Source organism: Trachinotus anak, unplaced genomic scaffold (assembly GCF_046630095.1).
Source record: "Trachinotus anak isolate AG129_WGS33_773 ecotype Australia unplaced genomic scaffold, CSIRO_AGI_Tana_v1 ptg000004l, whole genome shotgun sequence".
NCBI classification, from domain to species: domain Eukaryota; kingdom Metazoa; phylum Chordata; class Actinopteri; order Carangiformes; family Carangidae; genus Trachinotus; species Trachinotus anak.
The window spans coordinates 14,756,479-14,827,788 of NW_027273855.1; the positions used below are offsets into that span (position 1 = coordinate 14,756,479).

Consider the following 71,310-nt stretch of genomic DNA (forward strand, 5'->3'; position numbering starts at 1 on the left):
ACTCCAATATGTAATGCTTTTACTATAAGGTTTGTTTAGAAAAAAAAATCACAGAACATCAATTATGTCTTTACCTTTACTATGCCCTTAGCAGTAAATGAAAAAACATATTTTCTGGCCTCTACCTTGAAGGATTCCTCTACTCCATAATAAACAACTGAATAAGTTGTTACTGCAGTCACGTTTTACACCGATAACTAGCTGTGCTCCCTCTTATTTGACTTTTTTTTTTTTTTTTTCGTGTGAACTGATCAAAACGCATATACTTGTCAGTCACCACTTTATGTGTTCACCTCTCTGCGCAGACAGACAGATCACCTTCTCCTTTGCTCTCCTCTCCTCTCCTCTCTAACCTTCACGTAGTAGGACTGCAGGACTGTTGTATTAGACTGCATTACTTTTAGCTAAGTGTATCGAAGTGCCAAGTGAGTGTGCATCAATTTATTATTAGCATAAATGAAATCTATTTTCTCCTCACTCCTGGCTCCTCTCCCTGCAGAGAACTGCCCTTTGCCCCCTACGCAAAACGCAACGTAATGCGTCAGCCAATGGGAAAGAGCCTCATTTACTGTACGTGTTACGTAGGCTACAGTTAGCCTGCTAGCTGCTCTGCTAAAAAGAAACAAGATGGATTCTCCCATACTGGTAATGTTAACTCTTGTACCAATTGTACATAGTGCTCAAATCTTCACTCAGACTTTTACCTATAAATGTTTCACGCAGCTCTTGTGTTCAGAATTGTTTCTCGAAACATGGCGAAATGTGGTAATTTAACCATCGAGTTAACTAGTGTTGGCTGTGTTGGCTAACCGGCTAGCCTCGGTGAAGTTAGCTTGTGTATATGCGTTTATCGGTGATGTGGAAGTGTCATGTCTTCCTTTTGACCTGGCGGATAATCGTTGCAAATACTGTTTATACGACCGGATTGTGTTTGTTTCATTTATCCCATGCTAGCGCCGGTCGTAGTTTGTTTTTGCCCAGTTAATTTTCCCCTTATGACAACATATGTTTGATGACTGCAGTTACTGATCAGTGAGTTAACTTGACATTACAGTCATGCGAGTCTGGTGTAAACTAAAGTCAGTGCCTTTGTCTGCAACTTTCACAGGAACCATCCTTATACACCGTCAAAGCAGTTCTTATTCTCGACAACGATGGAGACAGGCTTTATGCCAAGGTATGATTAAGACAGTTGTGCAATAAAATTACCCACAGTGGTTACATTTTTCTTGAGCATCTGATCGCTGATCCTCTCTTTTAGGTTTGTTTTTCTGCATTTATATCGAGGGGCCAAAGTTTACAACTGAGTAATAACTCCGTTTTCATGCTTGAATCTGATAGCAGATATAGTTTTTCTGATTAGTAAGGCGCTTAAATTAATATTTATTTGTCATAAAAAAGATTCGTAAGCATATTGTACACTCTGTGTTGCAAAACAAGACATAATATGTAATGTAGGAGCCACATTTAAGAAGTTTTACCATTACATGTAATTACTAGTTTTTTTTTCTTTACACAGCATGTATCAAGGTCCTGTTTATTGGAGTTTACATGAGCCCTACATTTACATTGACTGCACATTAATGAAACATTATGTAAACGAAGGCAAATATCTGTGTTGAAGGGCCAGATCTGGCCCAGGGGCTATATTTTTTTGTCAACAAATCCCACAATAAAATCCAAATCAACAATGAAATGATCCTACCTAGTATTACCTGTGCAGTCAAAGTCTGATATATTTTATTCCCCTGTGGTAATAGACCTTATTGTTATCCAAAATAAATGACAAATGCACCTAAAAGCCACACCATTGCTCTGGGTCCTTCATTACTATGAATATGGGTTCTACTCATTAGAGCACCAAATCTACGGCTGAAAATAGTCATCAACAAATACACAACTTGCTCCTTACTGAGTATTGTTTACAAAAGCAGGGCCCAGTTGGATTAGGACATTATTAACCCTTTAGTTAATAAAATAAATAAATGAAACTATATTTTATTATATGTTACATATTTCCAGTATATTTATGTCCTCAGTAGGAATGGACTTGGGGCTGAGTACGAAGGACCGTCTGGGGAAGTTGAAAATACTGAGAGACAGAGTAACACGCTGTTGGTTTTGATCTTTTTGACGAAGAGAAAACTATAGAATATCACCAGCCTCGTCCTTTTTAATGGAAATTCTAACTAGTTAAAGTGTTATGTGGGTTTTGATTTACACGTCAAAATATCACAACATCTTTACTTCAAATGTGTCTCTGCAGTATTATGATGACACGTACCCGACAGTGAAGGAGCAGAAGGCGTTTGAGAAGAACATATTCAACAAAACACACAGAACAGACAGTAAGATATGTTCATCATATTAAAGACTGTCACTGTTCTTCCCTCAGTACATATCTAACATAGCATGGTTGTTTTTTTTTTGTGTACCCATAGGTGAGATAGCATTACTCGAGGGCCTCACTGTTGTCTACAAGAGCAACATAGACCTCTTCTTTTATGTCATTGGAAGTTCCCATGAAAATGAGGTAAGTTTTTTTAGGGTTTTCATCAGTCATAGAAGATCAAGCAGCAACTTTTGAGCATTAATATCTACCCAAGTGTAATATGATATTTCAAAGTAGTAAAACACTTACAGGCTTCTGTCTCTTACGATAAGTCTTAATTTTACACTTCTCATTCTGTAGTTGATGTTTTGTAGTAATTTGTGGCTTTTTTAACTTTTCACCAACTGAAACTTGGTTTGAAAATTAATTGTGTAGCCTGCTGTATATTTTAATTTTAATTTAATAATTTTTAAGACATTTGTACTTCCACGTGTCACAATTTTTTTTCTCTCAGTTACTGCATGCAATTACGTAGCCAACAAATATAAGAGATGTATATTCAGTTTGAACAAATTTTGTACTTGTTTGACTGAATGCCAAAAATTCAGACTGCAGAATGCACCAGTTAAACTGAACGTTGTGGCTATGATTTATCTAGCAAATTGATTGTCTTTTGAGTCATGCAGCAGTTTTGCCTCTCAATTCAGATTAATAAGGTGTAGTGTCCTCAGTATTATGACATATAGTATATGTGGCTCTAGAAGTTGCATCAAAATTATTATCAATTTTAATTACACTGTCTATATTTAAGTATTACAAATTAAAATTTGTTTGTTGTTGCTTTACACGTGTTAAATAGCAATTTTAAGTAATTTTATCCTTTAGAAAATGGGGTTTTATTTTTATACTTTATATTAAGTTTAGAACCTCTACCAGCAAATACAGAGTTTGTCATAGCTTGAAATTGAAAGAAATTGTGTGCCTTCCTAGAGAAGGAACCATAAAAAGTGATACACACGTTACCTCTTGGGTAATTTTTTCCCAGATGGTACTGTTGACCCATTAGACAGAAACAGCTTCTGATATATTGTTTTATTCTCAACAGCTTATGCTTATGGCTGTTCTAAACTGCCTTTTTGATTCGCTCAGTCAGATGTTGAGGTAAGTTTTGGCAGCTATTTTTTATTCCCAAAAACTTTTTCTAATGTCTAGAAAGTTAAGATTGATATGTATATTTTTGTCTTATTTTGTAGAAAAAATGTTGAGAGGAGGGCTTTGTTGGAGAATATGGAGGGGCTCTTCTTGGCTGTGGATGAGATTGTGGATGGAGGGTAAGAATTTAGCAGCTTGAAACTTTTAATGCAAAGTAATCTCTTGTTAAAACAACTACAGTATTAGTGGAGCCTTTTTTTCTCTGGGATTACTGACTGTTGGTCTGCCTCTTTGCTGCCTCCCTCAGGGTGATACTAGAAAGTGACCCACAACAGGTTGTGCACCGCGTGGCTCTCAGAGTAAGCTCCTCTCCTCTCCTCTCCTCTCAAAAATATTTAGCAAAGTTTGATGTTGCTTGTCTCAGCTGTAAACATAACATAATTGTTCTTGCAGGGGGATGATGTGCCTTTGACAGAGCAGACAGTCACCCAGGTGAGAAAAACATCCCCATCTCGATCTTCTATCTGCTATAAAGTTTAAAAGCTCCATTAGTTTATTGACATTACTTCAGAAGCTGTGAATACAAGGACGTTGTGACAGCATCATTCTCCTCTACCCATACTTTGTCACTCGCCTCTGGGTTGTCATATATTGCATTCCCTTATATACATGACAGTGTACATGATAACTAATTATTTTGTGGTAAGGGTGTAGATAGCCAACGGTGGTTCCTGTGCTTAACTTCTTACATGAGTCTGTGTGTGAGTGAGCTCCTCTTGATTAATGTTGTCATTTAAGAGGCCTGAGACTGGCTACCACCATCCCTCCTCTGGCCATGATTAATGGCTGTCCCCAATCCCCATGCTTTATGGTTATGATTCAGCTTTCATTCAATGAATTAAGATGATTAATTAGGTCTTGCATATTTTTCCTCATTTCCATCACTAGTTCATCCTTCTTTGTTAATTTTTTTTATGGGTACATGTAACTTTTTTTCTGTTCTTTCCTTTTACCTCCCCAACACATGCCACTTGTTTTTCATTTTATTGTATAGATACTTTTTCTACTAAAGGTTTGTCTCATTTTACAGTTAAAGGTTTGTCATTGGGGTGATCTGCTTGGTTTAATTGAGTTTTCCTCCACAGGTTCTTCAGTCTGCCAAAGAACAGATCAAGTGGTCGCTTCTACGATAGAGTCACTCCTATCTACCAGAGTCACCAGTCTACCAGTGAGCCGCTGTTCAGCCCAGTCTTCATGGCACTGATCCACAGATTCCTTTTCCTCTGATTTCAACTTCTTCAATCAAAGCTGTGAGGAGTAACACTGGCAGATCCAGTCACACTCCCAGGAGTACTGCTAGATAAAGTTTCACTTTCCAGTTTTTTTCTTTGTTTCTTTTTGTCCAGGCCTGCATTGTATGACATAATCCTAAGGATATGATATGGTGTACATTCCAGTATCGGGGTTAGCCTGTTTTGTAATGTATGTTTGTTTTTTTAATTACATGATCTGGGTGTTTATTAACCGAGTACATTGCTCTAGAAAACATTGATAAACCTCATCATAGTCTGTGACGACATTCCATTGTCTCCAACAACAAGATTTCTGTTCCATTTGACATCACCTCCTTCACATGACTGTACTAAGTATTTAGGCACTATCTCTATCACTTCATGTACATGAATATTCTGATTAAAAAGTGTACAACTAGCACTGCAGTCATACCACTGATCACAGAGGTATGTTTTGCTTTCTTTTTTCCTTTGTTCCTGGGGATTTTCTGTCATCAGATGAAATTAATGTTTGTTGACATGGGTATGTGAACAGCTGTGATATTTAAAAAATTACCTGCTGTGTGTTGAACATTGGATTCTTCATCATTGTATTATGAACGTCACACAGCGTATGCTGTGCTTTTTTATATCTGCAAATTTAGCAGGTTTTTAAGAGCTTGTGTTTCCTTATGCCAGAGCTGCTATGCTCTTTGTTCCTCAAGACTTCAGCAGGAGCCAGGGACACTAGAGCAAGGGCTCCATCTCCTGGTGTCTGCAGCAAAGTGCAGAGGTCATAGATATACATACTGAAGACAATAAGGTGGAGAGGGGAGGAGACCTATTCATGCAGCTACGATCAGGAGCTTACATTGTACTGTGTACTGTCACATGCAGATGCGTTTTATGGAGTCTTACTTGATTGATTTCTTCTCTGTAGAGAGGCATTGTGCATCATGAATTGTCTTCTTCCATGTATGGACCCCCACTTTCACACATTAACGGCATACACTCATTTTAATGCAAATGAAGGATACACTCCTGAGAGAAATGGATGTGAGAAAAGGCTCTACATCAAGTTGATATCTGATGCATATTACAGGAGAAGAATTATAGATCTGCTTTCTTCCAGCAAGGTATCCCCATATGTTCTCATGCTGATCACTTGAAGGTATTTTTTTGCCAGCAGGGGTTTGTGTTGGTTGCACAACAGACAGATCCAACCATGCCTAATGTGAACCACATTAGGTCTTGGGTCTCATTACAGTTCTTTTTTCTCCCCCTCCTTGTCCTTACAGTCAAGGCTGACATCTCATCTACTGTAGTTGCCGTGCTGTGACATGTCTGTTGGCCAGAGTTAAAAGCCATTTAGCGACAAATTGACATTTTTCAAAAGTTTGCCAGTTTGTTCACTTTCTTTCTCTTATCTACATCTATATATGTCGGTTGGCTTCAAAGTGTGAAACAGACTAAATGAGTGATGTAGAGATATCTATGGCCTGGAGATGTTTGTGGAAAGGATCACACACGTTAGCAGTAATGTCAGAATGCATACCATTTATTTGCCCTGTGGGAAATTGCATGCCTCTTCCACTGGCAACAAATAACAAAAATAAGATAAAAAAATATTGGTTCAGACCATAAAGTATAAACGCCTAAAACAATTTTGAAAATATTCTCTGCATGTTATGTATCAACCACAGTTGACTGGTGGGAAAGAGCACATGATGACAAAACAAGGGAACAGTGTGTGTGTGTCTCAGCACCTGGATGCATGTGTGCGATTTGAGAGAGAGCAGTGTAGTCAATGAAACTGTGACTGGCTCTGACCTGTGCACCGATTGTCCTGGCTTTGCTCCAGTTTGATTCGGCCTGTGAGTCTGCAGCTCTTTACGGCTGCAGATACAGCATGAATGGAGGCCGTGTTGATGCTACTTTCTAAGTGTTTTACTGGAGAAAGAGCAGTGAGAAAGGGAAAGGTAATCATTACAAATGGACTTCATTATCGCACCAGATTGCTGGTATAAGGAGGACAGCGTCTGTCTCAGCGTGTGGTTTCAGTGAGAGGGGGAAACACGAAGGTTAAAGAGGACAAGGTTAGCAGAAGTAGACTGCAGCAAATGTGATTGGATGAGACTCCAGCGAGGCCACGTTGGGGAAGAGTAAGGGTTAAAACAGATTCCACCCAAGGTGCCTGTCCAGACCCTCACTCCTCATCTGGATAGCCTGCAGCACCATCGGTAGCTCAGTGACTTGCTTTCATCCACTAATTACAGTTGCACCATCATAAAAAACCAGTGAGGTAATTTATATTAATTATACAGGAATGAGTATAACAGTTTGAAACGCCATGGCTTGACATGCTGTACATAACATGCAGTAAAATTGTCAGAGATGTGTGGGCTAGAGCTTTGTAATTGATCGATGCATACAATGAAAGAGTCGCTCTCTTTCTCTTGTGTGCGTGTGTGTGTGTGTTTGTGTGTGTGTGTGTTAGTGGACTATGTGAATTAGAGTCAATAAATTATCATCATCTGTAATCTTACAGAGTCTTTATGTCATAGTCAATGGGCCTGAGCACCCATCCAATGTCTTGCCCCGCTAAAGAGAAACAACGCTGGGGAAAACAATGACAGTATGTTGGATGCAATACAGTAAACATATTAAAGGAAGTGCCATTATATTGTCTGAGCAGGACAAAGGGCAAGACCCACATGATGTTTAATGACCCAGTGTATTAAAATGAACAGGGCTATTTTACCTCCACTGCTCCCCATTTCCACCCAGTAAATGATACCAAGATTTAACATGATGATGTCAACATTGGGAAAGTAGTCGGATTTGCTAGGAAATCATCCCTTGTCTGTTCTTAAACTGCATTAATTCAGTCAAAACAAACTAAACCACCATATCCACAGAATCGCTGTAAACATAGCCTTTTAAAATAGGTCATTAAAGGCTGCTCAGAGTGCTTGTGATGTGTGTGCGCATGCATGCAGAGAGAAGATGGTATGAGCCCAGACCTGCTTCCTTTGCCTGACCAGCATCTCAGCAGCCTGATGTGGTTTATGGCCCCAGTTGCTCTCTCTGGGTCTGTTTATGGATTCCCATAGAATAGAGAATCATGGCCACTCCAGGAAAAGCCTGCCAAAAACAACACCTCCACCGCTGCACTCCTGCCTGCCTTTGCCATAACTCAGCACACTGTTTATGTTACTGAAGAGAAAAAAACAGTATTCATAGTAATGACATAAGATGACTGTAAATTCTGATGCTAATGTTTAATTTTTTTTGTTGATGTAAGATAAAAATGTCACCACAAATGTGGCTGGTTTATTGGACGTCGTTACAGGTTGGTGAAAAAATTGTGGGCTTTGTTAAGAGAAAGCTTTTTTCTTGGGGTTGGAATAGCATTGCCTTTGCAGGACCAGTTATTTTATGATACCTGTAAGATTTATTACATGAAAATGTTCAACTTTGATAGGATAATGAAAGTGCACCACCAAGGGCATTGTTAATCGAGGAAATATTCTACCTGATGTGTTTTCCCTCTGCTGTTTTCCCCACAGTTCTCCTGTGCCAGCGCAGTGCATTACTCTTCACAGAAAGCATACTTTAGAAGAGTGATAGTGCAGGCACTCTGGATGTGAAAATACTCTCTGGTCAAAACTGGTACTGGTTAGATGCAGTAGGGCCATGTTGTGTTTCTTTGTGCTTAGATGGCAAAACAAAATCCTCCATTGTAGTTGCTCAGGTTTGCTGTGCCACGGGGGAAACTCCCATCATCCTCTGAAGCTGCACAACTGGGGCACATCTGGTTAGTGGATGGGCTCAACTGGACCCTGGCCGACCCCTCCTCCGGACCCTCGCAGGCTGGCTGTAATCCTGAGGGCAGTGTGTAGCTGGTTGCCTGTCGCTGCTACTGATGGTGCTATGTCATGACAGTCAGAGGTTACTGGGTTACTGCTGTTATCAAACAGTCAACACAAGTTTTGGTCTAGCAATGATGCAAAAGAGCACTAAAGGAAGGCCATAAGTCATTTTCACTGTAGACAGTGAACAGCAGACACAGCCCTGCTGGCCGTAAAGCTTTATGAGCTTTGCTGTTGGTGTTATTCAACTCCCACTGCATCCATCAGTATGCTTCTTCTTTTCTTTTTTTTTTTTTCCGGCCATGTTTAGTCTTGTTTTGCTCGAAAGAATTCCTCGGCATGCCCTCCACTGTTTTACTGCAGCATGTGTGTGTGTATTTTTTGTAGCAGGGGCTAAAGAATGTAAAGAAAAGCATTTTCTGTGGCATACCCCTGAACCCTCAGTTTGTTCCCTCCTCCCTCTGTCATCCACTCTTTCTCACTTTCTCCCCTCCCTCCCCATGGATTCCCCAACCACACCACAACACCGTTAACAGACGCAGCCCTGACAGATTTACTGCCATCGTCTTTCCATTGGCCGCCAGCGTGACAGCTGAGATTTAATGCTGCCTTCTCATTGGCCGAGATTTGACAGGTAAATTTATGGGTGCACTGTGATTTGATGCCTCCTGCCTTTGAAGTGAGTTACAGCTCTGTGGCTTATAGGACACAGAAACGGTGTCAGGTTGCAATCGTAAAACCTTATCCCTGAAGGGAGGTGGCGCTGGAGTATAATAGTCCTGACGTCATGAGAGGAGAAGAGACCTTCTTGAGAGCTCAGAGGAAGAAATTTGTGATAGGATAAAGTGCTAGGGGTGTATCCAAAAAATGCTTTGAACGCTTAGCAAAATATTCTGTTGATGCCAAAGACAGCAATTCAGTTGTGCTGCGGAGAGAGAGAAATGGAAAGCCTGTGTGACTGTGCATGTCTGCACGCATCCATCCTGCCTCTGATTTGGGGTTTTTCTACCTGAATGTGAATGTTCATCAGTCTAAGCTGTCTTCTTTCTCCTCTCATTCCACGTCTCTTATGATCAGCAGGTTTTTGGTTGACTCAGAGGTCAGAGGATCCTAAATGGCCGAGTAAATCACTATATCGCATAGCTGATCAGCAGCAGCAAACTGCCAAAGTCACTTTGGCGTCTGACTACTGTATCTGCTCACTGCAGCACCAGTGTTCGTGCAACACCATCATCTGTCTGCAGCCTATCTCTTCATCAGCCTGACAGTCTATCCTGACAAGATCAAGAAGAGAGAGAATGTGGCCCTGTAACAGCCTTGACCCACGGAAATCTCTAAGGGTAAATAGCATGGCTGCCCCTGCCCCGTCTATCAACCTCTAGTGAATTCATGCACCGTTTCCCTTGGATATCAAATCCCTCTCTTTACTCTTTCACTTCACACTTGAGGTCGTCTGCTCAACTGGAAAATTGTCTGAAAATGAAAAGACAGAGGAAAGCCCTGGACTTGCCTTGTCAAGTGGGATTGCATAATTTCATAAAAGACCTTCTCATGAACTTGATAACTTGGGGTTACACAGCGTGCCCTCTGACAATGTGCCATGTAGGAGAAAGAAAACAGGTTTTACATCTTAAAGAGATATGATCCCTCTGAACTCAGGGGAATGATGGATAGTTTGGCGGTGTGTTAGAAGAGGTTGAGACAAATATGCCCGTATAGAGTTAATGGTTTAAATGAGGTCCTTTCTGTAGGATCACGCTCTTTTTGTGATCCTGCATGTTGTATTTCTTTAATGTGTAATTCTGACTCTTTTTGAACCGGCAAAATGATTTTGTTAGGAAAGCTTCTTTTACCATATTTGCAGTTTTGAGGTCATGGAAAAAGCTTTGCTGAAAGTTGATAATCTGATAAAGAAGAAATGGATGTTTTTATTTTCATCACTCCAAGTGTGTTTCTGGTCTGTGGAACATAAATATTAACAGAGCAGTGAGCATCCAGCACCTCTGAAGCCCAAATATGGTCTCTCTACAGTAGATGAGACTTCGATGAGCTAAAACTGAAAAGAAAAATGTTTTTCACCCAGTCTCCTTAATGTGTTATAACTGTTGATACTGATTTAACAAGACTAAGAGTCCACAGCCATGCTGTGACTCTGTGAGATTGTGCTTGGTACAGTAAAGCTTGGAGCTAAATCTCAAAGTCAGTGTCATCCTCACAATGTCAGGGGGACCACCAAAGTTATTATAATTCATTCTACAGGGGGGCATGAACATTTTTATAGTTGTTGAGACTTTTAACTCAAAACTGGAGCCACAGGTTAGCATTAGAATAAAAGTCAGGGGATCACCAAAGTCAGTGTGATACAGTGTCAACATGAATATCTGCAATCCACCCTGTAGATCCTGAGCTATTTGTGAAAACTTTCACCTGGTGGTGGTGTTGAAGTCAGCAGATCACCAAAGTCAGTGGAATGTATTCATTGGACTCTGTTAATGTCTGTGTAAAATTTCATGGCAATCCTTTGGATAGTTATTGAGATATTTCAGTCTGGATCAAAATGGCGGATCGGCTGACTGACTGACATTGCCATCTCTACAGCCATACCATGAGCATGGCTAAAAACAGCCTAATCTCTAATAGCCTAATATATTAACTGAAAGCAACTACAATCAAGTTTGTTTAACTAAAGCACCCACAGTACACCTGAGTCTGTTCCATTCAACAGACGAATATTGACAGTCGTCTGAATATCATGTATCTTAGCAGCAAAAACAACAGCAAATAAAGCTGTAGATTTGTCTGCAATAACAACCATGTGTTGTCACTGACAAAGCCTGTATAATCCCACAGTTGATGATGATGATGATGATGATTCCTTCTAAACTATATAAAACTTTAACAGCAGTCTCTCCTCGCCTACCATAAATGATCACAGAGCAGTTTGAAGTTAAATAAACCCTTCCTCCTGGCACGTTGCCCCTTTCAAAAGACAATTACATATGTCAGATTAGGGGAAGTCTGAGGTGGCGTTTACACTTAGGGACCCACATTGCAGCTGGTGGGTTGTTCCCTGGAGAAGAAGCTCAGTCCAAACATGTCCCAACAAGCTGTAGATTAATAGGGTGGCATAAGGCCAAGGCATGTTAATTTATCTGTCGAGGCTAAACGCACCTCTGTTGGAAAGTGATTTTTACACAGTCGGCAGGGCGCCGGGGTGTCCATTCTGTCAAGGGGAATGTGGATGACTCTTGGGCCAAATAAATCTTAGCAACAAGGTCCTGCACAAGTGAACTTGATCTTTGTAAATGCATCTGCATGTAGTAGACCTTTAACAAAGGTGTAGATGGCAGCCTAGGAAGCCCCCCATGCTCAGCAGCCTCGTGGCCTCCTTTGTCCAACCTCTCTTTGTGAGCACTAAATATTACCAACAGGTTTGAAGTAGCAGAGAAAGACTGTGTGAATTAAGAAGTATCAATGGCACATATTTTCTTTAAAATCAGCAACCACTCTACACTCATGTGTCTTGGTAGTCTTGTGTAGTATTGTACATTATTAATTCAGACATAAGTTGTGTTTATAGTTCCTGTCATAGGAAAGAACAGGTGTCACTTACTGGTAACATAACAGGAGCTCAGTTCCACTCAAGTGTCTCAGTCAGCCATGACACCGTGACTGCATGACATGATGATTGCTGCATGACACCAGGACCAGGAAGCTGAAGCAGCTAGATTGAATCCAGCCATTACTCATTAATCAATTACTCCTGCGCTTTTCCTACTGCGACATGTCAAACTGTCTTCCATTAAAAAAGGCACCATGGGTCACACATTCAAACAGTTTCGACCAAGCTAATAATCTTTTTCCCCCATTTCCTCAAACCTCCTATCCAATTTGTTTCTTCCTCTCAAATCTTTTGGACTTCACTTCATTAAGCCAAACTGCAAAAAAGGTCATTTTTAAAATTCAGATTGCAAATTTCACTGGAGGTTCATTTTCATGCATGAATATTCATGATTTGAGTATATCAAAACATGCAAGTAGGTCGAACTTTACTTTTTTCCCTTGTTACCAGTCAGTGGGTGATTGCTCTCGCTTCAGTGTTATATTTTGAGTACTGGGAATGATATGCGCAGGCTAATTAATCTTGTTGAGTTACACTAATTAGAAAAGTAGTGGCAGCTATCTGAATATGGGACAGTTTGAAACATGATATGATTCCCCCATCAGAGATATTCCGTGAGGCAGGTGGCTGGCAGACAACTCCTCTGCGACTTCCATACGTTTACTGGAATTTGGTAACAGTACTTTAATAACCCGGCACCCTATGGACACTGAATACACCAACTTTGTGTACACTTTGGAGGCCATTTTGTCCGTCTCAGACTGGTGTAAAATGGCTGTCGTTTGCTAAGATGCCCCTCACTTATCCAGCTATTCTTCAATTTTTTCACTGCTAAAGTTCTCATATTGGTACATGATGCCTTTTGGTTATAACGTAGACCAGGTTTCAGTTACATACATAATTTATTCCTGAATAATAGCCCCCAGTATTAGAGAATATTACAATATTTGGTAATCATTAATAAGTAATGCATTCACACTTTCTCTGCTCATTGTTTGACAAGAATTTTGAATTTATGGCAAATTCTTTCATGTAATATCAAATAATTATTAAGCAAGTGCGATAAGTCAAATTGATGTTTTTACATTCATGCCGCCACGGCTGGGTTAACATTGAAATGTATATAAGTAAGTAGTGAGTGCAACGACGGGGTCATATTCACAGTTAACTCATTTCATTTCAGATTTCCTCTTTAGCTGATTTTCACATTTCTGTTTTTCATTTCAAGGTAAAACAGCTGGTGTGTCTCAATCACCACTTACAGTGAACATCGTGTCTGAGTGAAGGTTTGAGGACATGTTAACTTAGGTGTCCAGGAAAATGGGAGTAACCCGGACAGATGAATTGAAATTTTAATGATGAGCAGCACCACCACGCTGACGGCCATGGAACACCTCAGACAGCTTAAATATCACCGCTAATTAACACAGAGAGGTGGGCTGTCACAGGCATGATGGATGTTCGAGGGGGGAGAAGGCAGATCGCTGCTTTCAACCAACCAGCGATTCCTTTATTAATCAAAGCCTGAGATGAAAAGGCTCTCCCACACCTCAGGGAGAAGGAGATAGCAGGAGCTATTGTTGGGAGGGTTTCAATCATTCGCCATAAGCCTGTGCTGTATTTGATCAGGGGGCATCCAAACATTTGTAGGAGACAGAACGTTTCTGCTGCTGAGCACTTGTTTTTGTAAACCTCTGAACCACCCATATGTTGACAGAGCCACAGTTTGCGCAGTCAGCTGAGATTTAGTGGTTGTTGGGTACATTTCTGTTTGGAGGACCTATTTTTTAATCCCTCTGACAGGAGAGGTGAGCATGTAGAGAGTTGGCTATCAGTCTGAAGAGCGCTCTCCTCCCTGATAGAGTGAGCCAGACTGAGCACAAGGCAGCACTCCTACACTTTACCTCTGGACTGACTCCATGATCAGTCTGTCTCACAGAGATGATTTCGAACCTAGATGATTTCAGCACTTTGTGTATGAAGATGGAGTGTTATCTCCCCCTCTCTGATCTCCTCCCCATCTACCTCACTTAAGGAGGTCCATTGTTAAGTGCCAGGGGCCTGTGGGTGCTGTAAATCAGGCTGCAGAGGGAGGGGATGTCTCCCATGGGAGGAAACGCACACTCCCAGCAGCCTTCAGGCTGATCTCATCCTGCCTATCCTAATGCTTTAATTAAAGAACTGGTCAATAGCAAAAAGGAAGGTGCTAAAGGGTATGATCTGCACCTCCAAACGTACAACTGATAGGGCAATACCCTCACAGGCAGAATGACCGGGCACTGTACTTGAAGAAATTCTTTCCTCCTGCTTGAAGAATGCAGATACAAGCTATTACCACACAGACAGTTATGTCTGTTTTATTGCCTACTTTGACAATAACAGCAACATTTTTAACAAATCACCTTCCTACAGGCCTCACTGACTGTTTTACTCCACTGCAGATGTTTTAGCAAGTTCTGAAATCATATTTGATCTGCAAACTCATAAAATGTGACTGTTCTGACCTCGACTACTTTGACCTGAATTTTTACATTTCTTTGCAAGACCCCAAGTAGTGGAATGCAACATCTTATCTGGGTCATACATTTTCAACCAAGGCCAGGGCATGATATCGGTGATGGCTTCATGGTCAAGGTGTATTGATCATCTGTTGTCTTGGCTTTAACGAATACTATAAAAAGCACCTGAGAACTACAGAACACTTGGCTTTACACAGTACAAGTACCATCTGTTTCTTACTGTCTGAAGGAAGGTTGTAAACAGGCAGTACCTTAGCATACACCTCCCTCTTGTGGTACTGACGAGGTGCTGTATAAACCTCCTAAATACCAAAACTGCATTGCTATCTGTAGTTGTGCTAGTTGACTGATTGATGTTCATAAAAAGAGAAATCTACGACAATTGTCTTCATCAGTTGTTTTAATTCTATAATAGAAGAATAGAAAAAAATTGAAGGAATCCCCTCAAGTTGGTCTTGAGATATCACACTTAGGAGGCCAAAAACATGCTTTGTGACATCACCGTGACCTTGACATTTGACCACTAAAGTCTAATCAGTTTATCCTTGAGTCAAAGCAAATGCTTGTGCCAAATTTGAAGATGAGATATTGCATTCATGTGAATGGGACCAGATGGATAGACAATTTGAAAACAAAATGCCTCCAGTCCTGGCCAGCGCTGGTGCATTGGTATATAAACAAGTATTTGCTGGTCACAGCTTATCAAATGTGAATTTTCCTCAGCTTCACATAATTGTAAATTGAATAGGTTTGGTTTTGTTGAACAGTGGTAAGAAAAAATAACTCTGGGCTCTGGTACAAGGAAATTTGTTATTTTGTCTTTATTGTATGATATGATGTTTGGTCTGTTTCTTTGTAGCATGATGGCCTTCTGACTAAAACGTATTCAAGCCAATTACAAGTGGAGATAGGAGCTGACTCCCTTTCTGATATGTATCTCATAGGTTATTTTTTATACACACCTGCCTCCTAAGATCACCTGTAGTTTTGTAAGATTTGTTTTTCATTTAATTATCAAAAACAATAAAGTCATTAACACTTATCATAGTTTTGAGTATCTACTTTTATCTCATTCATGTTATTGAATTGCTGGTATTTTCCCCCCTAGAGTGTTGTGTGATAATCTTGAATTACCACCCGTCTTGGAAAAATATTTTAAATTATTTCTACATCCTCAATACTACGCTATGGAGAAAACTGCCCCTCAATTGTTCATGGATGCCACCTGCTGACATGATTGGTGCATTGCATATTTCTGAAATGTACTGCAGTTTTTCTAGTCTTTTTGTCTAAGTAATGTGCTGACTGAAGACAGGTAATATAATTTATAATATATACAAAATATACAATTTTGTGCTTATTAAGGCTCAGTGGTTGGCAACAGAAAGACTGAAATCAGTCACAATAATTTATGGGTATTTTATGTTGCAAAGTCGTCAGAATAATCTACAATTCCCCCTGAGCTTCAGTCATGCAACGTGAAAGGTGGAAATCTGATGTGAAGAACTCGCACTTGTTTAAAAACTGTAACAGCTTTATTGAGACTTGGGGCCATAAAACTCCATTCACTACAATATGATTGACTGAGTCTTTACTTCACACCCCTGAAATGACATAAAAGAAAGGTGGGGCTAACATTAAAAAGAAAATCTCTTTACCAAAACAAAAATATGTATACAAGTTCCTCCAACAAATACATGCAAAAGAAAAATAAAAAAATGCTGACTAATCATGGCTGCTATACTAAAAGGGAAAGAGTGTCAGCTCTTACTTTACTCCTAATACCAAGTTGAAAAATTACTCATCATGGCCATCTCATTTTTCATAAGAAATCATCAGACTAATGATTATAACTTTGTAAATACTTTGATTCGCTTTTGGAGTGTAGGTCCCATACGTACTATCTTCTACCCCTACTACAATTTAAATATATATTAACTTCATAAACAGTAGACAAGTCAGTGATGGGCCCCAAACTCCTTTCACATGATCTAAAAGTCTGACAGCAACAGAACTACCAGTCTACTATAAAACATGTTTTCATCTAAACAGATAACAAATGTTAAAACTCCTGTCTTTCTTTACAATTGAGCTACCATCTTCAGTCCAGTGTTTACAAACTGATTAGATATTACAGAGGCCTGAACATACAGTAATATAATGTCGGTTATCATCATAGAAAACACCATGTGGACCTTGTATTCGCCTGCCCTTAAAGTACAATTATCATCTTCACTGAAGATGCTCAAGGTTAAACTAGAGATGAAATGACATGGCACTGTATTCAGATCACATTCAGTCAGGTCAAGACAGAGGTCAGCTCTCAAAATCTGGGGATGAGCCAAGATACACTTAAAACTGGTGTGGGCCATTTTCACGAGCACTGAACTAAAACTGGTTAATGCCATGAGAATTTTTGAAGTACCAGCAGTGAAAATGATTTGAGGTCTGGGGCTAGTTTTTGATCCACCTGTGCGCAAACAGCCTTATAAAAATCAGTTCTGATGAGATTTCACAGGGTAATGTACTGTCAGGAACCTTTAGGTGGATCTCAGCATACACATAATATGCTGACGTAGCCTCACTTATAAAAATACTTTTAAAAGTCTTTTTACGTCAGAGGAATCTAACACTGAGTGGAAAAAAATAAGACTGACAGTGGTTTGTAGGACCAGAGACAGTATATTCACTGAATTTATCCCAAGGTTGTTATTACAGAAGCACTTCAGGAAAAACCTCATTTTTGCCACAGACTAGTGGTTCCTACATCCAGCTAACATTACAAAAAAAGCTCACTAAACTTGTTCAAGAGCATCAAAAAAATCTCAGCTATTCCTACAAAACCTGTCGGCCCTCTACAGCCTTTCAACAGCGTAACCTTTAAACAGTCAGGACATCACCCCTTTAAAACAAGGAACAGTAGAGAACATGTGAGCCCATAGTCTCTATATGACTAACACCAAAATTAGTTGATAATTTGACGTCAGGTTAACCATCACTGTTATGCAACCTGTTTTTAGTGTTGTGTACTGTAGTTGCAGTGTTTGGCACACAACACAGTATTGGATAGGTGGATAATTACTTTCTCAAGGCAGCACGGACCACAAGTCTGCTGTGATGTTTCACTTGTCAGCAGCAGCTGGTACATGATAAGTAACCTAAGGAACACAAAATGAGTTAGGACCTGAACACTAAAAAGCTACATGGTTATATGTTTGTGTCCTTAAGTGAATTGTCCATATGTAGTAACAGGCAGCTCTGGGGCTGATGCAGACAGTCCATGCAGCCAGAAATACTTGCAATCTCTTGGCAGCAATACCAAAAATACCTGCAACCTTTCAGATCAAAGGAGATGTGTGCGTTTTTCATTAAGTTATTGCTGTAATACCATGATCCGTTGTCCAAGACTGTGAATTCATCCTCCTCCTTTTGCATGTATCATGAATGTAACAGTAGATTAAAAAAGTACAAAAAACTACTATCAAGCTCTGTGAACGAGCTGGTGAGCGCAAACTAAAGTTTGGTTGTGTTTAAGCTAGGCTGTTTTCAGGTTACAGTACTGTTGAGCTCCAATGTTCGACATTACTGAGCAGCAGACTGCTGTTGTCTATAGGATCTCTATGGGGTCCTGGGCCGCGGGGGGTCAGACAGTCAGACGGTTGTTGGATGGTTGTAGGGGGCTCCAGGAAGCTGGATGGGCAGATGCATCCTGTGAGTACTGGTTTTCCTCTTTGCTCATCCCAACTGTACACAGCCGTCGGTGCCTCAGCAGCCTGTCAGTCCGAGAGAAGTTCTGAAGCCAGGCAGAAGAAAGTGTGTTTCAGTCAAGTGGCGGAACAATGCTGACTCTGCTAAAACAGCTGAATTTGTTTATAGCTGTGAGATCCTGGCTTAAATGCAGAAACCCTAAAGAACATGTAAAGCCAAGCAGCCCCCAACTAATTCTCAAATTGGGCCAAATATCTGCCAGACTGGTTGTTGTTTGAAGTGCAGTTTGAGGGCAGTCACAATGCCAGAATAACTGCCAGAACAATCAACAGCCTGGCTCTCAGGCGAGTGATTGAATGTCTGGTGTGTCAGAAATTTTGGTCAGCTGTCTTGCAGTTAGAGCAGTTCCACAAATGAAGCATTATTTTCAATACTGTAGCTAAAACTTCTTGGTCTTGGAACTGGTGTGAAAAGAAACTCAAGAAACTTAACATTAAGTTTTTTCTCCTTACTATTTGGTCATTATGGAACTGCACAAAGTAATGCTGCCTTTCTGATTTTTTTAATCTACATGCGGTCATCTTGAAAATTTTTATTCAACTCTTTAATAGTTTAGTGTGAGCATCATGTCATGGCTGGTCAACTGATCTGTACAGTGAATTCTGGCCGTGCAGTAAGGCTGACTAAAATGTGCAGCTTGAGTTAATTTAAGACAAATATTGCACAGTGTCTGCTTAAAATATATTATAAAACATCCAAAAACGTGGCTATAATGAAAGAATGAATGACTAACCTGATGGCAGCGATCACACTGGTACGGCTTCTCTCCACTGTGCACCCTCTTGTGTCTGTCCAGGTGGTAACGCTGAATGAACCGCATATCACACGCATCACAGGCAAACGGCTTTTCCCCTGTGAACAATCACAGGTGGACAATAAATCAGTGTTTACTGAGACTTGCAGCATGTTTCACTTCATACGTTAATCACTTGCTCAAATATATTTTTCAATGTCGTTATTAAATTGATTTGTAATTAAAATCTTTTACTATACGGTAACTTTTCAGAGTCCTGTCTAAAGAGCAACAGTTACATGATATGGACTAGCATGGTAAGGAACAAAAGGTAAAAATACATGCAAGGCATTAAAACAAATTAAAAACATTCAATTTTCCAACAAAGAAAATGCACATGCCCAATTTAGTACTTAAAATCATTTAAGGTGTGTGGGTTTTTTTATACTTTAATCTAAGCAGATGGAGCCTCAGAAATGTATGGAGTCTCACTGAGGTCCACTGGCTGAATAGTGGCATCACTACTCATTATGCCATCCTGTTTCCATCATCTTTATAAAAGAGCGAAGAAGTGAGCTGTGATATCTCACCTGTATGTGTAAGTATATGTCGCTTGAGGTGGTAGCTACTCCGGAAAGCTCCATAGCAGTGGTCACAGATGAAGTTCTTCTGGACTTTCAAGGAACTGTCGTCATCCATATCGACTGGTGGAAGTATATGCTGCCAACGACGACAGTTTTTGTTAAATCTGAGCTAAACATCAAGAGTAGATCTTTGTAAAGTGTAGCTTTTGAACAATCCTTACCTCCACTTTCTCTTTAACTTTGTTGGATGACCCTGATTTTTTGTGCTTTTTCTTGGGTTGCATATTCTGGTTTGCCTGCATGTCCTTCCCATCCAACAGTCTTGATGAGTGATAATCACCGTCTTTTCGGATTAGCTTTTGGAGAAAGTAAAAGATCAGTATTAGTAGGTAAGATGCACAACTATGGCAGCTATTTCGCAGTGCATGCTAAAACATGCTAGTTTACAATCAAGCAGCAAACACATACAAGGTAAAAACCACACACAATAATATTGTGATAATATAAAACATTGGTTTTCAAAGTAAGGGTCCTTGAGGGGAAAAGGGAAATCATTTTAAGCGAAAAGGGAAATAATTTATTTTTAACCATATTTCATCCTTAAATAACACAATGACAGAATGTATGACTATTTTGGTCATGGCTTTCAAACTGTTTCTGTAATAAAACATCTAAAGCAAAAATCTTATCAGATGGGGGACCCTGGGACAAAATCTTATCAAATGGGGGTAATTTATGTCAGTTTAGGGGTCCGTGATGGGTTAAGTTGAGATCCAAAATGTGTCTTCATAGGAGAAGTTACATTTGCTGAAGTTGACAATCACTGTGCTTTAATAACCTTAAAATGTCCTTATGTCTGCTTACAAATGTATAACATTACAAACCATTCATTAAAGTTTATATGGTGCTTATAAATGCTAAATAAGGGGGATTACATAATCACACATAATCACATTCCTTTTGAGTCCCATGACAGAATTAGAGCTACCTGAAGTTTTAAGTTTTCTTAGGTTTACTGTGACTGCATAAAATCTATGTGTTAACAACTTAAATTTTGTTCCTAATAGCAAAATTTTGAAATAACAGATTTCGAAGACTTTCTGAGCGTCTTTCTGTCCTTTTTTGTCTCCATGCAAAATAAACAAAGAAGCTCCTGTGGTGAGCATGGAGCTGTGGATGGCATCTCTCTCTCACCAGGGGTGGACAGCTCCCAGCTGAAGGATGGCCCATGTGGCTGTTGTGTGGTTGTCCATGGTGAACCTGGTGTCCATGGTGGTTGTGCTGCGAGTGGGTTTGCTGGCTCTCAGGACTGGCCCTGTGCCCCTGACCCAGGGGTGACATCATCTTCTTCTGGCCTGGGATGCTGTTGGCTTGCATCAGGGCCATGCTGGACAGCACCGCCTCACAGCCCAGCAACCCAGCCTGGAAACACAAACAACGTGTCAGAGTAGAAAGAGGGGGCCAATGGACTCCTCACAGAGACAAGGAGTCAGGGAGAAGGAGGGGGTGGGTTGAGAAATGGGAAGAGAAATGAACTGGCATTGGGACACACTAAAACCATGATGGTGATTCTGGAGATGAAGACTTCCACTGACCCATTTCATATGGTCTCGAACAGAGTTGTTGGAATGGTGTGTCATCGCCGTGGTTTGAATGCGTGTGTGTTTGGGGGAACAGAGGGGGCTTCACTCAGGATGAGGGGTGACAGAAGAGACCACAACCACCCAAATCATCAGGGGCCAAAGCCTGAAAGTAGAGGCATGACAACATAAGGCTAATATTTTTACATGCTGGAATCTGGAGCTGGAAACCCAGACCAATCCATTTAGATTGAACAAATCACCAAATCTGGATATACGGTATGACCAGAAATTTTGGTCCAGCATCTATAGTTTATCAGGCAATAAAGCCCCAATGGTTTGGTGCACACCACATGCCACCACGGGTGACAGAAGACACAACAGTCAGGCAGAAGAAAACAAGGAAATCTAATGGAAATCTTCAAAAACAAAATGCATCTGTGCAGTTATGATACATCAATCAAACAAATGCGTCATATATGAAGTGATAATGAAAAAAAATGGGTCGTGAGTTTCTGTTTGAGAGCAGCAAATTTACTGTAAAACACAATTTTTCTTATATTGTTTATATTGTTTTACACATCTTCAAAAGGAAATAGAGACAATGTGATATTTTATAAACTGATTGAAAGCTATAAATTCTCTTAATATAGCTGCAAAAATAAGCCCAATAAACTTACATTTCAAAGCAAATTCTTGCAGATAAAACTATAACTCAGTCTGCATCTGAGCAACTCATATCGCCATAGCAACTCATATTGGGTTTTGCCCAAGTCATGTTTCACAGCACAAATCAACTGATGAATCATTGGGTTGTTTCACATAGTTCAGTAACCAGTCAGTCATTATAAAGTGCACAGGATTTCAGGCGATGAAATCTAGTAACAGCTGCAATGAACATCTGCTCTCAATCACCTGTAACTGTAACGCACTGCACGATAATGACTGAACAAAACAAACACATTTCCTCAGAATTACTAGATATTTTGTAGAAATATCTAATAAACTGTATTTACATTAAATACAAACATTTTTTTCCCTTGTCCTCCATTCTTGCACTATTATATTCTCAAGTGTAAGGGCAGTGAAGTGAAGTCATAGTGGTATTACCCCCAGTCAGTCAGCTTTTATGTTCTATGCTGGGTATGCTAATCTAGCATAGAACACAGTGCACAGGAATAATTTGGGGATTAAAATACCTTTATCTGACTTCTTGAGGAGCAACCTACCTACTGAAATAGTTATTAAAAGCTGGGATAGAAATTTTGATGCCTAATGTCACTAGTTCAACAAAATAAAATAAAACTTCAGTGGTATAAGATGTTAGACCTATCTTATCATCGATTCAGTAAAGTGACTAAGTATTAGAACAGTGTTTAGATTCCATCAAAAACATTTAACAACATGTACATTTTCAGACAAAAGTCACCCTCTGACCAAAAATCCTGCCCATCACTGCTTTTACATATGCACAAGTATCCTGGTTATGATCAGGTTTTTGGAGTCTCCCACTGATGTGTTGCATATGTAAAAACCTCACCCAGGTTTCTGCCATGTTTTCAGGTGCACACTCAACTTAAGTTACATAATAGTCAGTAGCAGAAAAAAAATATGGTAAATGATGTAATGGTGATGTAAAAGGAAGGTCTGAATTGGAAATGCAGATTGCACTTGTTTGCAATCAGGAGAAGACAAATCCAGGAGAATAATAATCCAAGCATTGTTAATACAGCCAGAAACCAAACTGTGTTCATTCACAGTTGTTGTGGTAACTCGGTCAGTATGGGAATAAGAGGCAGATATTTTAAGGAAATTACACAAACCAACCATCAGAAACCATTGTCTGATCATGTAAACAGGGATATGAACAACCAGGTTTCTCTGTGTTCCATGTAAACACCACAGTCTAAATATGATCAAAACCAGGACACTCATGTGCACTTAAATACATTCATTATTACAACGTCAAGAACTATGGCAGACAAAATAACTGCCTTGCATGCTGTGGGATTTAGCACATGTGCAAGACGAAAAGTGGCAGGTAGCAGTTTAAGAAAATGACCAAAATCTTAGTGGGAAAAATGTTATATCCTTGGCACTGCAAAGCAAAAGATTTGGTATAAACAAATAACAGAATACAGTTGCAGTAGGACATATTAACACATTACCACCATGCTCAATACTCCTAACTGACTGTAAGAAGAAAGTACGATTATTGCAGTGTTATGGGTAAACTGTTAAATTATCATCAGGAATGCTGTAAAGGAAAATCTATGGCTCATGTAACGTGCAAAAGTTAGGCACTTTAGATGTTTAGATTCTTATTCATCACACAACACCATCAGGGAGACGTCTGATCGGTCCAAGATTTATTCTGCAGCCTGATGACAAGCCCAAACACACAGACAGAGTCGTAAAGAACCATCTCAACATCATGGAGTCCGTCTGGGATTACATGAAGAGACAGAAGACACTGAGACAGCCTAAAGCCAAAGAAGAACTGAGGCAAGTTCTCCAAGATCCTTGAAACATCCTTCCTGCAGAGTACCATGGAGTACACCAAGGAGAACTGGTGCTGTTTTCAAATCAAAGTGTGACCACACCAAATATTGATCTGATCTGATTTTTTTAATGTTCTTTTTACTGCACTTTGCACATTTAGTGCAAACACTACTCAACATTACTATTAACCACTGTTATCTGTCATTATTATTGATAACACCGTTACCTACACAGCTGTTCCTGGTCTCTCTCTCTCTCTCTCCTCCCCCCTCCCCCCCCTTTTTTTATCTCCTCCTAAACCCAACCGGTCGAGGCAGATGGCGGCCGACCCTGAGCCCGGTTCTGTTGGAGGTTTCTTCCTGTTAAAAGGGAGTTTTTCCTCCCCCCTGTCGCCAAGCGCTTGCTCTTTGTGGGAACTCTTGGGTTTTTCTCTGTAACAAAGTAAGGTCTTGACCTTGCCCTGTAAAGTGCCTTGAGATTATGTATATTATGATTTGGCGCTATACAAATAAAATTGAATTGAATTGAATTAAAACTTTTGCACGGTACTGTATATCTATACAGACCATGCATGAAACCTTTAGCAGCACAGAAACAAAAATTGTCATTCATCAATTCAGGGTGAAATATTTGCTTTCAATCAACCAGTCTAAGTATCTTAAAGGTGCAAATGATTTGTGTTGTGAGTCGTTCTCATTTGTAAGCGTGTGGGTTTTATGCTCCTGCAAAACAGACATGTTTATAAAACAACAACCATGTTTATGAAATGAATCACTCAGCACCGGTGAGCTAGCCAACGACTGATACCTTGTTTGAAAACGGACCATCCCTTAACAGGTGAGATTTATTGGTCAAACGGGACTGTTTCTGCAGCACACCGGATGTCCAGATATGTAGAGGACAGCTGTAAAGGTGTGCAGTGTGGCGAGAGTCTCCACTGAACGGAACAGAAAAGGCTAACTAGCTAGCCAGCCAGTAGTTGGGTTTTGGGATAACTCTTGTATGACTGCACCCCCACCCCCCGCCCCAGACAACACAACAACAGCCAGGCAGGGCGTGCGGGCTCAGTGCCGACCACAAAACACCACCTCCCTCACCGGCTACTGCCGTTAGAAACGCACAAGTAGCGGATTGTAAAAGGCCTAAAGAGCCGCTAGCGAAATGTGTCGCAAACCCGACTGCTTACCTTTCGATTTTTAGAGTTTTGTAGGTTATTATTTCTTGTCGCACTTCCAATTTCTTCTCAGTTTACAAACACTGACAGGAAACGCCACCGGAAGCGCTCCGCGGGGAGAGTCGTGATTGGTCGGACGCCCGGTCACATGACCGAAGCGGGTTGACCTACATTTTCGGCCATGATTGTGAGGGAGTGTTTGGCGGCTGCGTGGAAGTGGGGGCTCTGTAGAGGCGGTGGCGTACCACAAAGATCTGCGCCCCGTAATTGTGCCGCCTCAGGGGACCCGCTTCCCCTTTATGGTTACTGTTGTTTTCATGGCCAACCTGTTTAGTCTGTATGAAACAAACTCTATAGAGAAAAGAGGGTCTTGGTCTGCTTCCAAACCAACTTATGGTCTGAAAGCAAACAGGCCAACCACAGGATTTTTTAGAGAGCACATCTGTGACTTTAACGTGAATTCAAAACTACTCTTGACCTGTCCAGGGAGATCTTATAATCAGTAACCAAGGTGACATGATTAGACAGTCTGAGGTGTGTTTTGCTTGTATGCTCAGTGTACTTTGTCAGATCATTAAGTGGCCTACCCTTAAAAAGACATAGCACTCCCCCAGTAATATCCCTGTTTATTGCTGTACCAGAGGTAATTCATAACATGTGATCGGTTTGCAGCTTAATAATACTGATAATGCTGATAATCACTTATTTCTCCATGAGCTTTAACAGAGCATAAGTATAGGCTACTCAATAGAAGCATCAAAGCACAGACTGACCGGCTGTCTGAATTAAGATTTCCCCACGTGGGTCCTGATAATGCAGGATAATAAAACAGTCCCATCAGTATAACTTCAAGTTTACGTTCATATATGAAAACAGTCAGTGTGAACGTGAACTGCACCAGAACTAAAATGCAATGTCAGATTTTTATTTTTTTTTTTCTGCGGTCTGGATCAAATGAGCCGACAGATGTAAAACCTCCTGAATGAAAAAGTGTCAACACATACTCACTGGAATCATGTTTTACTTGCAAAATTATGGTCACTTAGTTTCCAGCCCAATCTATTTCAACATAGAAATATATATATATGATGCTGCTGATGGTTTATTTCCCTCAGTAAATCCAATCACAACAATGTAATCATGTTTCAAATGTTAGTACTTAAGAAACAATGGTGATAACAAGTGACAGGGACACAGTATCAACAAACGACATAATTTAAATACATCAATACGCTAAAAAACATATTAGCTACCATAAAATAAGATGGGAATGACTAGGTTTTTGTGAAATTCATCCAAAAATCTGCACTCAGTATCCTGATTGCATTTGGCTAGAGGAACTTGCTGTGGGCTCACACAATTTTGGTGGCTCTTACTCGTCGTCTCTATAGTGCCGCCCTGAGGATAAAACCTCAAAGTGCAAAGGGTGGGAAGTATCATTTACCATCTGGAAGGCTTTACTCTTTGCATTTAAATTATATTTCTCACTTGGTTGCATTGGCAGTTTCCCTGATTTTACTAGCTACGTGTACTGTTTTCTGCAACTTATTAAAATTTTATCTTATATAAGTTAGATATCTAGTTTTATTTGACATTTTACTCTATTTTATAATATGGTACAACAAAACAGTCTACTATTGTTTGTAGTCGCCTTTATTGTTTTAAGTCTCCCTGTAGTGTGTTTGTAGTCTCAATTATTATTGTAAGTCTCCTTTTAGTGTAAACTTGTCTTATCCTAAAAAATGGTTTAAAACAGTCTCTGGTCAAGTGATTTCAGAACAATTGTTTAATTTACTGGAAATGTTTGAAAATACCTTTCAAATAAAGGCCACAGACATTTATGTAAAATGATGACATTTTCTTTTTTATTCAGTTATTATCAATATTCTGGCCTATGGTTTTTTAAAACGTATAGCCTATTATCTCTTTTTTTCACAGCCATGAGCAAAACATGAGCAAATCACATCTATCAAATGGTACAGCCACTTTGTTTCTCATCATTTGTGACATTACGATGGCAGGCTTTGGGCACAACCTCAGATTCTAAATGGACGGCTGAGTTGTAATTCTGGTCACAAATCGTTTCCAAGTCTTTCAATTTCATTGAGAAAGAAGTCCATGTCTTTCTGGGAAACGAGGGGGGAGAACACAATCACACGGAAGAAGTTGACCCGGTTCCCCAGAGGTTGGTAGCCCACCATCATTGTGCCTTGTTTCATCATGCGTTCCTTAATGACTGGAGCAACCTTTGTATTAAAAACACAAACACACACACACACAGTTAACTTGAAGAATAAGATAATAGATAGTAAATACCATGAAAACGAAAAACATGGGAGACTACCAGGCTGCCCGCATCCATGAAATGAAATGAAAAATCTCAACTATACTCTGATGTAAGTGTAGTCTGTATGTATGCATAGTCCACTGATGTAATACAGCAACTTACTTTTGCCAGTCTGTCCCAGTAATCTGCATTTCCTTCCTTCCCCCTCAAACTGGGTGGTATATACCAGAAGCATACATTCACAAACTCTGGCTGTCCATGAAGACAAATACAGACAAGTATTACACGATTTTGCAAAGAAAAAAACTACTTTATGTTTCTCAGTGGACTTGTGATATTCACCTACCTCACCCAAAAGATGGAACCCTTCTCTTTTCTTCATCTGCTCCACCAGATACCTGCAGGAGCAAGTTTTCATGTTGGACTGTTGGCCAGAACTCAAAAAGTTGACGTTGTTGGTGTTATTTGATCAACAAAATGGAGACTGGTGATGGTAAGTGAAGACCATGTGAATGAGGGGTTACATGTCAAGAGTCACCTACAAGTATGTTAACCTGCTGCATACAAGATTAACCCAATCCTTCTTCCTCGATGTTTATATTCAGAAACACTTACATAGCCAACTTACTGATAAGACATGAGTGAAGTGAAATAGCAAAATAGCACTGCTTTTAAATTACACATCTTCAACATGAGATCATTTTGACTTCACCACTTGACTTGTGGCTTGTGCTGTGCAACAGCATTTACCTTACGTGGATGAAAGCTTTGTCTACACGCTCTTCCAAACCATCAGAGCCGACAGCTTTCCACATCAACCACAACTTCAGACAGTCCACTTTGCGGCTGCACTGCACAGACTTATCCCCAATGTCCAGATTGACATCGTAGAACTTGTCTTGCTGGAAGAGGTATGTGGCATTGGCACTGTGGCACTGCTTCAACAAGTTCTGAGAAGAAGCAGATGACTGTCAATTTTTTTTTAAAAGTACAAAACCATGAAAACATCATGATGTGTATCAGGTCATTCAGTAGCCTCAAACTGTGAAGCCAAACCGTAGTATCCTTTAGCAGCAAAGCAGAGCACTGCAGGCCAGCCACCAGCATCTTGTGTGGGTTCCAGGCTACTGAATTTGCTCTTGTTCCACAAACACACACACACACACACACACACAAATACACACAAATACATACAACAACAACAACAATAATCAATATATTGCCTGTATCCTCTATGTGACCGTATTGTGTAGCCTTCCTCATGATGTAAAATGCATCTTCCAGGCCTGTATATAAATACCTGTCAACCCCTTTCATCAGATGTCTGTGTTGCTTGGAAAAGAGCACACTCCCTCCCCAGGCAGCCTGAAACAAGCGACAAAACAGACGAACTTCTGCATGTGCTTAGATTTTAATGAACATAATACAGATTTTTCTTCCACTGAAGGACTCACGTCTACGTGCATCCAGAGCTTGTGTTTCTCACAGACATCAGCTATGTGGTCCAACGGGTCAAAGGCACCCTGAACTGTGGTCCCTGATGTGCAGCTTACAAGGAATGGCATTGAACCCTGGCAGAAACAAACTGGAACTGAGTACGGTTACCGTGCACTCTTGGATTTCTGGTTTGCAGGATGAACAAAAAGCATGAAAAAAAATGTTTTATGGTTCATTGGTGAACCACAACATGTCATATCTGATACTTACTCACCTGAGATTTTGCCAGCTTTATCTTTTCATCCAGGTCCTCTGGACTCATATGCCCTCTACAGCACATGACAGAGCAAGGAGAAGAGGTAAAGAAATATCAACAAGGTATCATTGTGATAGGACCCTGAAACTGACAATGACTACTTAATCCATTTATACATTATTATAATAATAATAATTATTATTATTATTGATTGTTTAATCTCTAAAATGTCAGAAAATAGTGGAATTCCCCAAGGTTAATGCAATGATATAAAATGGATAAAAGATGTAAATCCTTACATTTGGGAATCTGGAACCAGGGAATTTTTGGCATTTTTGCTCAAAATATTACTTTAATGATTAATTGATTGTGAGGGTTTGTCATTATTTATTAATAAATCAACAATTTTAGCTTAGCTCTTACAATAAATACATTACCCATCATCCACTTTCACCAAAATAACATTGTCCATCCCGATACCAAGAAATGCTGCCCCTTTCTTCACAGAGTAATGGCTCTGGGAAAAACATGAGGAATGCTTTTTTAAAAAAATCATATTTATGTAGAGACAACACAAAGACTACAGAATGAAAACCTTTTATAAAGCTTCATTCTCTATCTATGATCTCAATCCCTCGGATGTGCAGTGTTAAACAGCCATTCCTGACCTCTGGAGATGTAAAGATGGTTAGTCTTGGGAGACCCCACAGCCCCTGGCTTTTGATCTCTGGGAAGAGTTGGTGGCGCGCAAGGTTCATGGCATACATGTTAGAGGTAGATCCTCCAGGGCAGAAAATACCATCACCTTGTGTCCAGCCCACCAGCTGCCGCAGCCCTCTCAGAACCTCAGTCTCCATCAGCACAAACACAGGCGCCACCTCATAGGTGAAACTGCAGGTAACATACACACAAAAATGACCACTGCATTAATAAACAGCTGCCTAACACCAGCAGTGAAAACCAATTTGGTACATTTACTCAAGCACTATACTTAGGTATAGTTTACTTGAATATTTTAATTTTCTGCCACTTTATAGTTTATTCCGCTACATTTATTTGGCTAGAGACTTGTTAACTTGTTAGATTCAGATTTTATGTACAAAAAATAGGATCACATACTAAAATGATAAATTGATATAGATTAAACAACCCAGAAAAAAACGTATAAAAACTACCTTCATCTTGACCAGCAACATTTACATGCTCTTTACATGTTTAAAAATCAATAATAATCAATAATATAGTATATATAATAATAGATCACTGGGAAAGGGTCCATTCTACATAACACAGGCTTTCACTTTTGTACATTGTGTTGCTAATAGTTCTCAACTTTTACTTATTGAAATTTTGAATGCAAGATTTTACTTTTTACATTGGTTATTGCTATTTTTTACTCTGAACAGCCTACTACCATCACAGCCTAAAACAGTCACAATACCTCATCTATTACATGTGCTTTATGTGTTATAGGCTCTTACAGGTTAGTGTTGAGAGCCTCAGTGAGAAATCGTCCAGCCAAGGAATGGTAGTCTACTCCACCAAACTGCTGGTTAAAAAAACGTGGGTGACCTGAAACGAGTGAAAAACAGGTCTCATCATGAGTGAATAAAGGTCAGTCTATTCCACTGCTTCAACTGTCCCAGCAGTCTTACTTGTCTTAATGCTGTACTTGGCGACATCTTTTACTCTCTGTAGGAGCCTGTGCTGTGGCTCCCCTGTCGCCCTCAGCGGCAGATCAAGCAGCAGAGCCAGCTCCTCTGGCTCCTTCCACTCACAAACCTGCAGGAAGAAAAAATGGATTATGAGTTTTGTCAAGGATAATCACTGTAATATGACAGAACTGGGATTTCGGGTTTCACAAGAGACCTTCTCTTTGACGTCTGTGCCCTTGCAGAGCACCTCCTCCACAATAATTTTGAAGGTTTCACTCAAGAAGAGTTGGCCCTCTGCGTGGTCAGTAAGAGGCTCATTCAGGTCATGGAGATTAGCGGGTTCCTTGGTCTGCCTATCAGCTGTTGTTACAAGAAACACATGAACAATCGCTACCAAAAGTCAAGAGTTACAAACCAGAACAGACAAATACAGCAAACTGTACTCACATGGGAACATGTTTGCCATATTGACAGTTTAAAAAAGTTGGTGAATCTCTACCCCTTTATTAGTCCGTGCTGACAAAGCAGACTGCAGCAAATGGCTACAAAGCAAAGGTGTAGTGTGGTAGGAGCGTGAAGGAGTCGACCTTTGCCCCAGACAAAGTTAATTAATGTTGTCTGAAATGAGGGAAAAGAAACAACAGAGAAGTCAGTAACTTATGATTTATGAGTTTCTGCCATAAAAAAGAAAGTCCATGTGAATTTGTTGTGCATTTCAGTAAATGTTTCTCATTGGATCTCAACCACTTTAAAACCTCAATTCCAATATTTTCTCAGGTAACAACTGTTAATAATAAGATTATTTCGTGTGTTTTGGAATGTAGGCACTGCTCATCTAGCCTCCTTAGACTGTCACAGATGGTGGAAGGTGCATTTAATCTAAAAAAACCAACATATGCAGATCAACAGGGAACATGTCAGTGCTCCTGTTTTGACTCACTCTGTTCATTCACAACCAAACTGAACTTAAAGTTGAGTTAAGAAAAACATTAAAAGAAATGTAAGATATAAATATGATTTATTCCTCCTCTTTAAATGCCCTGGTGTATTTACATTAAAATGAAATGAGCACTGCTCATTTTCACTTGTTTTCCTAATTCCTGTGACTAAAAGGAGAAAAAAACACATTTTACAGACACTTTTAAGAGAAAATAGGAATTTCAACAAAAAAAAAGTTTTTTTTTTCTGTACTGTCATAAAAAATTAGACGATCATCCTTTTGTTCAGTGGAAGTAAAGTTTATGAAGAACACGTATGACTCTGGACTGGTGCCATTAAAAAGTCTTCAAATGTTGTTTTTTCCTGATAAAGAATGAAAGTCTCTATGATGAGAAATACACAAATGTCCAGTCGCAACATTCCCATTTGAAAGGGTCTCAGTCTCAGCAGGTTCTAGTCAGTGTGAAGGCCTCAGTCAGTCTCCAACAGAAGGTCGATGCTTTCCGGTGGCAGAGCCCAGTCTTCCTGACTGAGCAGGGAGTGCAGGTGAGCTGCGGTGGCTTTTTCCCTCCGGCAGACACTCCAGTAGCGCAGCATGGCGAATACTCGCTCCACGTGGATAGAGTGGTCCTCCTCAATCTGCTCCAGCTTCACTGAGGGAATGTCCAGAGCCAGTCTGCCAATCTCCCGCCAACATCTGCCAATGGCACGAGCCACAGTCATTAGCTGCTTCTCCGTCACCAAGCGAGAGCCTGTGAAATGAGGCAGATAAAGTGGGTGATGATCTTACAAAGTTTTAAGGGGAGAAGCTTTGAGTGTAGTGTGACTCACTGTTGTTGCAGCTCTGCTTGGCTGGAATGGTCTCTTGTAATTCAGGGGCTTTTCTTTTCTTTCTTCTTATTCTTCTTCTTGATTCTTGTTGTGTAAATAGAGAAAACATTTATACTTAAGATATATATCTAACAGTATCTAATAATAAGATTACTGAAAATATTGAGCAGATGTCGCTCTACCTGAAGACATTGTGCTGACTTGCAGATCCTTGATAAAATGAAGCAGTGGGAAGGTTTCTTGTAGAGCCTGGCCCTTCAGTAGTTCCAGTAGTCCCCGTGCTGCTTCAGGCCCTCTCTGGATGATATGATCCAGAAGGTCTGTCACCTTCTCACTTGGAATACGACAAGCTTTCACCTGCTGGTAGCCGTGAAGAGACAGCAGACCGCGAGAGTCTGCATGCTGCAGCACAAAGTCAGCATCGCTACTTAAAATTTCTATTAGCTTCGCCTTCTGGCTTCTGAGTAGCTGGATTTCTGCTGCAGGCTCCTCAGCCATGGCTGAATGTCACTTAAATCAGCTCCTGAGAAAAAACACAGTGATAATGAATTTTCTTTATGCAAGCAGATTGAATCTGAAATAATTGCTAAATTAAATATTGCATACAAGACTCAGTCCTCTTTAGTCCTTCAGTCAGCTATTTTCTATCTAGATATACACATAGATAACACATTTGTAACTAACATGACTGAAGCCATAAGATGAAATAATATTCTCGCATTTATTTAAGGTAACACTTCCAAGGCCATTGCAGCATTTCCCTCCAGACAGCTGTTAATGACCAGTAAGCAATATGCTGCAGGATTATTAAAGCTATCTAAGAATAAGGTACTTATTTGCAGCCACTGGTAATTCGTGCATTGTCATTTTTAAGTGATACATTATAGGTTGTTGAAAACAACCTTCACTAGCAGCGGCTGTGCCAAAGTATATAAATAGATATCTTGATGCAGGGCAGTTTTACAGTAGATTTGTCTATAGCAACTGGAAGCTCGTGACTGTGTTGTTGTCTACTGACACATTTTCTGACTGTGTGTGAAAGCTCCAACCCGTAGTTTTGACCATGAAGCATATACAGTGGTAATATAAATAACTTATTAGTTTAAATTCAAGTATGCAGACCTACCGACAATGCAATTACCAAAAGGGCAAAGCTGGTAATTGCCCAGGAGGCCCAGCCTGCCAGGGGTCCCAAAACAGATTTACTGCATATCATTTTGTTCTACATGATTAGATTAATTGAACATTTATTATGTTATAAATTTGCAGCACTTAAGTACAATATTATATGACATGTCCTCCATTTTGTAGCCTGGGTCATGTAGGAGGAAGACCTTAATTGTTTTAGTTTACTTTGTTGTAATGCTGTGGTTTATCAGATTGCTTTAATTTTTTCTGTGTGTCACGTAATTAACACACAGAAAACAAGGTTGTATTAATCCATCATGGAAGTAGCGTGAGGCTGCAACCAATGATTATTTTTCACTATCAATACATGTGACAGTCAATCTCTTTAATGACTAATTGATTGCTTAGTGCATACAATATCAGAAAAGATCAGAAAAAGGTCCATCATTATTCCCTAACTATGTTAACGTGTTCATTGCTTTGTTTTATCTGCCGAACAGTCAAAAACCCAAAGATGTTCAGTTTACATTGTAGAGAAATAACTAGTAAATATTCACACTTGAGAACCTGATGCCAATGATTTTATTGGACATTTTTTGCTTTGACTCATAATTGACTCAACTGTCGAAGTTGCTGCAAATCCATTTGCTGTCAATCAAGTAGGCTAATTGACTAATCAGCTTAATTTCATTTCCAGAGAACCATTTGGTTTCTGGGTGCCTGGAGAGATACAGTGTATGCTGGGGGTCAGCAACTAATTTAGGGAGCCAAGGAGGTCCAGGTTAATACAGTCATGCGTAGGTGGTGTGCACTTTAAGTCTACAGCAACAATGTCTTACTGTAAGTTTGTTCATAGAAGAGTTAAGATATATGGACAAAATCTAAGTAAAACAAACTTCTTTTTAAAAAAAAATACGTGTAAGTGTGTTTAAACCTGTATCTTTTACATTATGAGACTAAATCACAACAGTATCTATGCGCTTCGTTGCACAAACACAACTAAAATCCACAATCAGCAGTCCCACCAGAGCCCAACACAGAATATCTTGATGTCTGCACTTCCGGGTTTCCTGCAACATCTGTTGTCCAGCAGCAGATGCGCTTGACGCGCTCACTCTTACACCGAGTACGACTTCATGTAACAAACACAATGTTTTCTCACAGGACTCTTACCATTTACTGTCACAGCTAGAGTCACAGGAAAAATACGATCAAACTAAAACAGCCTTAAGCAGAGAAACAGAAAACATTTGTTTGAATTACAGACATCAGACTTGTTCCTACTTCTTCGCTCCCGCTGCGCTTTCTTCTTTGTCTGTTTCTAACAGACTGCAGAAGAGCGCATGGAAAATATCTGTCACTCCCAGTGTGTTATCTGTGTGCCTCCATCCAGCGGCTGGATGATTTCACTGCAGCCATCTGCCAAATGGGGATTTGGTGACATCTGGTGGGATTGAATACTACACATTGTCGTGTGTAATGAAAGACGTACTCTGAGCTCTTTTATTTCAGAAAGAACAGTAGTAGCACAATGTTTGAATAAAGATGAGATGAGATGAGATGAGATGAGATGAGACTTTATTGAGCATAAAGTGCTGTTTGAGTGAAATAAATAAAGCATAAAATTATCAATGAAACAAATAAAAGAAAGGACTTTTAAACAGCTATTTACAATATGTAATACATGTATTTTTATGTAAGCAAATGTTTGACCAGTAGTGCACCTCCAGCAACCATGACGAGTTCACTAATGTATGCTAGAGTGTATAGATATTTAAAAAAGCACAATATTCATAATAATATGAGAAAGTATATAATGTTGTAGAATATATATGACTGTAATACACACATTGTACAGTAATATAAAATATTATTATGAGGCATATTTAATATAAATTCAAGAGAATACATGGCATATATACACAAAGCAAACAATCACATTTCTCAACAATGAGACCACTGATTCTTACTCAACACAACAGAGGTCAGTGTAAACTAAAGTGTAGATCACTCTTTGTTGCTTGAAAAACATGAAATGTTTTCTCACTTAAACTCAAAACCACCAAAACCCTTTGTGGCTACAGTGCATTTTGCATGTTTCCATACAACTGTAGGAACTGATGATTTTACATTCAAACTGACTTACAAAGTTACACTAAATTAGACCGACATTTGCTTCATTCTGCTACATCTACATCTGAAAAACAACAACAACAACAACAACAACAAAAAACATATACTCCTTATTGGGACCTCAGTGTGGAAATGCTTTCACGGAGTACTGCCCTCCTTTGAATTTTTAAATTTGTGTATTTCTATGCATTTCAACATCAGTGCAAACAAGCAAAACCTCAGGGATCTTTGAGGCTTAAATAAATACATAAATGAGAAATGAAAGACGTGTGTGAGGTGAGAAAAGGGAGACGGGTGAGGCTGAATCCAGAAATTTTTGTCATTGTATGTTCCCTTTCTATCACAGAGAGATTTACGGCCCATCCCAGGTTGGTGGTGTCACTTTTCCTTCCAGCTTACTCTCCAGTCCTCTCCCTGACAGAGAACTTATTTCCTGATGGAGGTGTATAATTTATTATAATATAATTTTGTATTGTATTACTGGAATTTCATTAGTTTCATTTTATGCACATGGATTTATATGCAAAAAAAGAATATAATGGAATCTTGGTTTATGCCAAATAAACAATGCATTGCAAATCCTGCAATGAGCAAAAGACGCTTCAAAGACAACAGCGATCCATATTGCAATGCTACCTGCCGTTTGTGTTTTTTAGGCGAGTATGTCATTGTCAATGTTATTCCTTTAGATTGTTAAACTGTAATCTAAATGGTGTCTCCACCCTGAGCGAGCTTCCTCGAAACAAGCAGCTCAAACATTCAGGTTGACACTGAAGAGATGTGTGGTTGTTGTTGTTCATACTGGGGAAGCAGAACGCTGTAAACATGGGAATAAATATTTGATTGTTTTGTTTGTGCAGAAAAGACTCACTGTGTTTATCAGATGTTTGTGCATTGGAAGGTACCTGCAAGGCAACAAGAATGATTTACAGTAGAGCTGTGTTTAGTGTGTCATTTCAGAGAAAATGCCTCTGACTATTACCGGACAACAATTATCAACAACCACCAGTCACGTGTCTGCTTAGCCTGTTTACTCAGCTTCAGCTCTGGGAAATGACAAATCAATATCTTATTCCTGGACAGATATTTGCTTTGTGTGAGAGGAAAAGCCTCTCAACATCCACACACAGTATACACTCTGAGTCACTGTGTGTATTAGCTGACTGAATAAATCCAGCTTTCTCTCTGCCTACAGTGGGTGGAAAGAGTGGAGGGAACCATCATTTATTCTTATTATTTATTCTTACTACCCAGGTGAGACTGCTGGGCAAGAGAGGAATGCACAATTCATCTACTTTTATGTACATCTAATGACTTTATTATGCTATAAATTTGCATACATTATATTCAGATTTGATCTTAAGAAGATACATCCTGAGACTTACACCAAGCTGAAACGCTGTGAACTACTGATCTAAGGAAATTACAAGCATGTTGACATTCTGGGAGCTTCCAACTGCAAATGCTGTATAATATGCCTGTGAAGTGTGCACTTAGTCATTCTGCATTATATCACTGCAACACAAGTGGAGCGTATTCTGTATGGAAAATGAAAATGAACTTACTTTGCTGGCGATCGAGCACGGTCCCACTCATACCCGTGTGCTGTTCAGGCCCCATCGCGCTCTCTGTCAAGTGGTAAACTCCATTTGTATGTGCACACTAGTGGTGGATGGTATAATAGCTGAGATGCTGCACAGTGCTGATGGAGAATAATGCAGTTTCCTTATGAGTGGTTCTGGTTCCATTCTACAGACCTCTGCACCTGGAAAATTGGGATTTAGCAGATGATGATGTGTGTGTGAGAGAGAGTGTGTGTGTTTATTTATGCATGTATACAATTCAAGAGTGAGCCAAAGCAGCAGCTTATCCCCTGCATGCCTTAACAAAGAAATTAGATTTACATGTAAAGTAACAGATAAAGAAAATTGGTCTTTCTGACAGTTTGTAGCACTCTGAGCCACAAGAAACAAAATGGAGCTGGGTCTACATTTGTATGGATCAAACATTGCTTTCTCTGCACTTTTGACAATACAGGAATAAGGACTTTTATGCGTATGCAACATAAACAGAACTCCTTTTGAAGTAAAAGCCATGATGAAAGTGCCTTTGTCTCTTTTGAACATGCTTCCACTTTACAAATAGCTCCAGACACCTCTCCTTTGTTACATTTCCTTTAAGTTTAGACTTGAGCCCATATTTGCAAAGATTCAGTAAAAAAAAAAAGCTCCACTCCCAGAAGTAGCATGATTTTCTGTGATAAAATAATGTTGTGTAAATAGACTCTGGTATAGGAGAAACATTGAATTTCCACTGTAGAATGCACAGTTTGTGTTTGATGCGGAAGACTGCAGTTCAGCTGGGCCTTTGAGACGTGACCCACCCCACCCTCCCTACTCTGGTTGAATGGAGCAGCAGCGAGGGGACAGCCATACATTTGAGTGACTCTGACATGTCTGTTTGTTTAACATGCATTATATATGAAAGACCAGAGTGAGGGAGGAAAGAGCATGGGAGCAGGGCAGCTGAAGAGAGAGAGGGAAGGAGACACAGATGCCCCTGAAGAGACAGACACAGGGAAGAGAGTGAAAGAGAGGGCACAGGGAAGAGCATATTCGCAGTAGAGTGAACACATACTGTAGGTGGGAAGCTTCAGTTTTCTGCAGAAAGAGGCTTGATTTAGTATCATAAAAGAAGAATAAGAGAAAAGGAGAAAAATGGATTGTAGTAGAAAAAGAGATTTCAGTATGGCTCAGCTCGGGGCTCCTAAGTAAAGCCGTCTGAAATATTATGATCCTTACTTTTAGAGCAAAGAAGGGTCTAATATGGTGTAACACCAGGATGACTATCCATTATCATTCAGCATGTCATATACATTCTGTCAGATCAAATATATATGAAGCTGTTGTTCATTATGGGAAGAAGACAGTTTGCGAGGACTTATAGGTTGAGCCCGTAATGTAATTGACGGGTCCATTAACACTGATAGAAGTGTAAATAATTTACGTGTGTGTGTGTGTGTGTGTGTGTGTGTGTGTGTGTGTGTGTGTGCGTGCTTGGTGCGTGTGTGTGCCTACTCTCCTCTGCACCCTTGCTCAGAGTGGATACTGAAAAATGGCAAACACAGAGACATTTTCCTTCCTTTAAGTCTAATGAAGGGAAAAGACAGTGAGTCTGGCTGACAGAGCAGACACGTTCTCAGACTGCATTAAAGCCACAGAGGAGGAGCTGCTGGAGAAAATGGATGAGTGCAGGAGAGAGAGAGACTGTGTGTGTGTGTGTTTTGGTGGGTGTGAGGTAAGCTGGACTGAGACAAAGGGAGTGTTCCATGTAGGAGGTCAAAAGAGTGATTTTTTTTTTTTTTTTAAAGGAGGAGGACAGAGTTGAGGAGTTCAAAAGAGCATAAAGGGTCGGTGCACAAAATGATGCTCTTATTGCATGAGATCATCGTGGTTGAAGTCACTGGACCCAGGGAGAGGCAGGTGTCAGCTGATGTCAGGATTTCATACCTGTTGTAATTCAATGGAGCCGTCAGTCAGTGTTCTGTCAAGACCCTGTTTACAGGAGTCATTAAGCCAAAATCCTGGACCAGGGGAAATCTGCATCATTACAACAGAAACAAAGTGAATGAGGGGAGAGAGCAAATTGATGTGTGTCCACTGCAGTGTGGGTCCACCTCTAGAGGGAGCTCTTATCATTCTAAAGTATCACTTGAGTGCTCTCAGCTGGCTCACTCGCCCAGCTCCTCATTTAACCATGAGCATGCTTCTCATATAATTTCAGCCATAAAGCTCAGACCTCCCTCAACCCAATAGTGTCTCTGTTTTTGGACATGAGATGACACAAGGTCCCTCTGGCAAAAGAGGGCGAGACAGGTTTCCTGAGCTCCTGAAAAGAAACCCAGCGGCAAAATGGACCCACACTCTGCTGGCTTCGGGGTTTGGTCTGGACTGTCTTAAACTCAGCGTCCTCTGAGTAAGAACTGGAGTGATCTGGACTTTGTGAGGTCTGACTTTGAAACTGTAATGCTTTCTCAGGACATCCAACCGGACCATTTTAACCACTGTCACCTACTGTGATACTGACTGAACATCTGCTAATGCATTTAGGGTCCTTGTGGTTTTACAGCAGCATGCACAAGAATGGCAACGCTAGACTGGTTTAAACTTACAGGATAAAATGGCCAGAATTTCTTCCCTCTGCTGATTGATCTGTTACTAATGAGACATTTTAGCAAAGAATTGTGCAATAATTTCTCCCTGCTAGATTGTTCCCTTTGGCTCCCTAGCAGGTTCACTGCTAAGTGCATTACACACAAAAACCTGTAAACATGGGGGCGGCCCAGTAGTCAAGTGGTTAGGGCGCGTACCATGTGAGCAGGCAGTCGCCAGTTTGACTCCCGACCAGCTCGACTCTTTCCTGCATGTCATTCCCCTCTCTCTACCCCCTTTCCTGTCAGTCTCCACTGCACTATAATAAAGGCACAAAAGCCCAAAAAAAACATGTGTCCCACGTAGGAGGATACATCTGTAGTGAGAGGTTTGTGAAGGCTCTGAAAAGGTTCTGTCTGCTGCAGTTACTGATTTGCACACTGCCATCATATTTACAGTATGCACTGCTACCTGCCTGCCCCTAGTCAAGGCTCAATAGTATTGGTTGTATTATTATTTATGCTGTCTGGTTACTTGTGCACATAAAAGTATTTTTAATATTTTTGTGTGTGTGTGTGTGTGTGTGTGTGTGTGTGTGTGTGTGTGTGTGTACTTGTAGCTGAACTTATGAACTGCATGCTTCCTTCCTCATGATTAATGATACAAGGTTGGATACAGAGATCTAAAAGAAGATTCAATCAATTCAACTCACATACTGTACATGGACACATGCAGGTGCACTGCACTATCAATTTGAATTAACAATAATACTTCTGAGGCGCCAGTGAAAAAGTTCAAGGATGAAGTTGTTTTGTTTGTAAATTTCATGTTGAAGCACTAACAAAAACCTTTTAGAGACAGACAGAGACATGCAGATAATAGAAAGAAAAATATTACTGAAGCAACTCTTTGCATCACTTTCAGCTATTTCCTCTTGTTCCATCGAGCGAAGACCAGTAGTTCTCAAGACTTAAGTTGCTCTCAGGGTTCATCATCAACTGAAAGAATCCCATGAACTTCACTGAACGGATCAATACAAGCAAACAGTGCTGCCTGTAACCAAATCTAATGCTAGTTTCTGTGCCATCTTAAAAATTACATGAGCAATTTGACTTTCTTTTATCCAGTCAATGTCCCCGCCCCACCATCATACATACACTCAATTCTGTTGCAGCTACTACATCCTACTAATCCCGTTAATGATGGAAGCAGTGAATCCTGACTGGATTAAAAGAATATCACTCGATACATCCTGGGTGTGTCTCTTCCTTATGCTTTTCAACATCATCTTGTTCTACATATGCTAATTAAAGCACCAGGAGACAGGAGAGAGATTTCTGACTTAGAGCGATTTACGTATGTGTGAGCGTGTGTATGTGTGAAAGTGTTACAGTCAAAGCTTGGAGATGGTGTCTATGTCTGTGTGATTTTAAGTGTTTGTGACAGCCGTCACTCTCTCCTGCTGTGTTCCCTCTGCACATTAGTGTGAATATGTGTGTTTGCGCCTGTGTGTATGTGTGTGTGTATAATAATTGGTGGTAGTCCGGATATGGTAGTGATTCATATTTGAGTGTTGCATCACACCCCACAGCCCCAGCGGGAGGAAGTCTCTCTTACTGATTGAAAAAAGCTTTGCTTGAGAGCCTTGGAAAAAGGATGAAGAAGTAAAATAATTATGTTGTCGTATATCATTGTTAATCAAAAATGTAGTGTGGAGTGTTAAATTATCTTTGTCTCCATATTTGTTTTGAAAGTCCTCACTTTAGTGTTTGAATCGCATTGATTTTAGATGGTTTGTGCTGATGCAGATATTTTTTGACCAGTTTGCTGATTGCAGGTATTTTATGATAAAATTCAATATCTGTGAATTTAAGTGTCCAAAGAATTTTTGTCTTGGAAATGCTTTATTAGAACGTCTGAAAATCCTTTAAAAATAACCAATGAAGTCTATTTAGTTGGGTTATACATTCTTAAAACCAAACCCTAATCTCACTTTAAGTTGCTGGCACTTATTTAATGATAAGGAAAATCTTGAATACGTTTATACTTGAAGGATTAATGTTTGAATGATGAAATAAAATGAAGGGAAACACAGCTGTTCAGGGATTTTTCTTGCCGTTGAACACAGTTTCAATATCCTGTGCCTTTCTGGGTGTGCTTGTTCTACTTCACAGTGCAGATACATGCAGGTCAGGTAGACTGGACTGCAATCATGGTGAGTTTCCGTCTGTTTATTTCCTTAGCTCAGTGCTGAAAATCCGTTCAGAGTGGGTCCCTGCATCCCATCATATCACAGTGTTGGTTTGAAACAATAGAAGTTACTCACTATACAATGGGAACATGTTCAGATGAGATATTTTAATGGCCACTATGAACGGAATTAAACAAAAACTGTTTTAATGTGCATGTGGGTTGTTAAGATGGGCTGATTTAAAGAACTGTATTACATGTGCGGTTCAAATTAATACCTCTGTGTGATTGTGGCTGCATACACTCACATTTGCTGTGGCATGTGAGTGTGTGTTTTGGATTGCTTCCACATCCACACATACTTCTGTCCTATTGAACAACTGTAAGCTTTCCGTCCCCATAGATCTCCATGCTATAACCAGACAATCACTTACTGTCTGGCTGCGGCCTGCAACCCACAGATTGCACTATCCCTCCCTTGGCCACAGGAATGGAGTATGCAGCGAGTGGCCTACCTCAGGTCATTAAGATGCCCTCACTCAGCAAAACTGGCACATCTGCGCGTGCTAATCAGCCTGGCCCTGTGGTTGGTGGAGGAATGATAACTGCACGCTAATTAAAAAGCCATTCATTGGAGTGAAAGGCCAATTAAAGGCCTAATATTTGATAAGGCTCTCTGTTCACTCAGCAGTAAGCCCACCTGGGAAGTATTTATTAAATGTTAATGGAGACTGTAATTAATATCCAGGGCGGATTAACGTGCAACTGAATATCATTCACAGAGAGGGGAGAGAGATGGTGGGAGTCAGGACAAGTGCAAATGAGAGACAGATATGTAACTCAGCATTTTGCCCTGGTAGGCTGCCGTGAACACAAGAGGCTGCTATAAACGTTTGTCATCAGTCGTGGAGCATGATGATTCCTTTTTTTCACAGACTGCAAAGAAATTGTAGCAGAAATATCCAGATTCCTTGTCACAGTTCACGTTTTCTAAATATAGCAGCCAGTTAGATCTTGATAATGGGGGGCCTTGTGTCTCTGTATATTGATATTCACACTGATAGTAATTCGCTTTGTGTGTTTTTGTAGCAGTTTATGAGTTCAGACATACAGAATCTCAAACACTACTAACATTAATATGTCTGACATGTAATTATGAAGATGTCTGATAATTCATTTATCCGAAGGCGAGCTCTGGGTAAGTTATATTTTTATTTTCTAACTCATTCGATCTTCACCAACGACAATTAAGACATTGGACTTAAACACCTTAGGTCTCCTGACACGCCCCTTTATGCAGACCAGAAGTGTCCCCCTTTTGCTCCCATGGACATGACTTGCCATGACATATCTTGCTCCGCCATGTAAAATCTTTGTAGGAAGTGTCTGTTGCAGCTTGACAACAAGTAAGGGTCTGTGAATATTCTCATTTGTCCAGGTCATAGTATCTCAAAGGAGTTTTAAATCGAAAGCAACTGGACTTGGTTATTTGTCTAGGAAATAACCAAGACAAACAACCAAGTCCAGTTGCTTTCGATTTAAAACTCCTTTGAGAAACAAGTAAGGGTGCATCAAAGGGTCAAAATAGTAGCAACACCAGTGACAGTGTAAAATAAAGAATCTATGGCGGCAAGTGATTAACAATTTTAAAAAACCAAAAAACCTTATGCTCTGTCCTTAATCTCATCGTTTTGCCTAATCCTGTTAATGATGTCAGTCCTAGTAAAGACCAGACACAGGAATTTTTATTTTAAGGCAAACACATCAACAATTATAAGGAAAAATGCAAATTTTCTTATTGCAGCGCCCCCTAGAGGTCAAAGGACACCAGATTTCTTGAGCTACCTTCTGATGGGGACCTGAGTCCATGTACAAAAATCAGTTTTCATACATTATAGTATCCCTGAGCTATTACCTGACTTCCTTTTTGGCTCCTTTGCCATCATTTGATAAACAAATGCTTTCAAAAATCAAAAATCCATGCAATAACTCTTGCAAGGTTTGATTTGAAAATCATCTATGCCAAATATCACTCCACACTTAAATTTCTTGAGGGTGTAAGGACAGAGGGTGTCATATGCTGTAGACATTGTCAAGCCCCTTGAGGCAAACTCGTGTGTGATATGGGGTTATAAAAATAAAATTTGACTTGACTTGACTTGTCTTCAATCTGTGATCATTATTCATTTTGTATTTGCATATGACCTCAATTAGGAAGACCATCTTCATGCCTATTGTTTTATGCCCCCCGCCCCCCACTCTCTGTCTTTTTTCTTTTCCCACTTCCAGCTCAATCACCTGGCTAAAGACATTCACACGTTTTAGTTCAATCTATCAGATTTTGTCAAGACTTCTGTGAGCCAATCATCTCTGTTGCTGACACTTTAAACTGTTCCTTTCTCCGTTTCTATCAGATGCGGTATCAAAATCAGATCAACGTGATGCACTTCCACCTCCAGTTTCATCATCAGCTGTCTAGTGTTTCCACTGAGCTCATCAGAAGACCCGCCCCACATCGCATCCTGATGTTCCTGTGCGGTTTATGGAGTGACTACACTCATAAAATAATGACATCATGATGGGGTTTAATTGCCAAAGATGTCTTTAACTGTTGTTGTGGTGCATGCTGTCAAATAAATTAACTACAACATTCCCAGTCTATCAGTGCTGCATGATGTATGAGCAATTCAGATACAGTCTGTGTGTGGCACTCCTCTCTGTCACTCCCTGCCTGGTTGTGACTGCGTCAGTGTGACTGTCCTTGTTTCTGCCCCTCAGAAGCTGCCCTCTATTTATAAGTTGTAGATTTTTTTTAAATCGGTGTCCTCCTGGTCTTCCTGAGCAGCACAGAGCTTGTGAGAAGCACTGGCCTCTCGACAACAGAGGACAGGCCAAGTTGAACTGTAGATGACGTACCTGGCAAAATGATTTCCCCCCAGAACAAGCCTCTTGCCTACCTTTTCTTTTTACAAACAGCTTTGTTTGTCACTGCTGCTGTGGACTGAGTTATTGCCTGGCCGTGATGATGGCTTTCTTTCATTTCCTGCTCATTGTGATGAGCTGTTTTGGTTTTACTTTTGACCTTGTTTACATCCCTTCCACAAGCCATTAGGGAGTATGTAGTGTGTCTTCATTACTGACGGCTGCTCTATTTGCCAAGACTAATAGACATGGTCACAGAGGACAGACATGCCAATAGCACTAAATATGCTAAAGTCTAATGATGTATCGGAGTGGTGGCAAGATTAAGGTTATGGCTAAAGGTTGAGGTTAGTGTTACGATTTAACACTGGTGAAATGGATAGTAATTGATAGTGTTTAGAGACTCCTGTCCACAGCAAATTGTCAAGTGGCCACTGTCAGCAATTTACCAGTGGCAAAAGGAGGTAAGCTGCTGATGCAGTGGCCAAACATACACGCCACACGGGTGCTATTTTTTAATCTGGTTATTAATCTATGCCCCATCTGTGCCTGATTTTGACACGGCTCAAATGTGTGCATACACATGTGTGTGTGTGTGTGTGTGTGTGTTTGTTTGTGTGTTTGCATCTCATGAGGATAATGTTGGGAGGATACACTGTGTGGAGGTGAGAAGTGATATTAATACCCTGAATAATACACATGCCTCAACCTGTGTTATTTAAATGCTCCATGAATAATAAAGAGGCACTGATCATGAGTCTGTGTGCACCTTCACGAGGTTCACTCACTGGGCTCTTTGGCAAAGAGTGTGTATGTGTGACTTTGTAAATGTGAACGTGTGTGTGTGTGTGTTTGCATTCAAATGGATTGGTCACAAAGTCTGATTAAAGCTGACATTGTTTCATTTGACTGAATTAGAAGACAATTAGCTGATTTATTTCTTTTTATTTGTCAATCCGTGAAATGTCATGTTGTTTACTATAAGTCTGCAAACCCCAGACTCAGCAGCAGCAAACCAGGCAGAGTATAACATGCCTCCATGTGCGGAGACTCCGAGGACCCCACAGTAAATAGTGATTGTTTCAATAATAGATGTGTGTGTGTGTGAGTGACTGAATGGTGTGCAAACAGCAGGAATGGAGTGGATGTGTGTGTGCGTGTGTGTGTGTGTGTGTGTGTGTGTGTGTGTGTGTGTGTATGTGGCCTTTATTGGTCAATAAAATACTCAGGCCCGAGCTCGAGTGTAAATTTATTGTTTCTGTGGTCAGTTAGTTGTACGTGCATGAATGTGTATGTGAGTGTGTGTAGCAGTATTAGGTCCACAATATCCAGTAAATCAGTCAGACACAGCAGACAAAACACTATGTTAAAACTTCACTGTAGTGCAGCTCGAGAGTTAAGATGGATGGGTGAGGTGGAGTGGTGGTGGGGTGGAGTGGAGGGGGGCTATTAAAGGATATAAAGCAAGAAAGGGAGGGAGGGTGAACGAGAGGAAATCAGCAGGAAACGGCTGTTGAACGGCGCTCAGATCAATACTAATAACCACACACAGAGAATGACTTCCTCTCATCCCTAATAACTCACACAGAGGAGGAGTGAGATGGAAGCACATGTTGAGAAGAGAGAGGTGAGAACATAGAGGCTGCTGGAGGAGAGGCAGAGGAAGGAAGAAATGAGTGAAGTTCAAATTTGTCTGTTTTGCAACCTCTGCTGGTCTCTTGCTTCCTCATTCTCTTTCTTTATGTTTAATAAGAGGGCAGGGCGAACAGACGGCCACGTTTGAGGTGCCACTTTATCACTGTGGAAACACAGTGATAACGCATCTCCTCCTCCTGCAGCCCTTCACCGAGCTCACACAGCTTCAGTCATATTTGGAAGATTAGAGACGAGTGTGTGTGTGTGTGGAGTGTTGGTGCGCCATACAATTTGTGGTGGATTAGATTGTTCTGAAAGCATCTCTCAATAAGAGGCTGGTGAATGCGTTTGCCCTAATGGCCTGCCATTTTATATTTCTTTAATGAAGTTACAGAAGAGGAGAAAATGGTCAACCCTGCCGTGCTCCTCCACACACTCACACTCACACACAAACACGTACTGTTCTCTCCATTTTCTGTCCAAGCCGAGGTGCACACATTAACCTCAGCTAATTCTGTGTGCCAGAGAGAAACTGAAGCTGCATAATGGTTATCTCCTCACACTTCAGCACACAGCTCCCTGTGTGTTGTCTACTGTGAATTTTTGTATGTGTGAACATATCTGTGCACATGACAATGTCGGCTTAACTTACAAACACTGTATCAAAGCATAATAATGTGATATCCCATTTCACCCAGGCTTCACAGCTTTGTTGAATTTTCAACACCTTGCTCAAACTCAAACATGTTCACACTCTGTTGAGTTGAAAGTTTCCCATGAGAGAGTGTGTGTGTGAAAAACAGAGGGGCAGAATAAAGTAAGGGCTTGTCTGATGTCAGATGAGTAAAGTATGCACACATGCACATGTTTCAGTGAGGCCTATTGCTTGACAAGTGGAACAATGAATCCAGTCTCTTCTTCTTGATTCCAAATGTGAGAACCAAAGGCAATAGATCTGTCCAAAGCACATGCCTTCCCCAGTATGTTGCATGGCTGTTTGAAGAACTCTTCAGATAATTTCCAACACAGCAAGCATGTGCGTTGGAGAGCAGACTTGTTATGATTCCCAGATGGCAGACGGTTCATTGTCTGTTGCTATATACATAGAGCCAAATTTTAGGACAGAGCTTTCATAAGCTGGTCATTATGGCAGAACTCAAGAGCAGATGGCCCCCTAAAGCCCTGCCTGGATTTTGCTTCCTACAACCACCACTAGGACATATTGTCTGTAATATTTTTCATGCATTACTTTGATAGGTAATGACCCTTGGGTATGGGTTCGGAAAAGCAAAATAGATGATATGAATCTTCACTTAAAAAGCAATATGTTGCAATTAATTCAAGTTGTGTTTGTTGATCCTGGATGAATTGTTATGTATTATCCAGGCAATATGTTCAAAAAGGCCCCTTACACTTATCAACAAAAACCTGAATCTGAAACAAAAGTTTAGATGCTTTGAGGACTTGAATCTTGATAAAACCTGAATGACTCTGGACCATATTTTTATGATATACAACTTTATCATTGTAATATTTGCAACAAAAAGAGTCCTGGCATCCAGGTGTATTTAAAGGAATTGATGTTCAACTAAACATTTCCCGGAACAGAAACAGGAAACCTCAAGAACAGAAAAGCTCCTGCACTGTATGACTCACTACAACTTGAACAAGGCTTACCTCTTCCAGGTAAGTAATTAAGAATTTGATCAAACTGAATGAGGCACAAGAGGATACCCTATTGATTTATTCTGATGGATAACATTATTCATTACATTTCACAAACACACATTCAGTTGTCATCAGTGCAACCTTCTATAAGATATCTGCTGATCAATAGTCTACCCTTCCCTATAGATTTTCTCTAGGTCTATCGTCAGATGGTGCTATAGCTCATCAAACAACGATGATACATATCACTATTGACCCATCCTAATCAATTATTCAATCCTAAGACCTGGGCCATACCTACATATTTTACACCCCCCAATGGCACTATCTATCTATTCCTGCCTTTTCTGTTCCTCTAGTTCTTTCTCATATAGACTTAGCCAGAGCAAAGGAAGACTGGTATTGAGTAGAACAATGTCTGGCAAAAATGCCATTGACTTGGACAGTAGGTGCTCATCGAAGTTCATCCCATAGGTAATGAAAGGTCTCTTATGGATATCATAAGAACACACACACAAGATGATGTAAAGAGAAATGTGATCTTTCTGTCTGCATGTATGGGAGTGAGTGTTGGGGTGTCAAAGTAATTAAAAACCAGTGATTGTTCATGTAGGTGAGAATATATGGATTGAAGCTTAGTCTTGGTGTTGTATCCTGTATCATTATGCTTTGGTTTCATTAAGTGTATTCTCAGGGGTCAAGTGTCACAATAATCAAAATCACTGTAAAAGAGCTAATTTTCTGTGGTCCTTGTGTGATGTTAAAACACATAAAGAAGATGAAACAATTAGCAACAAGATGAGGCACAGTGGAAATTAGCTTCCACTTTTTGTAGTCATAGTGAGAGTGATACTACAACCACTACAGATTACAATATTTGAGGGATTAAAAAATGTTGACAATATGTTGTCAACATTAATTAAAAAATCTAATCATATCACATAAATACTTGATAAGGATCCTTGAAAGTTGGACTGGTGGACAAACATTGTAATGGTGTCAAGGTTTCAGAACTAACTCAAACACATTTGGCATTTTTGTACAGCAATGTCTTGTTACATCAGCAACATATTCAGATAATCTACAATACGGTGATCAGCCTACACAATTTATCAGCTGGTGTCTAATGGCAACTGATTTCTATACAGGAATAAATACAGACATCGATCTAAAAGTCCTAGGAGGTTTACATTCAATATATTATTCATACAAATATCTGTCAAAAGAGGAGCATAGTTATCAGTGTTTACTAGGTTGGGGTGTGCTTTATAATTAAGAGAATAGCTATTGTAAGAGCATTACAATGAACAGAAGAAGTCAAATTGAAAGAAATCATTGTATGTTAAGACTCATGTGGAGCACTGATTTCTTTGCAGTAGCTGCATCCAGTGACTTTTACAGATAGGCAAGCAGAACCCAGCTTTTCCGCTTAGAAGGTCCAAGAGTGCAAGTATAAATACAATGAGTCTGTGAAGGCAGACTGGTGAGTAGATTGGTTTTTGTACTCGGCATGTTGTTTACATCCCCTACAACCTCTGCAGTCTCATTTGGTTACTTGTTAGCAACTGCCTTTTTTAAAAGATGTAAAGCTTAAAAAAACATAACAGGTGTTTACTGATGTCTTTTATGTCGTAGAATAAAACCCATTCAAAAAACTGTGAACTTTGGGATCAGGAAAAAAGTTACTTCTGGTTTTTAGGACTCATTCCTGGACCACTCTATGGGGCAGAAAGCTGTTCTGAGATTCTTCTGTATCATTCTAATTGATGTCTAATTTTAGGTTTAACTGGTCAAGCACTGCTTGTCTCGACAGCATGCCGGTGCTTTACTATATTCTAACAAACAGGCCTCTCATGTTCTTTCCCATTCTTTCACAGGGTTAACTCCTTCCTTTGATATTTTCTTTCAGCAAGAATAAAAGCCTTCAAGACTATAGGCACAATAGCAATCCCATGACCCCATACCAGAAATCTTGGATGAAAAGTGAGTAAGTGGAGCAAATGTTTCTCCTGAAAGTGAGATGGAAGGTTTTATCTTCTGATGAGTCTAACAGCGTTCAGAGATTTGCATGACAATTATCCTTTTGTTTTGGGCTGGAAAGTTAACAGAGTGACAATACATAGGGCCTTTCCTCGAGTGCTTTAACAAATTCACAGTAATCTACTTGTTATATTTTGAGCTATCTTATCCAAATGTAATTGTCAGCCTTTGAGTTGTGCTATATTAAAGGGCAAGTTGTCAACTGAATTACAGGGATACAGTTGGTCCTCTGGGTAGCATTATTTTGCTCAGCAGATGTTTTGGCAATCCTTCCTGCATATTCTGGGATATTTTGTGTTCAGAGTTGACAGTCTGGCCTTGGAGTGGCTTAATTAGTGCTTGATAAAAGGCAGGTGCACCAGGAAGGAGTATTGAAGGTGCAGATCATTCTGTGAGGATATTATAGCTTATTGCTTTTATTACCAGCCACAACAGCAGGGCTGGTATTGTTTTCACCCTCTGAGTCTGTATGTGTGTAATCAAAGTTAAATAATGTCCTGGAGATACCTACTGAAGCAGGAACTACCACAGAGGCAGTTTTGAGAACAGGTGTATATGTATGTTTGTCTGTGGGCAGATTTTGTCACTGAAATAGCGTCGCAACCATGCAAAATACAGGAAAAACTTCACAACTGTTTAGTTAAGATCCAAATGAAGGGCAAGTTCAAAGATGGGTGTGATCCAACCTGTAAGTGCTCATTGGTTGCTTCTTCTTCTTCTTCTTATCATTATTATTATTATTAGGCCTGTCCAGTTCTTCTACACCAAACTAGGAAACACATCGTCTTTGGACAAAAGTTTGTGGACCGGAGTATATTATTATATGGTATATTGCTTTTTGGAGGTAGGATTGTCAGAGTCTGAAGTTTTTTTTGAATAGTGAATGCAGTTGACTTAGGAGTGTTATCATTAGGGATAGGGGTGTTTTAATTAGATCATGCAAATTATGTTTTATTTCTGAAATAATAAAACATAATTTGGATGATGTTTAGTCTTACTCTTACTGTTTTCAGAGTAAAGAGTAAGAGTATTTGGATCACCAAAATGAGTTACAGACTTGAAAGAGAGATTCCCAAACAATAACTATGACTCTATTTTGGATACCTCCAAGTTTCACAATCATATTTTCTCCAATTGTCTATTTTCTATGTACTCTTTTGTGCAAGCCTGCATTTCTGGTGACTCTTTTGTGAAGCTCATGTTTTTGATTGAGGTCTTCTTTGAGCTGCACTCCATCTGCATCCGTCTATTTTCCAGCAAGTTAATGTGCTCATTTAGAGGTTTGTTTTCCTCTTTTAGAGACTTTATCACAGTGATTGCAGTGTAGAGGGCATCTCTGAGGCCCTGTACAACTGTGTTTTGAGGGAGCTGGTCATTGTGCTGCAGCTGCACTGGCTTGTACTGCTTTGGGCCGCAAAGGCATTGAACTGCACTGGCCCAAATGCCTGAAAAATAGATGGCTGAAAGTCCAGTCCCACCTTATCAGAACCTGTACACTCATCTATACGGTAGAATCTACTTTATTCTAAGGACATACATAAGTTCATACATGACATATGAAAACTAAACATTTTTTAAAACCACAGAGTAATAAAAGTATTGAGCTTATATTTTGTTTTATTTATTTATTTTTTGGCTTACTGTAGATTATTTTGGTGAAACTTAAAGGGATTGGGTCTTACACACATGCTTCTTTAGTTACAATGCTATGCAAAATTCACTTTTTCCAATTGTTAATCCATTGATTACAGACCCTGACAGAAGGAATAACCTGTTTTGGCATTTTGAGAGCACATTTTTGCTCATAAAACCCTACTGCAACCCTACTGCAATCTTAGAATCATCCTTTTCTCTTTGCATTTTTATCAGAATATATCAGAAGTACTGTGTTTCTCAATGTGGCTTACTGAATATGACACATTGTAATGCATTAACTCAAGAAACTGTATGAAAATATATTGAAGCTTTAGACAAAATATGAATGAAAAAGTTGTCTGGCCAAGAGAAGCAATGTGCTGGAAAAAAAAGTTTCTGTAGGTCAGATGAAACAATCTTACCTGGTTTGTTTCTCCATTTCAACTTAGTGAGGATACTTAAGATACTTATTTACTTAAAACAAAGAGACCTGTTGTATTTCACAGCTGAAATTGTATTGTGGTTTTAGAGCTTTTGAACTTGAACTAGTTGTTCAAGTTACTGAGGTTAAAGTTAAAGATATTGCACACCGAAAGAGAGCTCCAACATCTTTATCAAGTTTGCGGACGACACGACTGTGGTAGGTCTCATCAACAACAACGTCGAGACCACCTACAGGAAGGAGGTGAGCCGACTGGCCGTATGGTGCAAAGACAACAATCTCTGTCTGAACGTGGAGAAGACAAAGGAGGTTGTTGTGGACTTCAGGAGAGTGCACACCCAGCACGCTCTTCTAACGATCGACGGTGCTGCAGTGGAGAGAGTGAGCAGCACCAAGTTCCTGGGTGTGCACATCTCTGAAGACCTTACTTGGAGTAAGAACACTGCATCACTGGCCAAGAAAGCCCAACAGCGCCTGTACTTCCTCCGTAAACTGAAAAGAGCCAGTGCCTCAGCCCCCATCATGCTCACCTTCTACAGGGGCACCATCGAGTCCATCCTGACCAGCTGCATCACTGTGTGGTACGGTGCCTGCACCGTGTCCTGCTGCAAGACCCTGCAGCGCATAGTGAGAGCAGCTGAGAAGATCATCGGTGCCTCTCTCGCCTCCATTCTGGACATTTACAACACCCGCCTCACCCGCAAAGCCCTCCGGATTGCAGGTGACCCCACCCACCCATCCCACAACATCTGATGCCTACCACCATCCCCCTAGGACTCTACTCCCACACACTCATTCATACACTCCAAGCCAAGGACCTCATCAACCTCTGCTTATTGCACTATCACACTACCTCACCTTCAACTGCCATGTACTGTCATGATTATTTATGTACTGTATCACTGCACTATATCATTGCACTAGATGGCATTGTCCTTTTGTAAAAAGCTGTTTACATTACATTTATATTGTTTACGTTACATTTATATTTTATATTTATATCTTTATATATATGTATATTTTTTTATCTGCACCATGGGTCCGAGAAGACTGAAATTTCAATTGTGATGTATGTCCTGTATGTGTAGCATAATTGACAATAATTGACTTTTGACTTTGACTTAGATTGTTGTCAGTTTTCATCGAAGACAGACAGTGCTCAGTTCAGGTTGCAGAGGGCAAAATTAAGTTTTTCTGCAGGTACAGTCAATCCAACCAAGATCAACATTTTCATGTCAGGGTCCTACAGTGATGATGTGACAACTGAACTTTCTCATTGTAGTATATGTTCCAGCTCTAACAACAAAGTTCTTCAGGCCTTTTACAACTCCCTTTTAATTAATTTTGACCATTCACAAAATCCTGGTACCATGGGAGAATAATCTAGTTGAAGTTCAAACACAGAACCAAGAACCCACAAACCCCGCTTCGAAACAGAAAAAGACACAACACTCAACTCCAGAACTTGCCTGAGAATCATCGTGCTTTTTACTTTTCTTTAGTATCAAAGTAATTCATTGACAGTTGTCAGTATATAAAACGTACAAAGCAAACAGGGAATACTAATAGAAAATTCGGCATAATTTATTCTCCAAAATGTAAACAAATAAACTAAAAATTGGGTTCAATTTGAAACCCTCGGAGCCACACATAAGAATCCGTTGCATCGTCATACCACCTGTTTGAAAGCCAGACTGATGCTTCAGCTAGGCCCTGGCTGCGGCAGGTTTGTGAGTTAAATTTGGCAGCGATGCTGTGAAAGTGAAGAGATTATCTTTTCCTCCTTGAGTCACGACTCCGGTCCACAAATATGGTCCACAACCTTAACGTATTTTGCCCTTTAAATGGAAAAGAAGAAGAGTTTGTTCGTCTTGTCAGGTTAGCCGTTTTTTTTTTTGCGAGCTAGCTAAAATGCTCACAGTAACAACGAAATTAACAGAAAACTGAAAAAAACATCCAAATCCCGAGGGAGAGATAAAGTTTTGGAGGCGAAGAGACAAAACCACCCCATAGTAAGTCTACATTAGAGAAAGTGACAAAATATTGCTTAAATATTTATGACAATTGGATTTGTGTGATAGTGTTAGAAACGTATTATGCTAATTATTAATTATCAATTCATTATCTATGCTAATATAAAACGTGACTTGCTAGCTAAGCGAACAGATTTCCATCAGCAATTGGCTGATAGGTGGAAATAAAAAAACCTTGCTACCAGTGATATTTTCAGCTTTGAAAAGATTGAAAGATTGGCAACAGTTGAAATAGCTGAAGGATTACTGCCACCTTTTGTATTAATGTCTGTAACTGTTAATATAGGGTATGCTGGTGAGGGTGAAGCTGAGATGGAGGACTTGTACGACGCCATATAAGACGGATGAATACAACACTGCAAACTGTGAGTGAAATTATTGTGTTTGTGTTGGCCGCCGTGGCCTTGCTGGACCCAGAACAGTGTTTGTTGTGACCTCCGTAGGAGTTGTGTTGACTGGTGAGTTTGTTGTGATTAGGCCTTGGGCGCAGTTAGACTTTTACTGCAATGTTCTAATAAACTTTATTCATATGAATAAAGTTGTCCTCTCTATAGCCTTGGTTTTTGCAGCAAGTCCATTAAAAAAATACTGCTTTTGTGTTTATATGTCTAAATAATGCTGGCTAGCTTACAGTCTCTGGGTCTAAATGCTTGTGACTTTCTCTGTGTGCAAGATTTATGGAGCTCAACCATGTTGGTGTTTGAGTGGCATGGACAAATATGTTTCATTCAGTATTTTGTATTACAGTCAGTTGGCATATTTGCATTTGTTTTTTGTCCTGATTAGGTTTGCAACTTCTGGTATGAAATATGAGTCTATGCTATTTATCTTATAATCGGACTTACTTTAATAAATACATTTTGTGTATTTATGTGCACGGGCAGAGTGGGAATAAGAATATAAAAATAAAACCCAAACTGCTGTTTTTTCTAACTGCATTAATTGAGTTATTTTAGTTCAATTTAATTTTAATTTAACTCTGCCCTTGCTCACATGTTTTAAGTAAATTATGTGACTAGTGGGCTGAGACTACAGCCTACATGATTGTCATTCTCTAAGTAATTTCTTTGTGGTTTGCGTTGGCAGGTGTGCCATTTGCTGAATCTAACACTCTTGCCTATCATGACCTGTTGAATGTGTGGCTGTGAAAGCTACATTTCAGCCACTGATGAGTTGCTGTGATCAGACCATGGCAACTATTGCACGGATGCACTGTGCTCTCATTGATGTTCAATAATTCTGCTGACTCCTAGCTTTGTATTGGCCTGTTTCAGTTATGTTGGCTGCCTTTCCCCCAGCGAAACTAGACGTTTGTGAGTTTCTGTGTCATATTCATAGAACTAATAAATTCACACATTCAGGTATTATGGGTAATATAGAAAGCAAAATGTTTCTGTAATATGGACAGCCACATTTTGTCCTTTACATTCTGCAAAGTGAAATTACAGTATGCTTTTTGGTCATTATGAACTTCAATGGTTATTGGAGATTGGTATAGAACTCATGTTAGACATTTTGACTTCTCATTATTAATATATCAAAAAATGTCTCAGTTCCATTAGGTGTCCTTATAAACCATGCCAGTGAGCCATGCACAATACCAGAGCCCTGAAACTGGCTCACCTAAATATAGCTCTTATGAATGTTGTTATTAATTACATCTGTGCTTTTCCTGCTAGCACAAATGCAAATGTCCACCTTGGATATAAAATTGTATTACAAAATTACGTTGTTAGTATCAAGGTTTATGATTAATAATTATGCTTCTGTTTTACTTATAATGTGATAGCTTAAATCAATTACCTTTAGTTTTCAAAAGATTTTTGTAATACAAGAAATAATGTAAAAAGTCAACAGGGGTGATTCAGATAATTCTCTCGATTGTGTGTGCGATGGCCAGACCAAATAGAAGAGAGGGTTGAGCGATTTGGCTTGGTGTGTTTGTGTGTGTGTGTGCGTGCACTCTCACTCACATACGTGAGGTGGGTGCGGACACGGGAACTAATGGTGACTTATTAACATCATAATTCAGCCAGGCAGGACAACTAATCACTGAGACCTCAGATAGACCAGCCACAGGGGGTGATGGATGAAGCCTGTGTGTGTGTATATTTGTGTGTGTATGTGGTGGTGAGTGTGCGCGTGGCTGCATGTGCGTGTGTGTGTGTGTGTGTTAGTGATAGATGGGTTGTGTGGGGGTCCTTTCACACTGAGATGTCTCCTAATCAGTCTTAATGATTAGGCTCCATTGATGAGGTGCATTGATGAGAATGGGATTGTGGGTGTAGGGTGTGGCAACATCCCAATGATATCCTGTCTTCTTCAGAATTTGAAGAGGGTATAGTTTACACTGAAAAGCAAATTGCTGTGTGTGTGTGTGTGTGTGTGTGTGTGTGTGTGTGTGTGTGTGTGTGTGTGTGTGTGTGTGTGTGTGTGTGTGATTAGCATGTTCATATATATGATTTTGTATGTGTTGGATTCTGTCGTCTGGCTTTAGCTGACGGAGGGCTGGGCTGAAACTGTTTGTCACAAGGAAGTCTATAGAGAGGAGTGTGTGGATGTCCCTTCTCCTGTCTTCTCCTCCTCTTTCTGTGTCTCCATCCATCTCTCGGCCTCCGCCCTCTGTGATGCCACTCATCCGTCTCTAGCCCAGTCAGGACTGTTTACACTCATTTAGTTCCAACTGAGGTGAGGCTAGGGCAGGCCTTGAGGTATTTATAGGCAGCAGGAGAATAAGAGAGTAAACAGGAAACAAAAGAAGAAAACAGGAAAATTGCTTTGACTTAATTTGGGCGGTTAATTGAGAGGAATGGCATGTGACAGGCAAAAACAACAGGCTCATTTTGGAGTCAAATACTTTATCAGTGACCAGGAGCCACAGATAGGTGAGAATGAGATTGCTGTGATGGCTTGTGCTCCCTTAAGACTGCAGGTAATGTAACAAATGTAAGCAATGAAATTACACTGCAGAGATAATTTAGCACATGTCTGATAGGAGTTATTCTTAATGTGGACATTTCCCCTCCCTTCCTCTTTGTCCCCTCTCTCTCTCCATCCTTTACCAAGTGGCGAGGGCCAGCGGAAGAGCGGAAGAGACAAACTGAATTAGTGTTCTTTTCATCATCCATGACCGGAGAGCCGTCTGATAACCCTGATCTCATTATGAACGCTAATTGTTAAGTTCTCCCTCCTCTCATCCTCTCTTCCTCACGATACACACTTTTAGGACTAAAGGCTCATTTCAGTGAGTGGAAGCCTCTCTCTCTCTCTCTCTCTATCTCTCTCTCTCTCTCTCTTTCTTTCTTTCTTTCTTTCTCTCTCTCTCTCTCTCTCTCTCTCTCTCTCTCTCTGTCTGTCTGTCTGTCTGTCTGTCTGTCTGTCTGTCTAAGTATTTACTTCCTGCCTGCTAATGGCACCAACTTGAGGGAGAGGCCCAATATCCACTTTTAGCATGATTATTCTGAGCATGGGCCGCAACTTGAGAGATATATGGTCTGCTGAATGAAGTCTGGCAAATCTTCCAGCTTTCACATTTCAGCCTCTTTGCTGTCTGTTTTACCCCGGCCCTCCGCCCCCTCCTTTTTCTCTTTCCACTCATTCTTGCTGTCACTGTGTGCTTTTCTGTGTATATACTGTCTGTGTGTAACTGCATCATTTTATTTTTTACTATATTTTATGTATCTGTATTTGCTCTCCTGTTTTTAGTATGGCCTTTTCAAACAGACAGTCTTCAAATGACAGCAAATTTTTCTTTGTAGTACATTCCTTAAAATATAAACAATATATAGTATCTGGTGTCCTTGGTTCAACTGGCTGAAGTCCTAAATATGGGACAAGGGAGCATCAGCCATGTTTTTGATTATTGGTTTCCTCTATGTTCCTGCTGTGAGTAATGACCACGACTTTTAATGGGGTCTTACCAGTGTCCTGCTATTAATTAAAGCTTGATTGGAAGAATAAATTAATCTAGCTGTGGCCCGCCTGATCAATAACCCATATGAGGGCTCCATTAAGCACCAAGGGCTGAGCACTCGGCATGTGATATGTGTGTATTGAAGGAGTTAGGGGAGTCAAATGGCCCTTTTAGATTGCAAGGGATTTTCACCCCTATTAATCAAAACAGCCTCATCAAGTCAAGGGAGGTGCACGTGTGCTTGTGTGTGTGTCTGCAGCCATTTATCCATCCACGCACGTATGTTCTGTGCAGCAGAATCTTTTTTTTTTTTTTGTTTTGTTTTTTAACAGTTTTAACAGTCTTTAATTGATCATTGAGTTCTTCACACAGACAGAACAGTTGGTATTTCTCACATATAAATCAGAGGAATCTGACATTTTTCACTGGAATCACTAAAAACCTCTGCTATGAAACAAAGGCAAATGGCATTTTAAAGTTCACTCAAATTAAATTCTAATCCAAAATCCAGAGTCATTTTAATATGCGGGCCCAACTTCAGCAAAAATAATTCTGCTGAGGAGCTTCATAAAGGTGGCAAATATCACCGTGATTAACGGTGCATTCTTAAAAATAGCTGAGAAGTTATATTTAAAGTGATATCATTTGCAACCTCACAGAGTGAAAACTTAACATAAAATATGTCAATACAGACCTGTGAATACCACACCTGTTTGAACTATAATTAGTTGTTTCCATTTGATCCAAAATTGAGACTTAAGCAATAAGAGCGCATGCAAAATGAGTAGTTATTGCATGATTGGTTTATTAAAGCGAATGCAACTTCGCATTCTCATTGAGCATGCGTTTTGCATATGATTACATTGTCAGTGCCCCATGTTTACCACATAATAAGATGTTTAAATACCCATTGACAAGTATGTGGTTTTTAAAATAAAAAGGGTCTGTGCCATTGAGAACATGAATTAGTTTCGGAAGGTTTTACGGCAATCTGCCAATAGGATCATAAAATACAGTATCTTCATAGGTTAATATTTTGACCCAAGATTGGCAAGTAATATTCCACCCAATAGATTTTGATATATGTTATGTGTACAAGTTAAAATTTGGACCTAGCACGAGAGGAAAGGTTTGGAGATCAACAGAGTATGATTCATCCCCTGGGGATCATAAGTATCGTTAGCAAACTTGATGGAAATGCATTCATTAGTTTTCATGATACCATTTCAGCAATCAAAGTGTAGGGTAAGTAACTTTTTGACCTTATGGGAGTGCTAGATGAGGGTTCAGAGTATGACCAAAATCATCACCTTGAAAAATGCCATATTTCATATATTCCAACATATTTTTTGGGGAAAAAATTGATGGCATTCGGCTTTATCTTTTTTGAAACAAAGTCTTGGACCAACAAATGACCAAGCAATATCACCATAGCTGTACATAACCCAACGGGAAAGGGAAAGCGGCTAAAACTGGATAACTCCAAAAATAATGTGCTCTTTGTACAGTAGAACAGGTAAACACCATAGATAAGCTGTAGAAATATTTGATGTGTGGACAAGGACAAAGTAAAGTTCACATTCAGTTAGTCCTTGGTATCATCTCATGCATTTTGAGAGGCTTCAAAGCTGAAATGATACAAAAGATAGAGACATAAATGACTCACAGGTTTTCGGCTTCCTCCTGAGTAAGCAGTGAATTTTAATTTTCATTCAGCTTTAAAACAGAGCCTTTGATCATTTTCAAAGGAACTGATATTTCCTGTTGCACAGACTTATTCCCTATGCCTCTTGTCTAACTTGGCTTCTCTTTCTAGGATTTACTTCCCCCCTAAACACACACATGCACACACAGACGGCACACACACGGCACACTCTCACACACCATGTAGGTCTCATTTAGATATGCATTGGACTGTTTCAGCATGAGAGCTCACACAGATTGGGGCTAGTCAGACTCACAAAAGTACAAACCCCAAGCAAACAGCAGTAGCTGCTTGTGAATGCACTTTTGTTTCTTAGGAAGTGTTGCAGTGCTTGTTAGTCTGGTAAATTGTTTCTTTTTTTTTACCCCTCTTGCTAATGATTCATTTGTTGTTGGAGATGTTTTCCTTGTAGCCCAAAAACACTGATAATCAAAATCCCTGCACTAATTTCATTACAGCGTTTTAAATATGCCCCACACTGTTTCCAGATGCAAATAGAGAACTTGCTCTCTTTCCATTCTTCTCCATTGCTCTGCCTTGCATTCCATTTCAGAATAAAGAAACCAATAAACCCAAGTCCATCTTGGGCAATGCATAAATGAATTTCTTACATAAAGACGATGTCAGAACAACTATTCTCTCTTACTGTTTCCCATTTTTCTCCCTCTTTTTCTATTGTGTGTGCATGTGTGCAGAAGTGTGTGTCTGCTATTGTGCGGCTCCATGGTTTAATGGAAAACCTTGCTTGGTTTCCCCTACCTCATTATTTGATAGACCAGATGAGAAATAGATTTATGATTTCGATTAATAACGTTAGCCAGAGTTCATTGTTTCCGCCAGTCAGCCGAACAACTTCATATCAGTCCCACTAATGCTTCTGAAACACCAGTGCTGTGTGTTTAATAATATCGTTGTTAGAAAAGCCATTCATTCTCATTTGAGCAGCAAGTCTCATTTGGTTGGATGGAGTAGCTCTCCACCTCACCAATCCTGCTGAGACTATGGGGAATACAAGGCAAATGAAGGATAGAAATAGCAATATTTCTACTATCTCAGTGTGCAGATACCTAAGAGTCTATGATGTAATATAAGAATAAAATGTATTGAGAGAATATATTGAAGACTTTATGGAAAACAGATTAAAACAAAATTTTCTCCCAGTGTGGCAACTTCTTGGTAGTATATGTGCATTTGTGAGTTGAGTTTAGAGCTATCCAATATTTTTATAGCAAACCATGAGATATATTAGTGGTGTAATCTGAATGAGATGTATTTTAAGTGTTACAGTGCAAAAAATGATAGAAAAGAATGAGAATGTGATGCACTCTGTGTATAAAATCCAGCAATATGGGATACACGGAGTATCTGCAGGTCTTTAAAAGTCTTAAATAAAGTAAAATTAAATTCAAATTTCAGGAGCAAAGGTCTTAATTTTTCTTTTTTTGCTTGTCATAGGCAGTAATGTCACTTTTAAAATGTTTCTGTAGTGATTGCGAGCTGTCAGGAGACATTATATAACTACTAAGTGAGATGGCTGTGACAATGGATTATGCTGCAAAGGGGTTAATTCTTTTTGGGATTTTTTTTAAAGAAGTACTGAAAAAGTGATATAATTATAAATAATTCTAGGCCATATCATCCCTACTGGTTTTGCATCTGCACTTTCATAGTTTGGCTAGTATAACTGTCAGAGATATTACATTGCATTCTACTTGATAATAAAGGTTATTGAATTTAACTTGGTGAACCCTGCAGAAACCATGGATAACGTAATAATGTTGCTGGATTTATCTGTCAAGCAAGAGCACGCTCAGTTTCTCATTTGCAGAGTCAGAGTTATATATTAAGTCTGACTGTAGTTAGCCCAAAGTTTTTCTCGTTGAGGTCACGTGCTTTGGGAGACTGTGGGACCCAGCTACAGCTGTGAAAAGGGGTGTACTCTAACAATAAATGAATGTGGCAGCAAAGGAGCTAATTGGCCAAACAGTGCTGGTCACAACGGGACACCAGCAACCCTTAATCATCAAGCTGCAGCAAATTAATTACCACAATCATCTACCTACGGCAAATTAATTATCACAATCAATCACCGCAAATTAAACTGGGCCTTAAAATAGCCCTGCGGTCAACTGGCAATCAGCACCCTTGGCCTGCACCCAGGGCAGGAGGAGTGCATGCAAGTAAATATGCCTACATGCCATGGAAGACAAACATGGAAGCATTTATACACAGTACACATATATCTTTTTCATATATATATATATATATATACATACATACAAAATCATGAACACACACACACAGTCATACACACACACACCTGCAGAACTAATAGGAAGAGAAGGACACGAGAGTCATTTAACAGCAAATGTCATCTAGACAGCCCACTTAATTAGAGCTGCAGAGCTAAAATGGGGAGAGGGGAGAAATGTGTGGGGGGTGGATTAAGAAAGAAGATTGGAAAAACAATGTTGAATTGAGAAAATAAAATAAGAGAAAAAGGTGCACCCAGGGGAGTATACTGCCATCAGGTTGACTTGGAAAAAAAAATCCCCCAAAAAACTGAAAGCAGTGAAAATGTAAAACAAATTTAATTTCTCCTAATTATTTAGTAATGCTCCGCCATAGACAGATTTTAGCAGTTGAGACATATTGTGTCAGTAACTGGCTCCATAACTCAATATGTGGTGTTTGTGTAGGAGTGAAACCTAAGGAGTAAACAGTTTTATGGGTCTAACTGTGAGATATGTATGATAATGAGAGTCTGGTTTCTCTGCTTCCAACTGTCTTTGGTAGAACAAGCCAAAGAGGTTTTGCTGACAGATTTTTACTACTTATTTTGAAAAATATAACAATGTGCATCACTGTTTCATCAAAACAGCTTGTTAACATCGTTAACATTTCTCAGTAATAGGTACTTAAAGCTGAGTGGATAAGCTGGAAATGCTGACACAGTTAATGTTTAGTTTTTATTTAGTTAATGTTCTGTACAGTACAGTGTGATCAAAGAATCAAATGAATTCAAATTGAATTTAGCGGATAAAGATATGCTTAGTGCTACACAGTCTGTGTCATGCTGGTATATTTACTTTGTAGAGCTGCTCTCTGCTTTTAAGGAGTATTTTTACCCGAGTCATCAAATTCATTAAAGTTTGAAGTGTTTAAATTGTCACAGTTGCTGTGTCTTATCTCCTTGACTGTTTTTCACGTTAGGACAAAGCACACATCTGTCTCAACCTCGCCCACTGCATTTCACTGATTAAATATCCAATGTCTCAAGCTGGTTTACTGAATCAGGGCATTCAAAGCATTTTTTTATGGATCTGTAACAAAAAGTTTTTTAATGGTTGGATACAGTAAATAAAGCCGGATCCATTTCCAGTCCTCTCTTTAAAGCCACTGGTTGGTTTCCAGGTAGGCTGTAAAAAAATGCCCCATTGCGCTCTGTTACATCACTGGAACCATTTTCTAATGCACAGTATTAGGAGCTGGTGACCCACAAAGCAGCACAAACAAGTAAATAGTAGCAAGCAGCCTCAATTAATGATAAATACACTGACAGCTCATGCTGGCAAATGATGTGAGCAGAGATGCTTTGGGGGTGAAAAAAAACTATTTCAGTATTTCAGGTTGACCACACTTTCAACTTGAAATTTGGTTCATTGTTCACAGTAGGGATAGAAAGAGGCCGCCTAAATTCTGTCCAAATCTTCCTGCCACAGAAATCTCACATTGATATTCCTCGCTCCCGCAGGATACTAGAAAATATTAAAGGTAATCATTAAAGAAACATTGTAAAGCAGGCTATGTTTTTTTTTTTCGAAATGCAGAGGAGTTTAGCTATTTAACATATTGAAATTAACATCTTTGACATCTTTTGACAAAGTGTACACTTTGCAGTTATTTGAGCAGGATATAAACATGAAAACATGATGGTCACAGGCCCACTTCTTTCTTCTTATTATTCACGTAACCTGTATTTGGTCATGATTTGTGTTTATTTTCCTCCTCTAAGAGTTGAGAGATAACTTCTAGTCTCTATTTACGACTCTGTAACTTTGTAATCAGCTTAAAGTTTTAGTTTTTGTCAGATATTATCTTTGCAGTGCCTTATAATTTAGTTTGTATGGATTTTTTTTTTTTTTTTTTTCAAAAAAGCAGTGAAAGTCTAAGTCTGGTTGAGAAGGGACAGTGGGGGAGAGGTTTGTGTGTATGCTTTACCATTTTACAAATAAGTTTAAACCATACACCAGGGCAAAATCAATAATACAAAAGACAGACAAACTATTGGCTATAGAAAGTTAGGTGTATAACATGTTTAATGTATCTTATACGATTCCCTCGAATTTAATGCTCCGATGTGTTGCACCAAAATGAAAATTGATGAATTATCCTGTGATGAAGCTGAAAGAACCTTTACTCTCTTATTGGGTGTACTCCTCCTCGTTACAGTCCCAGGTGTTGTCCATGGATGACAGTGCACTGTAGAAGACATCATCCTCCTCCACTTTGTGCTGTATCGTCTGCTCTCCCCCCTCCTCCTCTGTACTGTGTACTCTTCCTCCTCCATCCTGTCTAACCTCCCCTCCAGCCCATTCCTTCATTGTATCTCCAGCTGGTTTCCCCTTTTTTCTGTTACCACTGACTCTCTCTCTCCATCAGTCTCAATAACTTACTCTCTTGGTGTCTGTCCCTCTTTTTTTTTTAATCCGTCACTCACTTTTTGTCTCTGTCACTCTCAGCATCTCTGTCACTCCTCCTCTGTCTCCCTCCTTTCTGCTCTCTGCCTGGTCCTGCTGATCTCTTGGACGCTGAGTAGACACTGTTCAGTTCCTGTGGGACCTGGGTTAGCCATATTGTGTGACACCATGATGGCGCCTAAAGGCAACTTAACACACACGCATACAGTACAAAGACATGAACACACTAGAAGATTTCTCTGCATTTATCATGCATATGCAAGCAGGCTTAATGCATTTGAATTTAACATCTCTGGTGACAAATTTAAGTGCAGTTTTATTTAAGGCGACTACATGTCTTTGAATGCTTTTTTTGAGTTTTATGATGTATACAACCTTTGGCATGCATGCGTTTTTGTGTGTGTGTGTGTATATGTGTCTAGGATTAAAGGGAGTACTTCATTGTGTGGGGGTCCCTTGATGGCCTTTAGCCCTCCTTTGGGCATGCTCCAATACCACAGTCTGATTGGTCTCAAACAGTCCTGACAGGAAATCCATCTGTGTGTGGGTGTGTGTTTGTTTGTGTGTGTGTGTGTGTGTGTGTGTGTGTGGGTGTGGGTGTATGTGTGCGCAGAGAGGGATGCATCTGGATGACAGCTAAATTGAATGCCAGGGCCAACAAGGCCACTGGATCACAATGAGAGAGATGAGGACAACGCTGCACAGAGAGACAGACTGGGAGAGAGATGCTGGCATTAAGCCCAGGGATGACAGAGAGACAGTTGTTGGGAGGTGTGTGTGTGCGTGTGTGTGTGTGTGTGTGTGTGTGTGTGTGTGTAATTGATTGAGTTTTAATGTGGTCCCTGATGAGGAGTCACTGACATCAGGGGGAGCGACAAGAGGAAGGAAGGAGAGGAGGAGATGGGAAAACAATGTCCTCTTCAAAGCGAGATAAAAAAGGATCATGCACACTGCTCTGTCCATGGATCTTTTTTTTATCTGTTGTCCTCGTGGTGGTTTTTCTGATACATCTGCCACTCAAAACTTTCATGAAAGAGTGCAGAAGTGTGCTTCCTCTGTATTGAGAACTGCAACACACCAGTTTAGAGCTGTAACAATTTGTTGATTAACTGTCAGTTTACATACAGGTTTCAGCTTCTTAAATATTAAGATTTTCATTTTTTCTCACTTATGGTTTTTTTCTCACTGTAAACTGAATATCTACAAAAAAGTCACTTGAAATTGGTCACCTTGGACTCAGAGGAACTGGGATGGATATTGTTTTCTTTTTTCTGACATTTTAAATGAGCAAATGAAAATGTAGTTTATTTGGTGAGTCTGGAGTTTAATGTACCTGCAGATTGTAGCTTGGTAAAATGTTATGATTGCATCTTGTCTGTTATCTACCCTCAGAGTCATTAAATCCTTATAAATGTAATTCTGTATAGGTCTGATTTTAAACATATTTTCTTACAAATATATCTCTTTCTAATTAATAGTTAATGTATTCAAGGGTAAAACCAAATGTTTATAATCTATCTTTGGTCACATTCGTGTATGTAAGTAAATTATTTATGATTCAGGATTTTTTTTTTTGTGTGTGTGTTTTCTGTACATTAACTGTACTGTTAACTGTAAAACATGCAAGGCTGTAAAAATACATCTGTGTGTCTGTGTGGTTGTGTGTGTATTACTTGTTGATGATGCAACACAGATGTAAGCATACACAGTTTCTTCATCAAAGAATTGTTGCTGTGTTAAATGTGTGTTAAATTTAACTTGTCCACTGTAATTCAACCTTATAAAACAATAAAAAATGAAATATTTCAAGGGATTGAATACTACGTGTACACTGAACACAAGTGAAGATTTTCTTTGTTCATTTGATATCTGCTCGTTTGTGTTGGGTACTCTGCAACCAAACTCCATCCGGGCAATCACTGGCTATGGCAAGAAACTATATAGCTTGCAACTCAGTAATTTCTTTGGTAAAGTGGTTTCCAGCACATGGCTCTGTGCCGGTGACCACCAGGGCCAGAGGCATCATATTTTCGGGTTGTCCGTCTGTCTGTCCATCTGTCCCTCTGTGCCATTCTCGTGAACGAGATACTGTATCTCAGTACGCCCTGAGGGAACCTCTTCAAATTTGGCACAAACATTCATTTGGACTCAAGGATAAACTGATTAGAATTTGGTGGTCAAAGGTCAAGGTCACTGTGACTTCACAAAACAAGTTTTTGGCCATAACCCACAAATTCATACACTGACACAGTTTAACTCAAATTTCTATAAGGATAAAATGAAGTGGCGACATTTTACATACAAATGGTCAAAGGTCAACTTCACTGGAACATCATAATGTTTTGCAAAAACACTTCTGGCTGTAACTCATATGGCTGTGACCACATTTCCTCTAACTTGGTTGGTGTAGGCATATAACTGCAAGGCTGATTCTAGTTTCCAGTTTACTCCCACAGCCAAGTGGTCTGCGTTCAAACAAGGTATTTTCTCCACTGGGTGCTCCAGTATGTTGTTAATAATGTTATTTTCTCCAGCAGCGGAGAAAAACCTTTCTACTGCAACATTAGTGCTGGGGAAAGACACTCTACAAGCACAGGTCTTTTGAAATGAAATGGACTGTGGACTGAATTATTCTCTTCACATGATGAGAGTGGTTTGGGAGTTTTGTACAGTGCTTCAGTGTGAATTGATCAGCTGGCTTCGTTTGTTAGTGCTGGGCTTCGGCCCTGCACTGCACTTATGTTAGCTTGTTTCTGGGTGCTGGGGTCCAAGGTATCTACAGATATTCCACTAATTACTAACGTGTCTACACAAGAGATGTAGTGTGAGCAGCAGCAGCAGCTTCAGTGCTCTGTTTGTGTATCCCAATATATCACTATAGTTAAAACTGAAGAATATTTGTAGCGCAAGTGACATGGCCTGTGCAGAGAGCTGGATTGATTAAAATAGGAGTGTAACTGCTCCGTCAGACGCATGTGAGTCTGCTTTCTGTGTTGAAACACCATTAGTTACACTGAAAATGCACCCAAACGCTTGCCTTTTTTGAAGGTGAACTGCATATGGTTGCATGTTGTACATCCAGGTGCTGCACTGTGCTCTTGTGGTTGAGTTATGCTTTTGTTAAATTTATTTTTTCACCAAAACTATTCACAATGTACAACAATAGATTTTTGGAATTTGTGAATAACACAATTATAGCTAGCAATTCTCCTGTGAATCACATTCTATTTAATCCATAATACCTGAAATTTTTAGATATTTGCTGCCAGATATGACTTTTATTTTGGCTGATTTGTGTTAATTTAGTGTTTTTTTTTTTTTTTTTTTTTTGTTTTTGTTTTTTTTGTTTTTGTTTTTTTATGCACATTAGTAGATTGATTTGAACTCGATTTACGCCTGGAATTTATGTTCCCAAATATAAAAAATGTTTCCTCTCTCAAAAGAAGACAATGTTCACCACAGTTTACCACAGTGTAAAGTAAGCAGCCCTCTCTGCATATGAACCTCACATATTCCTGTCTTAAGCTTGGTTAGTATTCCTGCACATGTGATCTCTCTCTCTCTTTCTCTTTCTCTTCTTCCGTGTCTCTTTTTCTTTTTGTCTATTGCTCCTTCTCTTTTTCCTGGGTTGTTAGTGAGCGTCCAAGGTCAGCCACACCACTGTTGAGCTGAGCCTTGATACTGACACAGCCCTTTAATGTTCTCAGAGAGAGGAGGGAGAGAAAGAGGAGGAGGAGAGAGAGAAAGGCATGTAAGATTGGAAGAAAACGGAGGAGAGAGGGAGAGAGATATCTTGGGAACGGGGGAAGAGAGAAGAAAGGAGAGGAGGGGGGAGTAACACAAAAAGAGAAGAGTGGGAGAAGGCGGAAAAAATGTAAAATGTAAGAAAAAAATGGTGGAGGCAAGAAAAGACATGGTTTGGTGGCAAAATGTGGTGTGTACAAATTTGAAATACTCAAGCTGGTGATATTTGGGCTGGACTCTATCGAGATATAAAATTTTGGATATATCCCAGTCCCAGTATATCCCAGAGAGAGGATCCCAAAAAATTGAATCTATTCAATTTTTTCACTTACATATACACAGCAAACGCTAATGTTTATTTGTGACAGGGTTGCATACAGTTTGACATTTTTTTGACAGTACCATTATTTATGTCTGAGCTTCAGTCTTTTTGATACCATGCTACAAGAAATGTAAACCGGTGGTTTGCATCTTGCAGTGAATCCTGTTGGCTGTGGTCATGTAGTCTTCAGTTGATCGATGATAATGAAACATGTACACCTACATCCTGGAAAGCATTCCTGACTTGCTGTGCAGGTCCTGCACTGCACTAGTTTTTCTTCACTATGTAAATTAATTTCTGCTCATCCCCAACACCTTTGCACCTCAGTCTACCAGGTCATTTGCCATTTTCTAGTTTTTCTCTGTGCACCTGCTTTCTATAATGTTCCCTGTTGTACCCTAACTGTTGACTTTGGCCAACCAACTATCTTTGGAACTATCTTTGATGTCTAGGGCTGAAACAATTCCTCGAGAAACTCGATTGACTCGATTAATAAAAGTCATTGAGGCAAATTCTTTGCATCAAAGCTTTGTTTGATCCATATGACGGCTCATTAGTCACCCTTAGAAATGAAACAGGGACCGTTTTATGCAAAATCACAGTAAAAATGCCAGACAGTTATTAACGTATAAATCTGAATCATCACTACAACTGGGCTGTTTACCATAGTTTATTACTGTGGTTGATTTAACTCACGTTAGGTTCTGTAGCATTAACCAGCACACACAAGCAATGTGGGTTTGTTTTATGAGTCTAAACATGGCGGAAGGCAGTCACAGTGCTGCTTTTTAAACCAAAGTTAGCTGGTAAAAGCAGGTTTTTTTAAAAACCTAAAAAAAAAAAACCTAAAAAAGGCCATTGACTCCTTTCACACTGCCAGATGAGTTTACCTTTTTGTTCGGAGCGATGTCATCACATGCACAATCATGCACAATCGATAGCTGCAGCCCTACTGATGTCTGTCTGATAGGTTTTTGCTTTTTTTGAGCCTCATTATTATCATCTTCACCTGCATGGTCACCTCTTTACACCTCATAGACAACTCCACCTCAATCTGAATGGCAACTCTCAACTTTCAGTCACCAGCCACCAGTGAACTCTGGTGTGTGAACTGAAGTTTTTTTTTTTTTTTTTTTTTAAGTTAAGTTACAGAAACAGTAACAGAAACATTTAGTAGCAGAGTGTCCAATTACTTTTGAACCCTTACAATTTGGGCACTATGTGTTGAAGAGCTATGTCTCCCAATCAGTTTTGCCATACTGATGTAAACCAGTTGAAATGAAAGCAGAGATTTGACACTTGAATGTAGTATCCACTACTTTATTTCAAATTTTATGTGCTGAAGCACAGAGCCTGAAGAAGACAAATGTGTAACTATCCAAATACGTATCGTCTGGACTATATTTTAAACCAAACCATGATCTTTCTGTAAATCTAACCAAGTTGTTTTTTTTGCCTAAACCAAACCTTAACCATAGCAATGTCATATCATAAAGCAGATTTATTTTTACAATCGTGATTTGTAACGGTATTGGAAGACACTAATAAATTATGTCATCTCACTGATAGGGTCATCAGATCAGAAAATGCATCTTTGTGCTTTGCTAATTTTGACTTGTTTCAATATGATGCAAAACCACTTCACATTTTTAATGGCGTTGTAAAACGAAGATGATCTCTGTCCAGACGAGCGTTTTAGCTCCGTATCAGAAACAATCTGTGTCCATACCTCATTTTTGCTTAACTGCTTTACTCAGGTATGAGACGAGTCACGTTTTTGTTATTTTGCATTTGGATAAACATAGGATAAAATGCTTTACGCAGCACTTGTATTTATCTGATGTAACAGAATCAAGGATTGGATTGGATTGAACTGAAACAATAAAAATTAATAAACTATGGACTTTGTGAATAATGGTTGAATTGAATCAGGAGATTAGTGTCGACACCTAACCCTAGTATGAGTATATATGGGGAAGACATAAGGTTTATAGATGAGAGAACAACCCCTCTGAAAAGCCTCCACCTTGCATTAACCAATCCCTCGTCCTCTGTAATTTACGATCACACACTACAATGGAGACGGCAGTGTAGTGAATGATAGCAGGACAGCAATGGGGATGGGGGTGAAAAAGACAGCACACTGAGAGTGAACTGAAGTAGCCAAGAGTTGTGAGCAAACTCAGTAAATGGAGACTACAAGATAGCAAAAATGAAAGAGAGATGAGAGACACAAATGGCTGCAGAAAGTGGGAGAAGAACAAACAGGAATCGAAAAGTTCTGTGGAAAAAAAAGGCAAACAAATGGCAGCCATGGTGGGTGAGAAAGAGAGACAGGCCATATGGTATATCTGTGGGTGAGGCCCCTGCCTATTAGAGTGTATTAGCCTGTGGCTGATGTATGGAGTGTTGTCAGGGATATGAGGTTTAGATAG

At 39.7% G+C, this 71,310-nt stretch overlaps 4 protein-coding genes and 1 long non-coding RNA gene across 7 annotated transcripts in view; 2 read left to right on the forward strand and 3 right to left on the reverse strand.

Annotated features, from left to right (window-relative positions):
- The first annotated feature begins 514 nt into the window (after positions 1-514).
- Positions 515-5,194, forward strand: copz1 (COPI coat complex subunit zeta 1). Its single transcript, XM_071476272.1, has 9 exons — positions 515-645; positions 1,109-1,177; positions 2,267-2,348; positions 2,442-2,533; positions 3,438-3,493; positions 3,586-3,663; positions 3,792-3,843; positions 3,938-3,976; positions 4,630-5,194. The coding sequence occupies exons 1-9, from the start codon at positions 628-630 to the stop codon at positions 4,675-4,677; spliced, it is 534 nt and encodes a 177-aa protein (XP_071332373.1). The 5' UTR covers positions 515-627; the 3' UTR covers positions 4,678-5,194.
- Positions 5,195-16,281: 11,087 nt separating this feature from the next.
- znf740b (zinc finger protein 740b) lies at positions 16,282-25,244 on the reverse strand. 2 transcript variants are annotated; one of them, XM_071476274.1, is made up of 7 exons: positions 25,122-25,244; positions 21,449-21,599; positions 21,048-21,275; positions 20,075-20,209; positions 19,860-19,989; positions 19,270-19,388; positions 16,282-18,561 (listed from the first exon to the last, which is right to left on the reverse strand). In XM_071476274.1, exons 2-7 carry the CDS (start codon positions 21,491-21,493, stop codon positions 18,412-18,414), a joined length of 807 nt encoding a protein of 268 aa, XP_071332375.1. In that variant the 5' UTR covers positions 21,494-21,599; positions 25,122-25,244; the 3' UTR covers positions 16,282-18,411. The 2 variants fall into 2 exon arrangements, with proteins under 2 accessions (XP_071332375.1, XP_071332376.1); XM_071476275.1 differs by lacking the exon at positions 21,449-21,599 and having other exon boundaries at positions 25,122-25,243.
- Positions 25,245-26,727: 1,483 nt separating this feature from the next.
- Positions 26,728-31,600, reverse strand: csad (cysteine sulfinic acid decarboxylase). Its single transcript, XM_071476273.1, has 14 exons — positions 31,192-31,600; positions 30,959-31,104; positions 30,745-30,871; positions 30,571-30,661; positions 29,758-29,980; positions 29,527-29,606; positions 29,108-29,162; positions 28,851-28,967; positions 28,697-28,761; positions 28,453-28,534; positions 28,147-28,346; positions 27,743-27,794; positions 27,559-27,648; positions 26,728-27,355 (listed from the first exon to the last, which is right to left on the reverse strand). Exons 1-14 carry the CDS (start codon positions 31,208-31,210, stop codon positions 27,182-27,184), a joined length of 1,521 nt encoding a protein of 506 aa, XP_071332374.1. The 5' UTR covers positions 31,211-31,600; the 3' UTR covers positions 26,728-27,181.
- Positions 31,601-31,745: 145 nt separating this feature from the next.
- Positions 31,746-35,019, reverse strand: LOC139620585 (uncharacterized). Of its 2 annotated transcripts, none has more exons than XM_071476277.1 (4): positions 34,927-35,019; positions 32,697-33,037; positions 32,515-32,598; positions 31,746-32,435 (listed from the first exon to the last, which is right to left on the reverse strand). In XM_071476277.1, exons 2-4 carry the CDS (start codon positions 33,010-33,012, stop codon positions 32,155-32,157), a joined length of 681 nt encoding a protein of 226 aa, XP_071332378.1. In that variant the 5' UTR covers positions 33,013-33,037; positions 34,927-35,019; the 3' UTR covers positions 31,746-32,154. The 2 variants fall into 2 exon arrangements, with proteins under 2 accessions (XP_071332378.1, XP_071332377.1); XM_071476276.1 differs by having other exon boundaries at positions 34,816-34,972.
- Positions 35,020-51,123: 16,104 nt separating this feature from the next.
- The window catches only part of LOC139620595 (uncharacterized), a 217,741-nt gene continuing 197,554 nt past the window's right edge, over positions 51,124-71,310 (forward strand). Inside the window, exons 1-2 of the long non-coding RNA XR_011690849.1 lie at positions 51,124-54,470; positions 54,778-54,856. This is a non-coding gene — a long non-coding RNA (uncharacterized lncRNA). The remainder of the gene's footprint in view (positions 54,471-54,777; positions 54,857-71,310) is intronic.

Coding starts and splice junctions, on each gene's coding strand:
- LOC139620585 (XM_071476277.1), bottom strand. CDS start 33,012: ATGGCTGAGGAGCCTGCAGCAGAAATCCAGCTACTCAGAAGCCAGAAG. Junction 32,599..32,696: donor AGTCAGCACAATGTCTTCAG/GTAGAGCGACAT, acceptor TTACACAACAAG/AATCAAGAAGAAGAATAAGA. Junction 32,436..32,514: donor CAAGCAGAGCTGCAACAACA/GTGAGTCACACT, acceptor CTCATTTCACAG/GCTCTCGCTTGGTGACGGAG.
- copz1 (XM_071476272.1), top strand. Junction 1,178..2,266: donor GAGACAGGCTTTATGCCAAG/GTATGATTAAGA, acceptor GTGTCTCTGCAG/TATTATGATGACACGTACCC. Junction 3,844..3,937: donor TGCACCGCGTGGCTCTCAGA/GTAAGCTCCTCT, acceptor TTGTTCTTGCAG/GGGGATGATGTGCCTTTGAC.
- csad (XM_071476273.1), bottom strand. Junction 30,872..30,958: donor GCACAGACGTCAAAGAGAAG/GTCTCTTGTGAA, acceptor TTCTTCCTGCAG/GTTTGTGAGTGGAAGGAGCC. Junction 28,762..28,850: donor AGCTCTGGATGCACGTAGAC/GTGAGTCCTTCA, acceptor CGCTTGTTTCAG/GCTGCCTGGGGAGGGAGTGT.
- znf740b (XM_071476274.1), bottom strand. CDS start 21,493: ATGACACACCATTCCAACAACTCTGTTCGAGACCATATGAAATGG. Junction 21,276..21,448: donor TTCGAGACCATATGAAATGG/GTCAGTGGAAGT, acceptor TTGTGTTTCCAG/GCTGGGTTGCTGGGCTGTGA. Junction 20,210..21,047: donor CTGGGAGCTGTCCACCCCTG/GTGAGAGAGAGA, acceptor TTTCTCCAAAAG/CTAATCCGAAAAGACGGTGA.